At 35.5% G+C, this 51819-nt stretch overlaps 3 protein-coding genes across 3 annotated transcripts in view; all 3 read left to right on the top strand.

The window, feature by feature from the left end:
• The first annotated feature begins 8183 nt into the window (after positions 1-8183).
• On the top strand, positions 8184-10482 carry LOC135848124 (speckle-type POZ protein-like). Its single transcript, XM_065367915.1, has 2 exons — positions 8184-8920; positions 9009-10482. The coding sequence occupies exon 2, from the start codon at positions 9148-9150 to the stop codon at positions 10327-10329; it is 1182 nt and encodes a 393-aa protein (XP_065223987.1). The 5' UTR covers positions 8184-8920; positions 9009-9147; the 3' UTR covers positions 10330-10482.
• Positions 10483-16192: 5710 nt separating this feature from the next.
• LOC135847229 (uncharacterized) lies at positions 16193-29120 on the top strand. Its single transcript, XM_065366678.1, has 2 exons — positions 16193-16475; positions 27834-29120. Exons 1-2 carry the CDS (start codon positions 16446-16448, stop codon positions 28509-28511), a joined length of 708 nt encoding a protein of 235 aa, XP_065222750.1. The 5' UTR covers positions 16193-16445; the 3' UTR covers positions 28512-29120.
• A 9803-nt stretch (positions 29121-38923) lies between these two features.
• The window catches only part of LOC135846783 (RNA-binding protein 33-like), a 17735-nt gene continuing 4839 nt past the window's right edge, over positions 38924-51819 (top strand). Inside the window, exons 1-2 of the mRNA XM_065366065.1 lie at positions 38924-39151; positions 48431-48657. Of these exons, the coding sequence (XP_065222137.1) occupies positions 39092-39151; positions 48431-48657 (287 nt within the window). The 5' untranslated portion in view covers positions 38924-39091. The remainder of the gene's footprint in view (positions 39152-48430; positions 48658-51819) is intronic.

Genomic DNA, 51819 nt, shown 5'->3' with positions numbered 1-51819 from the left:
AATTTCTATTAAATTTCGAACACAAATTCACGTGCAATGCTGGTTTTAATTCGCGAGTTAGTTCTGGTACACAAAAATATTCTATCACGTAAATTGCGCTTCAGTAGCACTGAGCTATACAGTCGGGTGACTCAAGTCGCTAGATTACTACGGCGAGTAATCCGGACAAGATAAAAAGCGCTGAGTCAGGACGAACTGTTTCACACGTGCTCGAAACGTGTTTCTTAGCGGGATTCGAGTGCAAAGTCACTTCAGAGGTGACTCGGACAAGATAAAGAGCACTAGATCTCAGCTAAAAAATTAGCTTCGAATGAATCGCGAACACGAACACGAATTGCTGGAGAAAAAATTCAGGTGCCAAAATACCACCTTGGGTATTTCTGAAAAAATACAAGGACACTGAATTATCACTCAGCTTTGAGTGCTGGTTTGAAAAAATACGCGAAAAATGCTTGCGATGTGTTTGCTTTGATTGAAAAGCCACTCGCGAAATGTACTGTAATATTTTACGATATTACTTACCAATACTGCTGCAAAATATAGCTTCGAACAGAAGTTCTACTGCTGCTGATCGCGTGGTTGAAAAACAAACGCGGAGAAATTATGCAAATAAATTGCTTAGTATCAAAATTCACTTTAAAAAATAAAACGTGAAAAGATACCGGACAAGACACACACTAAAGACGCAAAAATGCGCGCGAAAAAAATAACACAATGACAGTCAAGCTGCTTCTCTGGAGGAGCGTGGCTATAACCGTCGTCACACTTGAAAAGAAAAATATATAATGCGAGCCGCGGTAGCTATCAACTCGACGGTTGGTGGCTACACAGCTGCAGCGGCGACATCGCAAAGATGGCGGCTAGTGCGACGTGTGTGTCTGTCCTTGGGTGGTGGTAGGGGTCACGCAACAATGCGGCGGACAAGCTGGAACTCGCTTTTCACGTTTCGACGAACGGATTGAGTTCTGAGAAATTCTCAACGGATTTTTTATCCATCGATGGATTTCATCATCTACCACCACACATACACATGTAAAAATAAACACGTTTTCGTCAAATTCCGGCAAATTTGACTAGGTGTGTGTGTGTATGAGTGAAAGCAACTTAATACTTTCGTGATTATTTACTTTGAAATATTCACAAGTATTCTTTCCTTTCCTATTTTCGGACACTTTGGTCTGAGAATAGTCAAGAAGTGAATCGTAAGTACAATTGAAATCATACTGCAAGTATTATTTTCCAAAGTTTGGTCGCGATCTAAACTTTGTACTCATAACGATTTACTTCCTCCAAGCTCAGATTACGACAAATCTGTGCTTTTTGGACACTCGGAAGGGCGCCAATGTAAGAGGGTAAAATGGCTTAAAGCAGTGATTGGTAATGTGACTTACGATGGTGGTTGCTATTGTGTTGTTTCCAAGAAATATCCCTTAGAGTATTTCTACTAAATACTCACCGGAATACCTCACATGCTCGGCTAGGGCGTGAGTAGGAAATGGTTGCTTTTACACTCTTAACATATGATCATACACACCATAAATAATAACAAGTTATACACGAGAATAATATTTAATGTGTGCAATATTAACAACACGTTACAAGTTTTACATAATCACATATTCTATGTATTTATGTACGTTAACAAGACACTTTCTTAAACTAAATATACACACGTTGGTGTTACACACTGTGGTGTAGGTTTGGATAAGTGATCTCCTCTGGCAAGGAGATCTAACTTATTCACACTGATATGTGCAAGTACTTACCCAGAGTGGCGACGAGTAGATCATCACTCCTTCTCGTCTATTCATTGGTTTCACTAATAACTAACTAAAACTAAAGCACTAAATATAATACTTAACACTCGAGAGTAAAAACTTATACTTAAATGACTGCATTAACCCATTAACCGTGAATAACATACCCGCGTGCACTCGGATACATTACTGGCGTTCTGTACTCTCGTCGCTTGGCTCGTATGGCTAGCTGACGAGAATACAACGCAGTGTTGCCTTAGTGCAACGCAGTGTTACCATGTGGGCGAGCCCTATACATACCACGTACGGCATAGTAGTATATCACAGGTTTTGTGAGGGACACCTCAAGAGTGGTTTTTTGACCAGGTTTTTTCAAAATTAAAAAATCAAAAAAGAAAAATCAAAATTTTACCGTTTGCAAGGAAATTTCCGAAATTTGCGCGAATCGCTGTATTTTGTCCACAACTAACCTCCCGAGACCGCATTCCGCCATTCCCCACCGATATGGAGCCTCCAGCGCGATTTTTAAATTTCTCCAGAATTTTGAATTTGCTCCAGAAGGCGTGAATATGAAATTGGGCAGCTGAAAATCGAGTTGTGTGTTATACTCGATCTGTTTAACGAATGTATCCACATTTGAGCCGATTCTGAAGCGAACACCTCAAGAGTGGTTTTTTTGACCAGTTTTTTATTAAAATAAAAAAATTCAAAAATCAAAAATTTCCCGTTTGCGAGAAAATTTTCGAAATTTACGCGAATCGCAGTATTTTGTCATGAACTAACCCCACGAGGGCGAAATTCTCCATTTCCAGCCATTCTGGAGGCTCCAGCGCGATTTTTCAATTTCTCCAGAAGGCGTGAATATGAAGTTGGACAGCTAAAAATCGAGTTGTGCGTTATACTCGAACTGTTTAACGAATTTATTCGCATTTGAGCCGATTCTGGAGGGGACACCTCATGAGTGGGTTTTTGAACAGTTCCCTGTTGGGGGAAAATCCGTGATGAAACCCGTCAAAAAATCCGTCGCGGCTATTTGGGACTAACCGCTAACCGCTAAGCGGAATTTATGGCGGTTTTTTTTCCGCAATGCGGAATTTGAAAGCAGAATAATCGTCATCACGGTAAAGCGGATTTTTGATATGGCGGCTTTTTGATATCGCGATTTTTGATACACTGAGAAAAAACTGTGGTGCAATGTACTATACGAGTAAATTTTTGATTTTTTAAAAATAATTAACGCGTTTGATATGCATTATGTTTATGTGAATCAGTTTACATTGCACTTAGCGATTTTTTGACACAATTTTCGTGTCAGTATATCAACGAAAATTTTCTACCTAACTGGGGATTCGAACCTGCGACCCTACGTCCCTAACTACCTAACCTTAACCACTAGACTACGGGGCCTATCGTGGAGCGTACTGCATTTTGAACAATATAAGCAGGAGCGGATGGGCACTTTTAAAGTTACCAGGATGTGGCGCTGGCTTTGATGCGACGCCGTTTTTTGAACGATGATTGGGGGGGGGGGTGTACGTACGTGATGAAAAAATGAAATCATGCGTACTTTTTTTTGGAATTTTTTCACCTTGAATATTTTAGCCAGTATTGTCATTTTGAGGGGGTGTAAAAACTACAAATTTGTCGATTTTTTTTTTTTAGATTTAATTTCTGAATTCAATTATAATTTACTAGGGTAAGGTGCATTAGAAAATCCAAGTTTTTATAAATCAAAAAAAAATGCAATAGGTACTTGACTACTTGTGTTGAATTAAAGTCAATCAAAGTATTTGTAAAAAGATAAACAAAATTTTGAAAAATTAGTTTCAAGTATTCTTGAATTTTGATAACTCACAGGGTATGTTTAGTACTCCAAAAACATAATTTTGGGCCCATAACCCGCCCCTCATCTTACTCCCTTCGACCAGGTGGGCCAAAAAACGCTCTTTTCAGGGGAAAAATTTTGCATCAGCGCGTGTTTGAGATAAAATTTTTCTGTGAACGAATATAGTTGGAGGATACATGGTACCTCCCTGAATTTTTTCAGAATTTTTCATCGTAGGGGGTGGGGAGAAAGGGAAACAAAAGAAAACTTTGAATCGACGTCATCCCGGAACAAAAAAACATACCAAACGATTTTTTCGATATTATAGGTGTACCTTCTATAGAGATCATCGCCCGACCATTTGGATTGGTGGGTCAAGCTCAAACGCTCAAAAAACCTCAAAAACCACGTTTTCAAGTATAGGTCTTTTGAAAATATTTTCTTTGCAAATGTTTCGCAATAATGACGAAAAAATATTACAAGATATGTATTTTTATTTCTGAAACTGAGGAAATATTTTGGAACGTACTTAGTGATGCCAATATTTTATATTTCAAAGAATCAAGAAAAATTGCCAAAAATCACCAAATTTTTGGCGATGTACAATAAATGGCAATAACGATTAAAAATGTGTAATTACATAGAATGGATTCAGAATCTCAAATAATTTCACTTGGGACAGAGGGGCCAACAATTTTTGAAAAAAATATCGTTGCTAGAATCATGTCTTCTTCATATATTTTGAGTGAATCCGTAATCTTTTATTCGAAGATCGTTGAAACATGATTTTTAAATTTCTTCTCGAAAAAATCGTTTTTTTGTGAGCAAGAGATGTGGAGAGGGGAAAATTTTTTGGCTCCAACATTTTTTCAAAGGTACATAACAATGTTTCATCAAAATTTCAAAGCATTTCACATATTTTATTCCCCCCCCCCCCTCCCGAATACCTTTTAGCCATCTTGATGTAAGCAAAAATACTTCTGCGCGCGTAGTTTTGTAAAACACATAGAACAATTTTAGTTCTCTTCAATTTCCGCCATTTGTCCATAATTTTTGAGAAAAACGTAAAAAACGTGGTTTTTTGAGCTTTTGAGAGTTTGACCCGCCAATCCAAATGGCCTGGCGATGATTTCTATAGAAGGTAGACCTAAAAGATACATACTTATTTGACGAAAAAATCGTTTTGGTATATTTTTTCGTTCCGGGGATATGGCGATTTAAAGTTTTCTTTTGTTCTCCCTTCTCCCCCTCTCCCCCTTCGATGAAAAATTCTGAAAAAATTCAGGGAGGTACCCCAGGTATTCTCGAACTACATCCGTTCACAGAAAAGATAAGCTGCATTTAAAATTCAGGCGAACCACCACGGAGTAGACGCGATTTTTTCAGCGGTTTTTTCCGCGGTTTACTCACTTTAATGGTAATTTGGCGGATTATTAATCCGCTAAGCGGGTTTTTGGACGGATTAGCCAGTTCGCTATAAAAGTCGCTTTCAAGTAAATCGTCTAATCCCCTAAAGGCGGTTTTTATAGCGGATTGGCGGTTTTTTTGGCGGATTTATTCGCGGAATCGCGGAATTTCACCCAACAGGGTTTCTTTTTCATAATAAAAGTATCCAAAAATCAACAAAATTGACTATTTTAATGATTTATGCTTTTTTTTAAAAGTACGTACTTGAACAGTAAACATGTTGAAAATAAGTCCTAAAACTGATAGTAACCCCCCCCCCCAACCATATTTCGCCATTTCCAGCCATTCTGGAGCCTCCAGCGCTATTTTTCAATTTCTCCAGAATTTTGAATTTGCTCCAGAAGGCGTGAATATGAAGTTGGGCAGCTAAAAATCGAGTTGTGTGTTATACTCGATCTGTTTATCAAGTTTATCCACATTTGAGTCGATTTTGGGAGAGACACCTCAAGAGTGGTTTTTTGACCAGCTTTTTTCATAATAAGAAATCCAAAAAAAATCAAAATTTTACCGTTTGCGAGGAAATTTCCGAAATTTGCGCGAATCGCTGTATTTCGTCCACAACTAACCTCCTGAGACCGCATTCCGCCATTTCCCACCGATCTGGAGCCTCCAGCGCGATTTTTAAATTTCTCCAGAATTTTGAATTTACTCCAGAAGGCGTGAATATGAAGTTGAGCAGCTGAAAATCGATTCGTGTATTATACTCGATCTGTTTAACAAGTTTATCCACTTTTGAGTCGGTTTTGGGAGGGACACCTCAAGAGTGGTATTCAAAAGTTCAGGAGAAATTTAAAAATTGCGCTGGAGGCTCCAGAATGGCAGGAAATGGCGGAATTCGGTCTCGGGAGGTTAGTTGTGGACGAAATACAGCGATTCGCGCAAATTTCAAAAATTTCCTTGCCAACAGTAAAATTTTGATTTTTTAGAATTTCTTATTATGAAAAAATCTGGTCAAGAAACCACTCTTGAGGTGTCCCTCCCAAAACCGACTCAAAAGTGGATAAACTTGTTAAACAGATCGAGTATAACGCACAACTCGATTTTTAGCTGCCCAACTTCATATTCACGCCTTCTGGAGCAAATTCAAAAGTTCTGGAGAAATTGAAAAATGGCGCTGGAGGCTCCAGAATGGCAGGAAATGGCGGAATTCGGTCTCGGGAGGTTAGTTGTGGACGAAATACAGCGATTCGCGCAAATTTCAAAAATTTTGACATAGTTAAATACATTGGGACTGGGAAGAGGGAGAGGAGGAATTATTTATTTTCCTATGCTAGTGAGTTCTAGAATTATCACCTTAGGAGTGAATATTTCCTTATTTGCCTGGATAGCTCAAGACTCTCTATCTAACCAATAACCTGACATAACTATGCAAAAATCTATGTATCGAACGTTGAAATAAAAACAACCTACAATACAATTTAAAGAATTTATTATAACGTATTTATACATAGGACATCGGTTCTACCAATCGGTAGCGTAAGTCTACTACGATCCGTCATAAGGAAGTATTAAGCATAATTTATAACTAGTGCCGAGTGCACTTAATTAATTTCCTCGTAGCATTCCTCCTATTTAGGGAATGCTTACGAGTAGAAAAATAAGAAACCTATACACAAAATACACGATGAAGTCATGCAAAACACCATTGATAAAATATTAGGTAGGCATGGAATTCTCCGATTCCACATACCTACCTATAACAATAATTAGTAATAAGCCAATTACCTTGATGATAAATGCGCTTTAACATTTACCTGAAAACTGTCCACATTGACCATCTCTATCTGGGGTCCTACCAAAACTAAGGACTTCGATGGCACCTTAACTAAACGAGATTTCACGTACCACTTCGCATAATTTACAGGTGTCCGGATACACCTCAAACTACTGAAAAGAACTCCAATACAATTGATCATAGGATCAATTGATTGTCTAAATCAATTATATAAATTTCACACGCGAGGTGTTAACAAATAAAAACTTATTACTAAATGACGAAGAACCATCTTGCTGCAGCTAATGAGACTAAGTGGAGAAAATGCCGCAGACTACTTGTATATATAATTTTTTAAGATAGTCACGTGACCAAAGGCTAAGATCTTTGTTGGCATTTTTCCCTTTTTAAATAATCGACTCTCGGCCGCGAGCTCGATACAAAGACCTAACTTGTCATCATAAATCTGTCATTCAATTGATGACAAATTACTAACTATTTTACCCTTCGTAAAGAATACGTTACCAAACTTTTCAGTTTAAAGGGTTCACAAAATCATCCCCCTTTAGGCGATGGAGGCAGTATGCCCTATATCAATTTCCTCGCAAACAGTAAAATTTTGATTTTTTAGAATTTCTTATTATGAAAAAATCTGGCCAAAAAACCACTCTTGAGGTGTCCCTCCCAAAACCGATCCAAAAGTGGACAAACTTGTTAAACAGATCGAGTATAACACACAACTCGATTTTTAGCTGCCCAACTTCATATTCACGCCTTCTGGAGCAAATTCAAAAGTTCTGGAGAAATTGAAAAATAGCGCTGGAGGCTCCAGAATGGCTGGAAATGGCGAAATTTGGTTGGGGGGGGGGGGGGGTAATATCAGTTTTAGGACTTATTTTGAACATTTTTACTGTTCAAGTACATACTTTTTAAAAAAAACATAAATCACCAAAATAGTCAATTTTGGATTTTCAAAAATTCGCCAAAAATCGAAAAATGAACTTGGGCAGCTGAAAATTTGGATTTGGGGGTTTTAGAACATGCTCTTTACAAAAATCGTGGTCCCGTTCAAATCGGAGGCGGATACCTCAAGAGGTTCCCTTGTTAGGGCCAAAAGAATATTTCTTCATCGTTATGGGATTCATTATTGACACCGCAAGATAATAAATAATAATATGTAGCAGAGTTGGACGATGTATTTAAATTAGGTAGACCTTCGTAAAGTTAGTCTCAAATATAAGGTTTTAAACGTCACGAGAAATCCAAGTACCTACCTGAGAATAATTTTTCGTATAGAAAAAATGATGGATAATCCAGATTCGTCAAGTCGTAAATTCAATTTCAATTACGCAAGGTATTTTTTACGTGATTATTGAAAAAAAGCGAAATTTCAAAAATTTATCCCTCTGTAAATATAGAAAACACAATTCTGTAATGAAAACGACCTAAACAATTTGAAAAATACAAAATAATTTACACCTCACTATGCTTCTTAGGTAACCACTCATGACCGTAATTTTTATTTTTTTGTCGCGATGTTTATTTTTAAGGGTTGAATTTTTACAGAAAATCCAATTTAATTTAATGCAAATATTTTTTTCAATTTTAAGGGCAGATGAATTGAAATTAAACTACAGGGGGGGGGGGGGGTGTCCAAAAGTCACCTGGCAAATTTGCAATAAGTAACACAGTGTAATGTGAAGCCGGAGCAATGGAGCGCGTACGCTCGATTTTCGAGGTAACCATGGCTACTTCGAAAATCGAGTCCAAAAGTCACCTGCAGGTGACTTTTGGACCCTCCACTAACATGATACCTGACCGGCTCAGTTGCTAAGCAACACAGTGTAATGCGAAGCCAGAGCGATGGAACGCGCATGCGCTCGATTTTCTAGGTCGCCAGGTGACTTTTGGACCCCCCCCCCTGTACAGCCATAATGCTAAGCCAAGAGCACCCAGCGGGAGAAATCGGCGTTACACAGGATATTTTGCCAAGATAGCTGCCAGTATGGTAGTCTTATATGCAGGTGTGTTCGTGTGAAGCAAAGGAGTGATCAGATTGGAGTGGAAATTCTTCATTGTGATCTAAAACATCCAGAATGTTATGAATTGTATGATTGCACGAATTTTTCAATCTGTTGGTTCGCAAAAAGTGGATTGGTGAGTCGCCGTCGGTCATTATTTTCATATCTTACTCGTTGAATGTATAATTGTTTCATAAAATATAATCTGAATTCCTTTTTTTTAGGGGTTTTGCGGTTACCTTTCATTATTGCGTCGTTTTGCAGCGTGTGTAGCTTCATTGTAAACTTTAAATCCAGCAACATTTTTGAAAGGTATCGTACTTAAGTAGATACTTATTCTCCCATACCTAGATACTTGTAGAGATGGGCCAGTCAACTTCGTCTTCTCAACCATCTGCATTTAATTCAGAAACTGAAGCGTCGATTAAAAATGAACATTCTCTCGTCGATGTCAAATGGGGAGGATTCTCTTATTTATGGACAATCAAACATTTCGAACATTTCCATTGCAAAATGAATAAAGTTCTGAAATCGACGATATTTAAAATCCCCTCGTATCCTGAATGTGAGTGGCACTTGGAATTTGAACTTGAAAATCATGAGCCTGATGAGAGTGATTATTTCGCTGTGTATTTGTGCCTTGATAAAGGCTTTACTGATGGTATTTTAGTTAAAGCGAAATTTTATTTTTTGGATGATAAAGGAAAGGCAGCAAATGTTCGTCAGTATTGCAAAATATTAAAACCCGGTAAAAGAAGTATAAGTTCTTGGGGATTCCCAGCATTTATTTCAAAAACAAGATTACTGAAACCACATGCAGGCCAAAAAATATTACACGAAGACGCGTTGACAATTGTGTGCGAACTGAAAGGCGCTACATTAAATAGCACAACCATCGAAACAGTGCAGCGGTGTAATATAGGACCAATGATGTCTGAAAACTGTGTTTCAAAGAGTTTGGAACGCTTATTGCTTAATCAAGACTTGATAGACGTAACATTCTCTCTGAATGGTGAGAATTTCGGCGCTCACAAGATCATTTTAGCAGCGCGTAGTCCTGTTTTCGCTGCGATGTTCAAACACGATATGCAAGAAAATCGACTCAATAAGGTAGATATTCCAGACATGAAACCCGAAGTGTTTAAAGCATTTCTACAGTATCTGTACACCGATAAAACTCCACATCCAGGGATGGTACGTGAATTACTTGTAGCAGCTGGGAAATACGATGTTAGTGGTCTGAGACTACTTTGTGAAGAAATGTTGTTGAAGGATTTGTCTGAAGAAAACGCAACTGATGTTTTGGTGTTTGCTGATTTATATCTGCTCGAACATTTGAGAAAGCAAGTCATATTTTATATTAAAAAGCACTTTGCTAGGATCACTTCAACTCAGTCGTGGAAAAATACGATTTTGGAACATCCTCATTTATTCGATGAAGTGAATGGAGTAAATCAACCCTCGGTATTGTCCAATCTTCCGGGTCTATTTTCGAAATTGATGAAGCCTCGATCGAGCGACGACATGGATGCGGCAAGAAAATAATCTTAAAATCTTATTATCTTAATGTCAGTTTTTGTGTCATTATTATTATTATTTTCATACTTTGTTACTTCTTTTTCTATCAGTAATTCATCAACGTTTTCTACTCATTCTGCTATGTTAATTTCAGTTGTCAAGTAAAATTTTTAAAAAGTTTTTTCACCTTGTAGTAGAATTTTTCTCAAAATATTCAAGTAAGATTATCAGAATGAACCAGTTGTCAACTGATGACACATAACAGTAATTGTCCAAATCCTGTGATGGAAGGGGGAAACAAGTGAAATAAGTTGGGACAAGAGAACAGTCATCATTTTGGATCCCAGCGTGAAATCCTACCCCAATATGATGGGTCATTGCGACCAATTTTCGAAAAAAAAAAAACAAAAAACAAACGTGTAACAGAACTATGAGGAAGGTTAAAACAGCGGGTAAAGGTTCCAGAAAAGAATAGACGTCATTTTTGGTGCCAGCGTGAAATTTTAATCTAATTTGATAGGTCGCACCGCCAATTTTTGTTTAAGAATCGTGAAATAAGGTACATGCGGATACGGTGGGAGATGGGGAGGGGGGAAGGCACTGCAAGAGAGGGCAGGAGGCGAGGTGCAACTTGAAAATCATCGTCATTTTAGTTCTCGGCGTGAGATTTTACCTCTCTTCCATTGACTCACTCGGGAGAGATTCAATCGTTCTCGAATGATTCGTTGATTATGAGCAAATCGTTCGCGAACTAATTGAGTCTAATTTTCAACGATGTGATTAAAAATATCTATTTTTATTGTGTTATTTATACCGATTTTGATTTCTCATTGATTTATTCACTCGCGAACGATTTTTCATATTCGAGCGAATCGTTCGCGAACGACTTATCTCATTCGGGCGAATTACTCGCGAACGATTCTCTCATAATTTTTATTTTATTGACAGATTACGGATGTTTCGTTTAGCTTGTCCTTTATCAGGCGATGTGGGGTTCAAGTGATTCAGTAGTTCGTGAATGATTTGTTGATTCTGAGCCATTCGTTCGCAAACGAATTGAATCCAATTTTTAATAATGTCATTAACACTGTCTACTTTTATCGTTTCATTGTTACCAATACCAAGTTTGATTTTTCATTGATACATTGATTCGCGAACGACATTTCTTGTCAGAGCGAATCATTCGCGAACAAATCATTCATAATTTTTATCAACAGATAGGGATATTTCGTTTAGGGTTGTTCTCTATCATCATTCTGATGTGAGTTCCAAGTGATTCAGTCGTTCTCGAATGATTCGTCGATTTTGAACAAATCGTTCGCGAACGAATCTAGTCCAGCTTACAATAATGTCATTAAAACTGTTTTTTTTTATCGTGTCATTTATACCAAATTTGATTCTTCATTGATTCATTCATTCGCGAATGACTTTTCCTATTCGAACGAATCGTTCGCGAACGACTTTCCTTGTTCGAGCGAATCACTCGCAAACGATTCATTCATAACTTTTATTAACAGATTGAGTATGTTTCGTTTAGCTTTTAGCTTGTCCTCAATCATCTGATGTGAGTTCCAAGTGATTCAGTCGTTCTCGAAGGATTTGTCGATTATGAGCCATTCGTTCGCGAACGAATTGAATCAAATTTTCAACAATGTCATTAAAACTGTCTACTTTTATCGTTTCATTTTCATCAAGTTTGATTTTTCATTGATTCATTGATTCGCGAACGACTTTTCTTGTTTGAGCGAATCATTCGCGAACGAATCGTTCATAATTTTTATCAACAGATGAGGGATATTTCGTTTAGGGTTGTCTTCTATCATCATTCTGATGTGAGTTCCAAGTGATTCAGTCGTTCTCAAATGATTTGTCGATTCTGAGCCATTCGTTCGCGAACGAATTGAATCAAATTTTCAACAATGTCATTAAAACTGTCTACTCTTATCGTTTCATTTTCATCAAGTTTGATTTTTCATTGATTCATTGATTCGCGAACGACTTTTCTTGTTTGAGCGAATCATTCGCGAACGAATCGTTCATAACTTTTATCAACAGATGAGGGATATTTCGTTTAGGGTTGTCTTCTATCATCATTCTGATGTGATGTGAGTTCCAAGTGATTCAGTCGTTCTCGAATGATTCGTCGATTTTGAGCAAATCGTTCGCGAACGAATTTAGTCCAGCTGATAATAATGTCATTAAAACTGTCTTTTTTTAATCGTGTCTTTTATACCAAATTTGATTCTTCATTGATTCATTCATTCGCGAACGACTTTTCTTGTTCGAACAAATCGTTCGCGAACGACTTTCCTTGTTCGAGCGAATCACTCGCAAACGATTCATTCATAACTTTTATCAACAGATTGAGTATGTTTCGTTTAGCTTTTAGCTTGTCCTCAATCATCTGATGTGAGTTCCAAGTGATTCAGTCGTTCTCGAAGGATTTGTCGATTATGAGCCATTCGTTCGCGAACGAATTGAATCAAATTTTCAACAATGTCATTAAAACTGTCTACTTTTATCGTTTCATTTTCATCAAGTTTGATTTTTCATTGATTCATTCATTCGCGAGCGACTTCTCTTGTCCGAGCGAATCATTTGCGAAAGAATTATTCATCGTAATTTAATTTCTATAAACAGATTGGTGATACATATTTCGTTTAGGGTTGTCCTCTAGTATCATTCTGATGTGAGTTTCAAGTGATTCAGTCGTTCTCGAATGATTCGTCGATTTTGAGCACATCGTTCGCGAACGAATTGAGTTCAATTTTTAATGATGTGATTAAAAGGGTATATTTTTGCAGTGTGATTTACTTATACCAATTTTGATTTCTCATTGATTCATTCGTTCGCGAACGACTTTTCTTGTTCGAGTGAATCGTTCGTGAACGACTTTCCTTGTTTGTGCGAATCACTCGCGATCGATTCATTTATCATTTTTATTGACAGATTGAGGATGTTTCGTTTAACTAGTCCTTAATCATCTGATGTGTGAGTTCCAAGTGATTCAGTCGTTCTCGAATGATTTGTCGATTCTGAGCCATTCGTTCGCGAACGAATCGAATCCAATTTTTAATAATGTCATTAAAACTGTCTACGTTTATCGTTTCATTTTTATCAAGTATGATTTTTCAATGATTCATTCATTCGCGAATGACTCCTCTTGCCCGAGCGAATCATTTGCGAACGAATAATTCATTATTTCTGTGAACTGATTGGTGATACATATTTCGTTTAGGGTTGTCCTCTTATCATCATTCTGATGTGAGTTTCAAGTGATTCAGTCGTTCTCGAATGATTCGTCGATTTTGAGCGAATCGTTCGCGAACGAATTTAGTCCAGCTGATAATAATGTCATTAAAATTGTCTTTTTTTTATCGTGTCATTTATACCAAATTTGATTCTTCATTGATTCATTCATTCGCGAACAACTTTTCTTATTCGAACGAATCGTTCGCGAACGACTTTTTTTTGTTCGAGCAAATCACTCGCGAACGATTCACTTATAATTTTTGAGCTTGTCCTCTATCATCTGATGTGAGTTCCAAGTGATTCAGTCGTTCTCGAATGGTTTGACAATTTTGAGCAAATCGTTCGCGAACGAATTCAGTCCAGCTTATAATAATGTCATTAAAACTGTCTTTTTTTTGTCGTGTCATTTATACCAAATTTGATTCTTCATTGATTCATTCATTCGCGAACGACTTTTCTTATTCGAACGAATCGTTCGCGAACGACTTTTTTTTGTTCGAGCAAATCACTCGCGAACGATTCACTTATAATTTTTGAGCTTGTCCTCTATCATCTGATGTGAGTTCCAAGTGATTCAGTCGTTCTCGAATGGTTTGTCAATTTTGAGAAAATCGTTCGCGAACGAATTTAGTCCAGCTCATAATAATGTCATTAAAACTGTCTTTTCTATCGTGTCATTTATACCAAATTTAATTCTTCATTGATGTATTCATTCGCGAACGACTTTTCTTATTCGAACGAATCGTTCGCGAACGACTTTTTTTTTGTTCGAGCGAATCACTCGCGAACGATTCACTTATAATTTTTGAGCAGAATCGTTCGTGAACGAATTGTTTGCAATTTTTATTGACAGATATAAGATAGGAGGATGTTTCCTTCGACCTTTTCGTGTATTATCTGATTTGATTTCCGAGTACGTGAATCGTTCTCAAATGATTCGAACTTTCTGAACGAATCGTTCACGGACGAATCATTCCCATTTTTTGGATAGATTTGTAATGTCAGTTAATGATTCATTTTTATTAATAAACGATTTTTTTTCGTCTGTGAGTGAATCATTCACGAACGAATCACCTACGACGATCCTTATTTGATATGGATTGATTTGAATGAGACACAATTTTTCCACGTCATTTTTTAGAACTGGATTTGATAATGAAGTCGTTATTGAATGATTTGTCGACTATAAACGAATCGTTCGCGAACGAATCAAGTCCATTTTCCATTCCAATGATTGGATTTCATTAGTGAATTTTCGTTATGTTTTTACACCTGATTTAATATTTTAATGATTCATTCGTTCACGAACGATTTTTCTTTTTCGAGCAAAATCGTTCGCGAACGAATCGTTTATAATTTTTATTGGCAAATTGAGAACGTTTTGTTTCGTTTTGTCGTGTATTATTTGATTTGATTTTCAAGTGATTCAGTCGTTCTCGAATGATTCGTCGTTTCTTAGAGAATCGTTCGCGAAACGAAGCATCGTACTGATTTTCCAATATTTTTGGATAATTTTTTCAAATGAAGAGTGATATTCCAAAACTCGCTTTGTCCATTTTCACAACTTTTCAGGAGAGAGGAAAAACAGATTCCCTTTAAACGGGTAAATTGGCTTTTTAGGCGAGTTTAGCACTTTATTTGGATGGATTTATGATGTAGGAGTGTAGGTATACATTTCATCCTCTAAATACTGCTGAAAAAAATTTCAATAAAAGTGGACAAAGCGCGTTTTGGAAGATTATTTTTTTTTAAATTTTTAGTGAATTGGCTATTTAGGTGAGTTTAACACCTCATTTTGGTAGGTTGATGATGTAGGAATGTGAGTTAATACTTCATCTACCAGTTACCACTGAAAACCCAACTTTGATAAAAATGGACAAAGCGAGTTTTGGAATATCACTCTTCAAATGTGACTTTGTTTTCAGTTATTTTTATGTTTGCTCTAGAATCAGGTTGATGAAGTTGAGAAGGAAGATTTCTGATTTTCGATTCGTTTCGATTTCCTCTTCGTGAATCTTTGAACAGGAAATATGTAAGAGTGTATTCCTGCGATCGAAGAGGTGTGGACTGTGATGCGATGAAGTTATTTGCATAAATTTAATACTTATACCTGCTTATTTATTTCGACGAACGAAGGTCTGCATTTTTTTTATTCGTTGATTTGCCGCCCTGAGTCACTTGGGTAAAATACTCGACGATTAGTTGTAATATTTTGGTAAATTAACGATAGACAAGGCGGAAATTTTACTTTTCCGAAGGGCTATATGGACACCTGTTGTAGAAAGAATGAAATTACCTGTTGTTTATAGTGTTAATGTGCTACCTGGCATAACGATCGAGATATATGTATGTACAAATATTAATAGGAAAATGAACGTACTTTACCATATAACACTCGAGGTGTTTATTAATTACCCTGCAAATGGCACGGCAGGCAGTGGTAAAAGATGGTGGTGGTGGGTGATATTTTACGTATACACATACGTACGTGTGTGACTGTGTGTGTACGTCTACGTACAGTGTATATGCATTAAAATTGGTAACTCGACCGACGCACGTGTTATGTAAAAAGATCGGGCCAGCCGGCAAAGTACGAAGGTATGCCGATTACCTTGGCGTAGATGGTATATAATTTAATATAGAGTAACATACATTAAGACGCCCGAACTGCATTGTTGGCGATTACGCATGAAGTGAACTCAACGAGGCCGCGAGAAATCATACCACAGTCAAGTAGTTCGCGAAGAATCGCTACCGGTTTTAGTGTTTGTTGTACTTTTTTCTTTCTTTCTTTTTCTTTCGCTGGTCGGATCGACGTTTTCCGAGAGCGCCTAGATAATAGGTTTGTCGCGTGCGCTTTTTATTCGTTCGATTTAAGTTGGCTGTGCAGCATGTGCCGAATGATGTCGTCCGTAAGTTTGGTAAGTACCTGTACCTGTACCTGTATCTAGTATAATTTTGTGTATGGATTTATCTCGTCTATTTTGTGCAATTGGTCTAGATTTACGAAAGTTGTGGTACAGTTGGCTGAAAAATTTGGGGAAAAATTGAGTAGAAAATTCGGCTAGAAGGGTGTGGATGCGATTTCGAGTGGATTTTTGAAATTAAGGTTTCGTTTTTTTTCAAATTTGGGATTTTTTTCTCAATTTTATATCTTTTGGTAAGTGCATGAATTTTGAGGAACGAAGCTTAATTTTTTTGAAAAATTTCCTCCATTGAAGGCATTAGGTACGTTTATTGTTGATCAACCTTTTTTCAGATTATAGGTAGGGTAGGTACGAGAAAAATTTTGAAATTTATCAGGTAGCTTGTTCTATTTCGAGTGAAAAAACAAAGATTTTACTGCTTGAATTTTTTGAAATTCAATTGAAAATATCTAATGACGAATTTGAATGGATGTGATTTAGATTTTGTTGAAGAATTTGAGGGACAAAATGTCATCCTACTCTATTTCAAAGAGTAGCAAATTTGAAGTGGAAAGAGAAAAATGACAAATAATTATCTCAGAATTCATCAACATGCAATATTTAAAAAGTTGAATTTCATTTTTCAAATTTTTTGGAATTTTTGAACATTTAAAATAAGCTATTGGGTCATTCCACGTCAATTGGACCAAGAAGTGGTAGGTGGGTTCGGAGATTTTTTTGAAATTTTTCCTGTAGAAAGACCTTTCGAAGGGATGTTCAATGGCGCAAATCGCAGCCCTCTAGCTCATTTTTAACGGCAGCCAGGGGGTGTCAAAGTTTTCAGTGAACCTAAAATATCATCCATTTCAGCAGTGGATTGCTCGATAACCGCGACACCTACAAAAATGGAACTTTTCCCCATAGTTAGAGGTTTTGAAAGGCTTTTTGGTGATATCATTAAAATCAGTGTTGCCACTTTTTTTCGTAGTACAAAAAATTAGCTCAAAAAGTTTCAAAACGTAATTTTCACATCGTTCCGACTCTCAAAAATTCTGAAAAAAATATATTATAGACAACTGTTCATGCTGAACAACATGATAAAAAATTAGGATGGTAACTTGTTGCAAAGTCGATTTAAAAAAATTTAAACTTTGCGAAAAAATGCGATTTTTTGATTTAAAACATGAAAAAAAGTTTTGACTGGTAAAGTTAACCCATTTGATCCCTATTTTTACGTATCTGTTGAGAAAGTTGAAAAAACCCCTTCACTCGGTGAAATTAACTCATCACAAAAAAATCAAAATTCAAAAAAATTCAAAAAAAAGCAAATTTCATTTTTTTTGCTGTGAGTGAGATTTTTATCAACTTTTTCATGAAATACGTCAGAAAGTGGTCAAAATAAGACAACTGAATAAATTTAAGCTTTTTTTGATGTTTGAAATTGAAAATTGAATTTTTTCAAATTTTGATTTTTTTGTGATGAGTTCATTTTATTGAGTGAAAGGGTTTTTTTCAACTTTTTCAACAGATACGTGAAAATAGGGGTCAAATGGGTCAACTTCACCAATCAAAACTTTATTTCATGTTTTAAATCAAAAAATCGCATTTTTTCGCAAAGTTTAAATTTTTTTAAATCGACTTTGCTACAAGTTACCATCCCAATTTTTTAGTATGTTGTTCAGCATTAACAGTTGTCCATAATATATTTTTTTTCAGAATTTTTGAGAGTCGGAACGATGTGAAAACTTCGTTTTGAAACTTTTTGAGCTAATTTTTTGTACGAAAAAAAGTGGCAACACTGATTTTTATGATATCACCAAAAAGCCTTTCAAAACCCCTAACAATGAGAAAAAGTTCCATTTTGGTAGGTATCGCGGTTATCGAGCAATCCACTGCTGAAATGGATGATATTTTAGGTTCACTGAAAATTTTGACACCCCCTGGCTGCCGTTAAAAATGAGCTAGAGGGCTGCGATTTGCGCCATTGGTCATCCCTTCGGAAGGTCTTTCCACAGGAAAAATTTCAAAAAAATCGCCGAACCCACCTACCACTTCTTGGTCCAATTGACGTGGAATGACCCTCTTGATAATTTGGTCTTCATGCCATAAAGAAAATTTTTGAAAATTTTTAGTCCTTAGGAAGGAATTACTTACTCGAAATAACTGTCTCCGATTTGAACTGGAATTCGATTTTTGAAAAGAGCATAATTTGAAATGCCCAAATACATAATTTTAGGCGCTGAAATTGATTTTTAGATTTTTACAAAATTTCTAAAAATTAAAAAAAGGAGGATTTTCTAAAAAAGTTTTTTTTAGTTTGGGTTTGATTTTTTAAAATAAATATAGACTACTTCTTCAGTAAAAATGATAAGATATGGTTCTGAAGCCAATGCCAACTCGAGTCATTCAAATTTCACCATCTATAGTCATCCTGGAGCTTCCACCGTGATTTTCAATATCTCCAGAATTGTTTGAATTTCTCCAGAAAGCGTGGAAAAGTTATGCTTTATTCGCAACCTGTTTGAAGAGTTTATTCGTAATTTGGGAGTGTGATGTTTTTCTCGTCAGTTCAGTGGGAACAAATTTGAAAAAGTGGAGTCTCCAGCGTGATTTTTGATTGCTGCAGGATTTTTTTTTATTTCATTCAAAGGGTGTTGAAATTCATTTGAGGAGTTTAAAATGGAATAGTGGCGTATTCTCTCCCTGTCTGGGTCTGGATGCTCCAGAATTGATTTCCATCAGTTTTACTTGGAACATGCTAAAAAAAAAACACATAAATGTTTGAATATCAATAATTTTGGATTTTTGAAAATTCATCAAAACTCAAAAAATCAATTTGAACTGCTGAAATCTCGATTATTGGCCTTTCAGACCATACTCATTCCAAAAATTGCTCTCCTGTTCAAATCAGAGGCTGATAAGACATCATTCTCTTTGATCCACTTGAAGTGAAAAGCTGTAATTTGACCCCGCCTCCTCCCCCACATTCTACTAATAAATTCAAAGTCTTAAAATATCATCATGATGGAGGAAGTTGTGAATTTTAGCATAAAATTTCGATCAATTTTTAGAACAATTTCAAGTTGGATCTTGGAAAATGTCAAAATTTGATTCAATTGAAATGTAAAACTGTGATTTGATTTACCCCCTTCCCCCTCTCCCTGTTGTTGCTTTTCAACTAGTAAGATCTAAAAATTCTCTCAAAATTTCAACATGCAAAATTGAGATTGGGCGAGGTGCAAATTTTAGCTTAAAATATTGGCCAATTTTTGGCACTATTTTCAAGTTGGCGTATTGAACATAATGTATTGCCCATCTTGGACCCTAAAAATCGAGAGTTTCTCAAAATATAACCATTCAAAAAGATGGGAAGAAAGTGAGAATTTGGGTTAAGTATAATTTTTGACGAATTTTTGAAATTCCAACTTAGTCTGTGGGAAGAATAAAAATTTGAATTGATTGAGATTAAAAGTCAAGAAGTTGAAAGAAGATGGAATTTGATTTCTCAAAATATTGGCAAATTGAAGGTTGAACTTTACCAAGTTTTTAATAAAATTTTGTCGTGGTTGAAAAATTAAAAAATATGCAGAGAGGTTCAGAATGGCTAAAATACACAAACTGACTTTTTTTTTACTGGTCGAAAACAAGATGTGAACCAAACTCGAGCTTTTTCTTCTAATTCCATAGAATATTTTTGGCCATTTTTATCGAGTTGAATTAATTTTCCTAAAATCGAAAAATGAAAATTCGGAGCTTAAAATTTGTATTTTTTGATGTTTCTTTCAATTTTTTTCTCGATAGAAATTTTTGGCTGGTAGACTTATTTTCCTTGTTGTAGTTTTTTGTACAATTTTGTAATGTTTGAAGAATTTTTCAGGGAGAGGATCTGTTGACCAGTCCCAGCATTAACTTAATGTTATTAAAATTTTCAATTAAATTTAGTCCGACATTATTGAACCGGTTTCGAAATTCACCTGGCTTTGGGAATTTATTTTGAATTCAAATTTGTCTTGTCTCACGAAAGTGGAAGGGGCTAAATTTAAATTTAATAATGGTTTTTTTAAAAATTCAAATTGCTCAAAATTCGCTACCTCTTTGACGTTAGATTCTTCCCATTGAAAATTTTCTAAACGAACCGGATTTCAGTATCGTTATTTCGTAATTTTCACTCGACTACGTTACGCAGTTGTTGTTTTCATACCCTTTTAATTCCATTTCTTCCTTTCGCATGCGGCTAATTAACGTGGGCTACCTGTCTATCGTACTTACGTGTACTCGTATGTGTATTACGCATAAATTGAACCCATTCGGGATTTCTATAATAGGATATTCGTAATATCAATGTTGATGAACTCGCATTTCTCGTTTCAAGTCTATAAAGACAAAGAATCTCATCTCACAGTCTGACTGCAATATTATGTATGACTTATGAATCATCTGTGACATGAGTGAGTTGAGTATACGAGACGTATAAAAATTCAGTTGGTCATGGCTCATTACATGATGGTCAATTGGTCACGTAGCAAGGCAAGTGTCGTCGTCGTCGTGGGCACCAAGACCAGCACAGTAGCTGCATAAGTAGGCAGGTAATTGAATAGCCACAAGCTCGAGTGTGTAAATGTAATGTATCCCTATCCATGTATAGGTAAAGGTATATCTCTCTCTCTCTTTCTCTTTCTTTCTGTCCGTGCACTCGTATTGGATTAATAAGTAGCCAACTCGTATAGTCAGATGTGGATGACACGACAACGACGACGATGGCTGGACATAGTGGACACGTTATGTAAAATGTTTCTTTAAAACCGAAGAAATAAATATAAATTAGGCGCCTTTCGCATTCGTCAATTAATACCCACTCGGTGTACCGGAAAGGTGCGCATATACTCGTATGTAAGTTTATGTATAGGTATGTACGAGTACGTATAATGTGTATGTATTCGTTTATATATAGTATGTACGATGTATACGACGTAGTACGTCTACGTATAGACCTATAGGTTGGTACTTTCACCTGGAAGGTTTCGCGGTTTACAGTTTACACCGATCGCAGATAATTTTTACGGTTTGAACTGAATAAATAATGAAATAAGATCGTGTTAACGAACGACAGACGAGATCTTCCGCCAAATTACGTGCTGCCGAATTGAATCGTCGTATCCACCTATGGTAGAGTCGTGTTTATGTATTGTTGATACGAAGTGCATATTTGAGCAAAATGTCTGTGAGAGAGAATGCGTGTGAGGGATTGAGAAAGTAAATTATGAAGAAATATTGTGAGATTTCGATTTCAGGTATACGAGGTATGCCTGATGTGATTCTACAGACTATATAATTAAAACCGTTAAATTATTCTCAACCGATTTCGTAAAATTATTCGCGTGTTTGTGGATTCAGTTTTTTGGGCATTTTTCGAATAATTTCTCGTGTTGGTCGAGAATGCTTGTCTTGGGTAGAAAAAAAGAAATTGTTTCTTCGATCCTTGAAATCTCTGAACGTGAGTCGTACGTCAAAACATTGTCATTCTTAATGAGACTGGGAGTTGAGAATTCAAACACTCGAGTGTAGAATGAACAAAAAATTAAAAAATTGAAAAATTATTAAAATTGACATTTTAAATCCTTATGGACTCTGGATGGTCCGAAAATGAACTTTCAGACGTGTAACTTTAGTCGGTGTTTATAGGACATCTCCTCGATAGAGTGATTTGAAATTTGTGAAAGAGTTTGAAAACTCGGTGGATGCTCCAGTTGGCTCTGCGTGGAAGTTGAATTAAATAAATTATTCACATTGGTCCACTTTTCTCAAAAAAATTTAATTCATATTTCATTTAAAAAAAATGAAAAAATTGTCCCCAAAACTGCGTTAATAAATTTTTAAAATTTTCTCAAAACTCTCTAAAAATCGAAAAACGGACTTGAGGGGGTGAAATTTTGAGTAGGTATCGACGTTTTGAGACTTGCTCTTCCAATCTAGCTTGGTTTCGTTCAAATTGGAAAATTGCAGTACAAAAGGTTCCCTGCAGGTAAGAATAAAATGACGTACTTTGCAGAAAATGAAGCTAATGGGAGGGGGGAGGGGGACTGAAACTGAAAACTGGAACTTTGATTTCATCTTTTTCAGTTTAATACCCCGCCTGTGGATCCCTTCGCGGTCAATTTTTCAATTTTTTTCCTCACAAAAAATAAAATGATGTTATTTGCATGCGTGATTTTTTAAAACAAAAATGACAAAACTATAAATTCAAACTAAAAGTGAAATCAAGAAAATAAAACTGGAACAGAATTTAAAAACTGGAAAAATTAAGAACTGGAAAAAAAACGAAGTAGTGACGATAATTTTATCGGAATAGATCGTGCTCATCACGATCACCTTGTGATGATCAAGAATTTACGCTAAAATTTGCACCCCCCCCCCTCGTCCTGATTTTGCATTTGATATTTTGACGAACTTTTTAGATTTTATTGGTTGAAAAGCAGAAATGGGAAGAGGTGAATCCAATTTTATTTAAAAAAAGCTTCGTTGAAATTCGTCCTTCAATTTGCCAATATTTTGAGAAATGAAATTCCATCTTCTCTCAATTTCACGATTTTAATAATCAAAAAAATCTCGATTAATTCAAATTTTGATCCTTTTCACAGGCCAAGTTTGAATTGTCAAGAATTCGTCAAAAATTGTAATTGAAATTCTCACTCTCTTTCCATCTCTATTTTGAGGGACTCTCGATTTTTCAGATTAAAAATGGGGGAGTAGGGACACAAATTACGTCTTCTTATTTCACTTGAGTCAAATTTCAATATTTTTCATACGTCAAACTGAAAATGGTTCGAAAAATTAGTCAAGATTTTAAGCTGCAATTTGCACCTCTTCTCAAATTTAATTTCGCATGTTGATATTTCGAGAAACTGTTTAGATTTCACTGGTTGAAAGACTGAAATGGGAGAGAGGGAGGGAGAGGGGGGTCAATCAAATTACAGGTTTGTATTTATTTTTAATCGAATCAAATTTTGATATTTTCCCAGAACCGACTTGAAATTATTGTTCTAAAAATTGATGAAAATTTAAAGCTAGAATAATTTACAACTCCCTTCCATCATGATGATATATATTTTGAGACTTTTTTTGATTTTTGTAGTGGGATATGGTGAAAGCGGGGGGGGGGGGGTCAAAAGACCGCTTTTCACTTCAGTTGAATCGAAAAGGTGTCCTTTTTGTCTCTGATTTAAACAGGAACGCAATTTTTGGAATAAGTCTGGTCTGAAACGACGATAAAGGAGATTGCAGCTGTCCAAATTGATTTTTTGATTTTTGAAGAATTTTCGAAGCTCAAAAAATTAACGATTTTTCTTTAATTTATGTTGTTTTTTGAGCACTTTCTCTGTAAAATTGATGCGAATCAGTTCTGAAGCGAATATTGACTCCTTTAAAAACCAAATGCCACTATTTTTTAGCAATTTTGGAGTCTCCAGAAAGGTCGAGAACACCCCACGACTCGATTTTTAACTACACAAATCGATTTCTGCACTCTCTGGATTAAATCAAAAGTCCTGGAGAAATCGAAAAACACGGTGGAGGCTCCAGAATTACCAGAAATGGTGGAATTCAGATACGAGCGATTGGTTTCAGGAAAAATACCAACATTCTCGCATTTCAAAGATTTCTTCGCGAATAGAAACTTTTTGATTTTTTAAATTCTTCTTCGTTGAGCTGATAGAAAAAAAAAAACACTTCCAAATTCTGAATAAACTCTTCAAATAGGTTAAGAATAAATCACAATTTTTCCACACTTTCTGGAGAACTTCAAACAATTCTGGAGAAATTGACAATCGCACTGGAAGCTCTAAGATGACAAATGATGGTGAAATTTGAGTGGCCAGAGTTGACATTGGCTTCAGAACCATTTCTTATCATTTTTACTGAAGAAGTACATTTTTTTAAAAAATCCAACAAGGGAACTGCTTGAGTTGTCACACTCCGATTTGAACGGGGCCGTGATTTTTGGAAAGAGCATAGTCTGAAATCGAATTCTTCTTCAAATCTTGAGGTGGATATTTCGAGTAGTTCCTTCGTGGAGACTAAAAATTTTCAAAAACTATTCTTCATGGCATGAAGGACCAAAGTACCAACAACCTGCTTTAAATTTTCAAACTTAATAAATGCCAATGAAAACACACAAATAAAAAATAAAACACTAAACCCCAGCAAATTACCAGATGGTATAAAAATCTTGATTCAGGATAGAGAAAAACTAAAACTCAAAAAACATAAAACAACAAAAGTAAAAATAGAATTAAATCTACTATGTAAAAGGATGAAATCAGAGTTGAGGATTGTCAACAAAGAAAAAAACGAAAAATATATTCTTGAAACTATGAAATCTACCAAAAGCTTGAAGCAGATTAAAAAAACCCGATGTCTGGGAAAAATTTACACTCCTTACCTCTCTGATGAAAGAAATAACAGAATTTATGATAGAAATAAAATTAATGAACACGCAACTCAATTCTATTTCAAATTATACGAAGAGAAAAATCATTTGAATCCATCAGAAAATGCACTAGGAATAGGTTTTTCGGAGCCGGAAATACTATCTAGAGAAGTAGAGTGGGCTATAAAAAACTTAAAAAACAACAAATCTCCAGGCCCAGACAAAATTACTAATGAATGCTTTAAAATAGGAGAGGAAATAGTTACAAAAGTGTTGACCAAATTCTTTAATAAAATCTTGAAAGAACAAAGGATACCCAAAGATTGGAAATATTCAGATATCATTTTAATCTTTAAAAAGGGAGAAAGGGACAAAATTAATAATTACAGACCTATTTCTCTAAGTTCAAATATTTCTAAAATCTTTTCAAAAATTCTAGAGAGGAGACTTAGACATTTTTCATATCAACCTAGAGAACAGGCTGGTTTTCGCTCGGGGTTTTCCACAATTGATCATCTTCAGGTCCTAAATCAATTAGTAGAAAAATGTAACGAGTACCAAATAGAACTCCACCTAGCCTTCATAGATTTCACTAAAGCCTTTGACTTACTAAATCATAAATTTCTGCTGTTGGCCTTGGAGAGACGGGGGGTCCCTCCCTTCTTTGTTGGGGTCATAAGAGAACTATATTCAAATTTGAAAGGACGAATAATTACAGATGTACCTGGGGAACCTTTTGATATTCAGCGGGGAGTAAGACAGGGGGATCCCTTGTCGCCCTTGATGTTCAACAGCAGTCTGGAGGAGGTTTTCAGAGATCTGGGATGGGAAAAAAGGGGTCTAAAAATCAATGGGGATTACTTAAGCAACCTGAGATTCGCAGATGATGTAACACTGGTAGCAGGGACAAAACAGGAGCTGGAAAAAATGATAGAAGAACTGAATGAAAAGGGGAAAAACGCAGGTTTAGCAATGAACTTATCAAAAACAAAATTACTAAACAATGTGGATGAAATATACGACATAACCATTAATGGAGAAAAAATTGAAACTGTAGAAAGTGTAATCTATCTCGGACAAAAGATTTCATGCAAAAACAACCAATTAGAAGAAATTGAAAGAAGAATAACTCTGGCTTGGAACAAATTTTGGTCGCTACAATTTATTTTCAAAGGTCCCTTCCCAGCAAAAATAAAAAGTGAAACTTTCAACACATGTGTCCTCCCAACTCTTACGTATGGCTCTGAAACATGGACAATATAAAAAAGAAATAGAACAAAAAATAAGAACTACTGAAAATGCAATGGAAAGATCCATGCTAAATTTTAAAAAAAGAGATCGGATAAAAATCAAAACAGTTGAAATGAAATTGAAAAATAATCGGAATGCAGTCAAACTGATAAAATCAAAAAAATGGGGGTGGGGGGGGGTCATGCGGCTAGATTAAGGGACAACAGATGGACACAAAAAGTCACTTTCTGGTTTAGTACGGGGGCAAGAAGGCAAGGGAAACAGAGGGCTGGGTGGAGGGACGACTTTAGGAAACTACTGACCCATCACCACTTTCAAAAGATCGCCCAGGACAGGAAAGAATGGTGCAGGCTGGGGGAGGCTTTTGCCCTATCTTAGGGCCACGAGTGTTATCTATTGTATTTGTAACACTTGTAAAATAAAGCTTTTTTCATTTTTATTTTTTTTATTCTTCATGGCATGAAGGACCAAAGTACCAACAACCTGCTTTAAATTTTCAAAAATTTTAAAAAATTCTCAAAAATTTTAAAAAATTCTCAAAAATTTCAAAAATGAAATTCAGCTTCTTAAATACCTATTGCATTTTGATCAATTCTGAGATAATTATTTGTTCTTTTTCTCTTTCCACTGTAAATTTGCTGCTTTTTGGGATAGGTAGGATGACATTTTCCCCCTCAAATTCCTCAACAAAATCTGTATTACATCCTATCGATTCGTCATTAGACATTTTCAAATGAATTTAAAAAAATTCAAGTAGTAAAATCGCGGTTTTTTCTTCCAAAATAGAACAAGCTACCTGATAAATTTCAAAAATTTTATCGCATCATCTGAAAAAAAAAATGATCAACAATAAAGTGATGCTTTCAATGGAAGTCCCAAGTGAAAAAAAAACGATACCTCAATTTCAAAACCCACTTCAAGATTCAGAACCATTTCTTAACATTTTTACAACTTTTTTAAAAAAATCTCAATTTTTTGAATTTTTAGAAATTTTCTTAAAGTCTAAAATCTAATTTCAGCACCTAAAATTTTGGATTTGGGCATTTCAAATCATGCTTTTTCCAAAAATCGAATTCTTGTTCTAATTGCAGGCAGATATTTAGAGTCGTTCCTTCGCAAGGACTCACAATTTTCGAAAATTATTCGTCATGGCATGAAAGATTTTATTAAACTCGAATATCTCAAGAACGCCTCAACCGATTTTGATGAAACTTGAAATCTCGAAAATAAGTGCGCCATTCCCTCGACGATGTACCACCTCATGCAATTATGATGAAAGCTTACAACTTATAAAAGTTCAAAATTCAATATCTCAAAAATGTTGGAATCAGTTTCAATGTAACTTTGGATCTTGAAAGAGTATCATGGGTCAATACTTAATTTACTACTGTTAGAACTTTTCTCTAAAGTTTGCAGCTTTCGAGGAAAAAGCTTTTGAAAAGTTCAAACCTTCGTATCTCCAAAATTACTGGACCTATATCAACGAACTTTTGGAATCGCAAAGCACCACCATTAACTGCCTTTTGTACTACTTTTCTATTCATCTTCCAGTTGCTAGGCTGACAAAAAATGACGAGATAGGATAATTTCTAAACATTTTTGGGTATAATTGTGAAGCATCGAGTTATACGTAGAATAAATTTAAAACGAATTTTTTCCTTACTATGTATTTCACATACCTTATTCAAATTTTACAGGGATTCTTACACCTGTTGTGCTTGGTCAGCGCGGTATTAAGCCAGACGGCAGCACCGCGACTTCAACGTCAACAGCAGCAACTCCAGCAACCATACTCAACTCCCGTACCAATTCTGCAGCAGATCAATCGTCAAAACGAAGATGGCTCTTACACGTACGGTTACAAAAACGCCGACGGATCGTACAAATTGGAAACGAAAAGCGCCGCCGGCGAAATCGAAGGCGTTTACGGTTACATAGACGAGACAGGTAACCAGCGTGAGATCAAATACGGCGCCAGCAGCAGCCGCGGCTTCGAACCGGCCGGTCCGGGCATCACGGTACCTCCGCCAACTCTTCACGTCCAAAATAGTAACGCTATCGAAGACTACGACGACGGCCAGTATCGCGAAGACCCCAGTATCTATGATAAAACCGAAAAACCCCTCGGTCCGAAAATCGCTTTCAAAAGCGCTCCCAGACAACCACCCCAACCAGCGACCCACTTCAGGTACGAATCGGAGCCCCAACAACAGCAGCCATTACAGTTTAATCATCAACCAGCTCAGTATAATTTGTACAGATCCGGTAGTGCTGCTGCCCCAGCTCAGGCTTATAATCCGGCCTTATTCCAAGGCCATCCGGCTACCAACTTCGATCCGTATACCGGATCGTATACTATTAATTATTCCGGATGAGCGATGATGAGTTGATTACCTTACCCTGCTGATTAGTCTGCGGAAGATTTCTTTAATTAAGTATATATGTACCTACGAGTAGTTTCAATTTGAAGCAAATGAGATTCCAATTGTGTATTTCTCGTCTCTTTGTTTTTATTCTGTGTTATTTTTTGTTTCGTATATTCTTTTTAATCATGTCGTTCTGTATCACTGTTATTCATCTTCGAGATCATTATTCTTTTTTTCATCTTATATACTTTGGGATTCATTATAGGTGGGTAGGTATTACTGACTGTATATTACTCGTGTATATTTTTTTTTAGTCTTAAGAAATCTATTGATGAATACTCGTAGTGGGTATTCGTTGAAATCATAATTGGGAATTTTTCAGCATTTTTAGTGGGTGGAAAAATGAAGGGAGGAAGGGACAAATCTAGTCTACTTATTGAAATTATGTTTTGAATTTTTTTTTTTTTTTTTGCTCACTTAACGTCGTACGAATCGAAATAAATTTCTTCAATCTATCTGATAAGATATCGTAATAATTTTACATTTCATTTTGTAATAATTTTGTATGTTTAGAGTGATAATAATGCAGATAATATACCTTGCTAGAATATTTCGAAATGATGTTGTTATTTGCGGCGTACGAATAGGCAACTTATTCTACATCTGTAAGTATCATATTTTCAAGGCTGGAGGGACGAGGGGAGAAAAACACGTTCGTGTACAAAACCACCTTGAATACGATGCTGTCCAGAAAAGAATGAAATAAGAAGAATAGAGGAATTTTTTTTTAGTGGTGTTTCAAAGTTCAGGGTTTTAACATTTTGTACGTGGGTGTTTTTTATGGACTTCGAATTAAATGCGAAATTTCCGAAGGGTCATTTCATGCCAGATTGGCGGATTTTTGCACGATGGGTCTTCGATTTTTAAAAAAATCAGATACAAATTGAAGAACAAAAACCAGCAAGGCCTCAAAAAATTGAAAAAAAAAACAGAATGGAAACTGAAAAAAATCAGACTCTTCCCGTTCTTTCAATTTTTCTTCTTTTACAAGAAACCTGATAGAATTCCTGAAAAAAAAAATTGTAAAAGATCTTTCTTTTCATTTTTGCAAAAACAGGGTCTCCGGCATATTTTTGTATCAAATGTTGCTATCAACTTGGTGGTGGGAGGGGGGGAGTGAGAGGAGTGTTTGAAATTCATCCATTTTCGAAGTAAACCGGAAAAAATTATGAAAAAAATCCAAAATTTCCAAAGAAAACGAGAGCAAACAGAGCATATTTTCAGATTTTAATAATTGATCAAAAAAAAAAAAAAAAAAATGGAAAACAAACAATTTTTTGTTTGAAAATGTTGCATGAAAAATATACGGGTGCCAAAATATACTCTCAGCTCCACATTTTGATTTTGATACCAATATTTATAGCACTTTGACCATTTTATTTCTTACATGATCTTCTCCGAGAGAGTCATTTTGAGTTTCCAAATTAAATAAATGCAATGAGAACCCCTCGAATAACCGCAATTTTCGGAAAGAACATGGTTAGAATATTGAAACCCCATGAATTAATCATATTCAAAAAAACGATTCACTTGCGTTTTTCGAACTCATTTATGAATATGAACGAACTTGTTTGAAATGAAAAATTAATACTTCAGCTTCAAAAACAAATTTCCGGGTAAAAAATTGATTAATCGAGTCAAAAATCGACTCTTTTGCGATTTTTGAACTTATATAATCCAAAACGTTCGCAAAATGAAAAATCAACCTTATTTTTAAAAGTAAAATTTTGGATCAAAAATCGATTAATCGAATTTTGAAAATCGACTCAATAATTGCGAATTTTTGATCTCATATGATCGAACTTGTTTGAAATGAGAAATCAAATTTATGGTTTTAAAAATAAATTTCTGGATGAAAAATCGATTGTGATCGAAAATTGACGAATCGAGTGCCAAAAATCGACTCATTTTAGATTTTCGATCTCATTGTATGATCAAACATGTTCGGAATGAAAAATCAATTTTTATTTTCAAAAGTAAAATTCTGGATCAAAAATCGATCATGATTAAAAATCGATTAATCGAATTTCGAAAATCGACCTAATAATTTCGATTTTTAATCTCATATGATCGAACGTGTATGAAATGATAAATCAAATTTATGGTTTCAAAAATAAATTTATGGGTGAAAAATCGATTGTGATGAAAAATTGACGAATCGAGTGCCAAAAATCGACTCATTTTCGATTTTCGATCTCATTGTATGATCAAACATGTTCGGAATGAAAAATCAATTTTTATTTTTAAAAGTAAAATTCTGGATCAAAATTCGATCATGATTAAAAATCGATTAATCGAATTTCGAAAATTCGCCTCAATTGCGATTTTCGATCTCAAATGATCGAACGTGTTTGAAATGAAAAATCAATTTTATAGTTTCAAAGATAATTAATTTCTGGATGAGAAATGGATCGTGATCAAAAATTAATAAATCGAGTGCCAAAAATCGACTCATTTTCGATTTTCGATCTCATTGTATGATCAAACATGTTCAAAATGAGAAATGAATTTTTATGATTAAAAGTAAAATTCTGGATCAAAAATCGATCATGATTAAAAATCGATTAATCGAATTTCGAAAATCGACCTAATAATTTCGATTTTTGATCTCATATGATCGAACGTGTATGAAATGATAAATCAAATTTATGGTTTCAAAAATAAATTTCCGGGTGCAAAATCGATTGTGATCGAAAATTGACGAATCGAGTGCCAAAAATCGACTCATTTTTGATTTTCGATCTCATATATGATCAAACGGGTTCAAAATGAAAATAAATTTTTATGATTAAAATTAAAATTTTGGATCAAAAATCGATCATGATCAAAAATCGATTAATCGAATTTCAAAAATCGACTCAATAATTGCGATTTTTGATCTCATATGATCGAACGTGTTTGAAATGAAAAATTAATTTTATAGTTTCAAAGATAAATTTCTGGATGAGAAATCGATCGTGATCGAAAATTGTTAAATCGAGTGCCAAAAATCGACTCATTTTCGATTTTCAATTTTCGATTTTCGATCTCATTGTATGATCAAACATGTTCGAAATGAAAAATCAATTTTTATTTTTAAGAGTAAAATTCTGGATCAAAAATCGATCATGATTAAAAATCGATTAATCGAATTTCGAAAATCGACTCAATTGTGATTTTCGATCTCATACGATCGAGCGTGTTTGAAATGAAAAATCACTTTTACTGTTTCAAAAATAAATTTCCCGATGAAAAATCGATCGTGATCGAAAATTGATAAATCGATTGCCAAAAATCGACTCATTTTCGATTTTTAATCTCATATACCTATGATCAAACTCCTTCGAAATTAGTAATCAAATTTCATTTTTAAAAGTAAAAACCTAGATTTAACATCGATCATGATCAAAAATCGATTAATCGAATTCCGAAAATCGACTTAATTGTGATTTTCGATCTCATAAAATGATGAAACAGGAATCATCAAACCTCTACTTACATGTTTTTGAAAATTTTCAGTTTCGTGTTCCCTCCCATAACCTCGTGTTATGTTTTAGGTCCAAATGGTCATCCAAAATGAAATCAACGACCTCAAACATTGACATTTTGCTGCTGATGTTGAATTTCTTGAAAATTTTCCACCTAATACCTGGCTCCTTGCAGCCATTTAGAGTTCTTGGGTCAAATGGCCATCAAAAATGAAAACAAAGCCCTCGAAAACTCTAGTAACCTAAGCTACGACTTTCCAAGTGCAAAATTGTGTATTCATTCAGTTAAATTTTTTCATCCGGAGCCCTGTGGATGGAGGCGTCATTCATGTCGTAACTTTGGTCGACACCTCTCTTCCTCCAAGTTTTCGAAAAAAAAAAACAAAAACAAAAGATGACCCATGCTGATATTGCTGATCGATACAACCTCATACATCTATTTTTCAATCTACTTACTATGTACATCCACTTCTAACAGCAAGTCATGCTTGTTCATTTCCTATGGATGTACGTCGATATGGAGAAATTCAGGGTCATTAGAAAATTACACGAATATTTCAATCACTTGAAAACAATAATAGGTTCTTAAATATTATGAGTGGCAACTTCTTCATATTTCATTAGACGTGTAACCTTTATCTATTTGAGTTATTGAAAAGTCAGCTATTGTAAACACTTGATTGACTATACATAGGTACTAATTAAATCTCAAAATGATTACCTACCAATTGTTCTATCCTTTCGAAAGCAACTTTTGGAAGTTGTAGAAGCAAATTTTTGAGCAAACACGTTACCTATAATTATAACAATATTCACTCGATATCTACCCCCCCCCCACCCCCACCCCTCTTCCATGGAGTACTTTGAATACAGATGAGATAATTTTGCGGTTCAAATGTTTCTATCAATCAAAAAGATCATATGTCGAAGGATGAATATTTTGCTGTACATCTTTCAATAATAATTCAGATCAGAAATTCTCTCGAAGAAAAATTCCCTCCAATGGTCCACGAGCAAGAAGACGTCTCATGAAATGTCACTATAATTTCGCAATCCCATGTACTTGAACTTGTCACGCAGTGTGAACCGCAGTCAACAATTCAAAAAAAATGGAGGAGGAGGAGATAAAAGAAGGACAGAGAAAGAGAGAAGTGTAGGTATTATCTTATTCTGAATACTCGGGCGGTATCGGCATCTTTACACCAAATGAAGAAAACCATGACGAATATGTGGATGCTTTTGTTCGACAAAATAATAATCGAACATCTTCGAGTGCGATGCGATTTCATTGTAATTGCAAGTTTATCCACCTTCTTTGTTCGATTCCGAGTAATGCTTATTAACTCGCGCATTGGTTCGTTTGATTTTTTTCACTCAGTTCAGTACCTTGTATGTACCTTCAATCCTTCTTTTTCAATTCATTTCTAAGCTGTGCTGCAATATATAGGCACCTATGCAATCATCTCGAATCAAATCCGGGTTCCAGGCGCTGCTTGTGCTGTAAGTTAATTTCAATCCTTTAAAAGTACCTCTCTCGGCGTCTATAAGTACTCTTCTTATACTGTCCAGCAACTTCCTACCACGCCCTGCTGGCAAGGTTCTCTCTAAAAACGAAATTCATACAATCACTGTCCTTAGTCAAGTTCACATACCTTGCCTGCTTTCCGAGCGCGAATAACCGGTTAACGTTCCGTGAGTATAGTACCGAAATAAATATTCGAGATGGAAAAAAAAATTATTACGATAATACCAATACACCCTTTCGTGTCTCAAATTTCGCTTCGAGTTGCGCCAACGACGTTATTCAATCTCTCTTTCGCTGTATATGGTACGTACCGTTATTGCATCATCGTGATAGGTATCGGTGTACGTTACCCTTCTGAAAAAAAAAATTATTCGCCGAACTCGACCAAGGTCTGTTCGATGTTCGACGTAATTACGATACACTTATCTGGTTCCTAAGCTGTAGGTGTTTTAAAAAATGGATCATTTTTTACGTTTTTTTTTTTTTTAATATGGCAATGAAAGTGAACAATTAGTACTTTCGAGAAGAAGATCACGTATTTTGAAAAATTATTCTAGAACGGAGGGGAGGAAAAAAAGGACAATGGACAATTGAACATTTTCGAAATTAACAAATACGTAACTTGACGTACTTACGTATTAAAATGCATACTTTTCGACCTGCCAAATTTGATCTAGAAATCTTCATTTTTAAATAACAAATTTTAGAATTTGAAAAAACAAGTTCCTCATTTTTGAAAGTCTGAACATTCTCCTACTTTTCTTTTTCCTTCTCCTTACAAAGAATCCCTTTGCAAATGAGGGATCCCAAATGGCTGAGATTTTTTTAAAAACAAACACATCTGAATCGAAAGTGAATACAAAAATTATCAGATTATCACCAGCCAAAATTGTAGGAGCTAAACTGACTTTTCTGATTTTTGATGAATTTTTGAAAACCATCGGGCTGAAAATGGGACCAAAATCAAAATCTGTCAAATCAACTTGAAACGTTGAAATTTGGAATGGGCTCCATTTTCGAAACAGTTGTGAAATCTCCAGGAGATTTTTGAAAATTGAAATTTCTACAGAATTTCACCGAATGAAGTTGGAGAGCTGAAATTCACTTCGTACTTGAATTGTAACGTACTGAGAGTCGATCAAATACGATTTCAAACCATTCTGGAGCCTCCGGCCACATTTTGGGAATTCCAGATTTTCCAAAAGTGCATAAAAGTTATCCAAATCAACTTAAAAGTGTTCGAGTACCTTCTTCGACAAATTTTATGACATTTTTTGGGTAACAGAAACATTCCTGGAGGCTCCAAAATGTCTTTAAACCATCTCCATTCGACTGACCTGTGAAAAATTGCTCATAAAGTGAGTGTTAGCTTTTCAAAATTCATTAAGTACAACCTAGTGAAAATTTATATTTTCAAAAATCCATTAGGAGGTTTCAGAACTGCTCAAAGTGGTTCAAAACCATTTTCAAAGGATTTGAAAAGTCGAAAGCGAACTAGAAGGACTCAGATTTTTGGATCAATTTGACGAAATTTTGATTTTCTGTTATTTTTAGCCCAAATTTAATTTTCAAAAACAAAAAAACATGGCTCGTACTCCATCAAAAAAAAATTACTTCAGTACCAAAAAAGTTCAAAAAGGTAAGCAAAAATAATGACATAAAAGTGGGAATTTTTGGCAATTTTCGAAAAAAAATCAAAATTTTGACAACTTTAGCAAAAAGCAGAACTTTATTGGCAATTTTTTTTGCCAAAAACGAGACTTCTAGGCATTTTTTGGAAACAACTTGAGATTTTTTGGACTTTTTTTTTGGTGGGGGGGGGAGGCAAAAAAGCTAAGTACAGTTTTTGGTAATTATTGAAAAAATTAAATGAAACTTTTCAACAGTTTTCAGCAAAATAGCGAGACTTTTGACAATTTTTAGCATAGGAGAGAAACTTTTTGACAGTTTTTCGCATTTTTAGGTAAAAAAGCTAAGTAATTATTTTTTTTTTAGCAATTTGGTGAAATGCAAGAATTTTTGTAAATTAGACTTTTGCAACTTTTTGGTAAAAAAAACAACAAAAAAAACACGCATTTAGCGTGAGAAGACCGACTTTTCTTCAAATAAAAATTTTTTACGAAGGAATTGATTCACTTTTTTTGAAACATATTTTGTACAACAATTCATCTGTTTACAATCGAATCGAATCATTTACTAACGAGTGGCAATTGAATAAATTGATTGATTTCTTGGTGAATAAAATTATTCGCAAACGAGTTGATTGGTATAAGTGACTCGTTCGCGAACGAATTGATTCGTATAAGTGACTCGTCGTTCGCGAACGAATCGATTCGTATAAGTGACTCGTCGTTCGCGAACGAATTGATTCGTATAAGTGACTCGTTCGCGAACAAATCGATTCATCTACTCAATTTTTGATGAATCATTCACGAACGAATGAAATAATTTCTAGTGAATCATTCGCAAACAAATTGGTTCGTACAAGTGACTCGTCGTTCGCGAACGAATCGATTCGTATAAGTGACTCGTCGTTCGCGAACGAATTGATTCGTATAAGTGACTCGTTCGCGAACAAATCGATACATCTACTCAATTTTTGATGAATCATTCGCGAACGAATCGATTCATTCACTCAATTTTTGATGAATCATTCACGAACAAATTATTGAATAATTTCTAGTGAATCATTCGCGAACAAATTAGTTCGTACAAGTGACTCATCGTTCGCGAACGAATTGATTCGTATAAGTGACTCGTTTGCGAACAAATCGATTCGTACAAGTGACTCGATTGCGAACGAATTGATTCATATGAATGACTCGTTCGTGAACGAATCGATTCGTGTGAGTGACTCGTTCGCGAACAAATCAATTCGTACAAGTCACTCGATTGCGAACGAATTGATTCGTATGAGTGACTCGTTCGCGAACGAATTGATTCGTATAAGTGACTCGTTCGCGAACGAATCGATTTGTATACGTGACTCGTTTGTGAACATATCGATTCATTTACTCAATTTATTATGAATCACTCACGAACGAATTGAATAATTTCTAGTGAATCATTCGTGAACAAATTGGTTCGTGTAAGTGACTCGTTCGCGAACGAATCGATTCATTTACCCACTCAATTTTTGATGAATCATTCGCGAACGAATCGATTCATTCACTCAGTTTTTTATTAACCATTCACGAACAAATTGAATCATTTCTAGTGAATCATTCGCGAACGAATCGATTCGTACAAGTGACTCGTTTGCGAACGAATTGATTCGTATGAGTGACTCGTTCGCGAACGAATCGATTCATTTACCTACTCAATTTTTGATGAATTATTCGCGAACGAATCGATTCATTCACTCAGTTTTTTATTAATCATTCACAAACGAATTGAATAATTTCTAGTGACTCGTTCGCGAACGAATCGATTCATTTACCTACTCAATTTTTGATGAATCATTCGCGAACGAATCGATTCATTCACTCAGTTTTTTATTAATCATTCGCGAACGAATTGAATAATTTCTAGTGACTCGTTCGCGAACGAATTGATTTGTGTAAGTGACTCGTTCGCGAACGAATCAAGATTTGTATAAGTGACTCGTTTGCAAATGAATCGATTTGTACAAGTGACTCGTTTGCGAACGAATCGATTCGTATGAGTGACTCGTTCGCAAACGAATCGATTCATTTACTCAATTTTTTATGAATCATTCACGAACGAATTGAATAATTTCTAGTGAATCATTCGCGAACAAATTGGTGCGTGTAAGTGACTCGTTCACGAACGAATCGATTCATTTACCTACTCAATTTTTGGCGAATCATTCGCGAACAAATTGAGTTATTTTTGGTGAATCATTCGCGAACGAATTAATTCATCACGAATGATTCACCAAGATTTGAGGGTCGTATTAGTACTTTGTAGAAATCGTACAGGTCTAGTGAGATTTCAAGTTTTATCGAAATCGGTTCAGCCATTGTTGAAATGAAAAAAACATTTTTCGCTCGATAAACTTGGAAGCTTCGAGCTTTTGGTTTATTAGGTTTTCGGGAGCGTTGAATTCGAATATCAACATATTTTCTTGGTTCAGCTCCTTCTAAGCCTCTATTGATTCTCCACCTGATGAATATTTTGTTTCTTTGGGGCCCTTTGTGGCTGATGAGGGTCAACATGGAGCTATAAATTGATCAATTTGAAACATCGTCATCTTGGGCGTGGGTCGTACCTACTTTGTACATAATGTACATGATACTGATACATATATACACTTAGACATACTAATATACAGTCTACGTACCAAGAACTAGTCGTTTCCACATAGCAGACATATCTGCGGTGCATTTACCAGAAGAGAGTTATATCTGCACTTATACATATTATACTGATCGTATGTGGCATGCAGTTTGTTCACAACAATGACGTCTGCACTGTCGACGAGACGCTGCGACGTTTTTGCACGACTGACGACGAGGTAGGCTGCGCAGGGGTAAAGTAATAGAATAAATCTTGGCGTGCGAGCATGCATTGAACCGAGGCTATGAGTACCTCATCTACCATAAGTTGTATATAAGTGCTTGCTAGAGCAACCAACGGTAAAGCACGCATTCGATCTTACATTTTACTTCATTCTATTTTATACATACGTACATTTTATAATCCGATGCCATCAGATTATAGTAGGTTACTTATGTAGTATGGACCAGTATTAGTGTTGTATAGGGTATAGGTAATATAGGTGTGCAATATGGAAAATGGAGGTGGATACTGGATACAGCATCTCTCGTGTACCTCTCTACCTGCATCCAGAGTCTTTTCTCTTTCTCTATCTCTTATTCGGTATCATCGATGAAAACGAAAATTCGTATACGTAAAAACGTATAAGTAGGTACTATACCGGGCGACCGTCGTCGTCGCTCCGCCGGTATATCTCATTAAAAATAATTAGTATATCGACTTACCATACTCTCTCAGTCAGTCACAGGTCAATCCAAGGAACAGAGCAGGGCAGAGGGGTACACATATCGAGTTCGCAACTTACCAAAAAAAAAAATTACCTACACACTGGTACGTACAAAGTTGAATACTCGTATGCTTTACCTTGCAACGTACTTCGAATACCTTTACCACACCTCCTCGTCTCTGCTACCGATACCTATACCTATACTCATGATGATGATGTTGTTGTTGTTGCTGGTGTAACGAAATAAAGAAAGAAAGAAACAAATAGATGGTGGAGTAAAAAAAAAAGAAGAAAAAGAAGAAAAAGAACGTAGTACGAAGCGAACGATGGCGATGGCGACGACGAAAGGGTGTCAAGGGGTACCGCGAGTGTACTTCTTACCTTGGATGTATATAAATAATGTATCTAGTGGGTGCCTCTCTCGGAGAGTAATTGTGTTTGTTGCATTAGTTTGGCTGCGCGCGGTATCATAAAAGTAGTGCAATTAGTTTCGTACACCCGACAGCATAAGCTACCTCGTATATGATCATACTACATAATACCTGAGTACCTGAGTGATACATGTTCCGCGATGAAGACTGCTGCGAATACGATTTTTCGGTATACCACCGCCCCGGTGGTCGTCTACGTGGTAAGTACCCCCTCACATATTTGATATTATGTATTTTAGCCGGATTTTTTTTTGTACCTCTGTATGTGCGGATTGGTTGATTTTTTTTCTCTCTTTGATACGCTTCGAATTCTGCAGCCACAGAAATCCAGCGGTGCGTGGAGGATGTGACGGTTTACCTACTCGTATATATGTAGAGTTATCTGTAGATTGGTTCGCTGATTGAAAGAAGCCGCGAATAATTTAATTCGTTAACGAGATCAGTCAGGAACCCAGCCCGGCGTTTTGCCAAACATGGGAGATAGGTAATAACGACTGATGAATGATGATGGGATATCACGTGGTGCGAATTGCGATTGCGAACGGGGTAATTCTCATCTAGATTTGTATGATGCACACAGTCTGTGTTAGCAGGGGTGCTCCCGGAAGGTACAACAAGGTGTGCACGGTGCATTCGCGAATCACAATATGTATGTAACTATGTATGTAGGTGAGATAATTACGAGTCAATTTATGTGTGGACTGTGTAGACTTACCTTTGAGATTGCCGAATCGCCTCCTCGACTGAAAAAATACAAATTGTGCTGGATGAATCAGTCTATAACTCTATATGGCTACATGTGGAGACAAATTTTGGGTTAGAAATCGTGGGTATTGTTTTGGCAGAAAATGAGTTTTTGGATGGGGTTTCGTGTTGAATGATGTATGTTTGGTGTGACCAAAATAGGTATTTGTACCTACTGCGGAGTTTATACCTATTTTTTTTTGCTGTCGAGGAAATGAAATAAGGTATAGTGTTTGAATATGTATTATTAATGTGTATTTTGTAATTGTGTGGAAAATGGTTCAAAGAATGAACCGATATGAATTTTTCTCGTTCGAGTTTTGATGATTTTTTTTCGGTATGTTTACTGTGGGTGGTTTTAAAGGGAGCGAGAGGGGGAGGGGAGGGGAGATGAAATCTAAAAAAAATTTTCCAATGAGTTGGTAGGTAATAAATAAAGTCGAAATAAATATCAGAGTGGATCACGAAAAAAACATTTGGAGGAATTTGACCAAATTTCAGTGCAGGCCTTCATTCTGATTTGAAAGTCCCTCAAAAAAATTTTGAGCTCCGGAGGTGCCCCCGGAGGAGAGATATGGATCCTCAAAGAGGAAGCATTTTTGAAAAATTTTAGTTTTTTCGCTTCAGCTTGTACCAACCTGTTTTGGGAAAAATGGCCCAGTTCCAAAAGATAGTATGTATTTGAGATTCTGCGTCAATCTAGCCGATTGTAATCAAAATCCAAGACCTCTTTTAGGGTTCTACTGAGTGGTTGAACGTTTGCAAATTGCTTATATTTTTTGGTACGAGTAGATTCGTATTTTGAAAAATTTTTCTTTTCAAATATTTCGCGTCAATTTGCTAAAACATCGATAGTATCATTTCTGAAATCGGGGAAATATTTTGGAACGCAGTAGTGTCAATTTTTTGATCGATTTCGTCAATTTCAAAATATTGAGAAAAATAGTGAAAAAGGGAACTTTACTTTTCTCGCATGTTAACAGGTCAATTGCCCAATTTCGATGACTTTTGTTCATTTTCACACAACCAAGAAATCAGGAAATTCATTTTTGGTTAACTTTTTTCATTGGATTTTTACAGTGAAAAAATCACTACCTTTTTCTTTACCATTCGAATGATATTTTCAAACTATTTTAAGGCCCCCTTTGGATTTTTTTCGACCTTTTTTTGTCTTACTCGGAGTACATCATTTTTAGATTACCGAACATTATTCGATAATTTCTTCTCAAATACAAATATTTCAATTTTTCCCCTTTTTTATGTTTTTATGAGATGAAAATCACTTTTGAATATCTTCGCTGCTGTATTGTCGAAATAAATGAAAAACGAGTAAAACCTTTGTGCCAAGTTGCTTTTTTGAAAAAAAAAAAAAAATGAAAATTATACCAAAATAAAATTAAAATTTTTTCTCTCAAATTTTGGTCCTTGTTTCGTCCGAGGTGTTTTTGTCTATTGTTATTGTTTTTTTTTTCATTGGCGTAGCAATTATAGGTGGTGATAAAATTTTCATTCAAATTGAAAATTGAATTTTCTCACATTTTCTTGGGGTTGAAAAGATTGAAAAATCGTTCGAAAATAGCTACTTTGACATTCTCATTGCAAAATTTCAAATTTTGACGTGTTTTTTATGATTTAAATTTCAAATTTAGCTCAAGGAAATGCAGTAAATTGAAATTTGTCCTGTAGAGTATTTTCTGTCTTGTGTTTTCTTACTGGCTAAAATTTTTTGTACATTTGTGTGTGTGTGTGTGTGTGTGTGTGTGTTGGGGGGGGGGGTAGTGAATTTTAAGCAATATAAAAGAAACTCAAATAAATTTGAATTTTTTAAAATTTATCCTAATGCAAAAAATGAAATTCATCGCCTGGAATTTTTCATGGTGGTGTATTTTTGGATGCTTTTTCAACGTAGCCTATGTAATTTTTTCGATTTTTTCACCACGTAAATGGTTTTCTGGGATTCGTTTTCTACAATTTTTTTCCCTAGTCAAAAATAGGTACGTTTCTAAATCAGATGGGGAAGTGATGAAGGGAAGAGATGGAGGACAGAAACCTGCTTTTATCTTTCTTCTGGTTTGTTTCTGATATTTATTTCAAAATTTATCAAGTCACAAAATAAAATCGATTTCTAATCAAAAAATGTTGATACTTCAGAAATTTTTCAGATTTTTGGGGGGCGGGGGGACCATGAATGATGAACCTCATGTCTATTTCTACTTGGTGGAGGGAGGAGAAAAATGACAGAGTATAGCGTGACTTGCAAGGGCCTCTCCCTCCCCACGGACAGAAACATTTTTTGAACTCAACAATCAGAATGCTCGAATGCATTTTTCGATTTTTGACGAATTTTTACTAAATTTTTAATTCTCCCCCCCCCCTCTTCTTGGATTTTTTTTGACTTTCTTGTCTCATTCAGAGTCCTTTTTTTTTAGATTATACAAACGATACAATCAAAGTTACCATTCGATAATTTGTTCTCAATATTTCAATTTTTTCCTTTTTTTTATGTTTTTATGAGATGAAAGTCACTTTTGAACATCATTCTTCGTTATACTGTTTCATGTAAAAAAAAAAATCGGAAAAACGAGGAAAATTTTTGTGTCGAGATGTTGCTTTTTGAAAAATAAAATAAAAATTATACCAAAATAAAATTACGAGCACGTATAATTTTTCTCTCAAATTATGGTCCTTGTTTCGCCTGAGGAGTATTTGGCTATTGTTTTTGTTATTTTTTTCAATTTTCATTCACATATTAATTAGTTAGAAGATAATACAATTTTTCCTCAAATTAAGAATAATTGATAAATTTCGAATACTGAATTTTATTTTTTGAATTTTGACGAGTTTTTCATGATTTAAATTATAAATTTGGCTCAGGGAAGAGTTTGAATTTCAACCTGTTCAAGGCAGTGAATTGAAAATTTTCCTGTAGAGTATTTTCTACTTTTCGATTTGAAAATTTGGTAGTGTTTTTTACGTGCTTTATTTTTTTACATTCCATGTTGTTGTTTTTTTTGGGGGGGAGGGGGTCTATAAATCAAGCAGTAGGTATAAAAGAAACTCAAATGAATTGGAATTTTTTGAAGTTCGCCAAAATGCAAAAAATTGAATTTATCGCCTGGAATTTTGCATGGTAGTGAATTGTATGTTTTTTTTGGATTCTTTTCACTCCACGTTAATGGTTTTCTAGGATTCGTTTTCAACAATTTTTTTTTTTCAGTCAAAAATACGTTTCTAAATCAGATGGAGAAGTGATGAAGGGAAGAGATGGAGGGCAGAAAACTGCTTTTATCTTTCTTCTGGTTCGTTTCTAATATGTATTTATTTCAAAATTTATCAAGTCCCAAAATAAAATCGATTTCTAATAAAAAAATTTTGATATCTACTTCAGAAATTTTTTAGATTTGGGGGGGGGGCGTGAGGATCATGAATGATGAACCTCATGTCTATAATTTCTACTTGGTAGAGGGAGGAGAAAAATTACAAAGTATTGCGTGACTTGCAATGGAGCTCCCCCCCCCCACAGACAGAAACATTTTTTGAACTCGACTTCCAATTTTTTCCCTTTTTTTTTATGTTTTTATGAGATGAAAATCACTTTTGAACATCTTCATTACTGTTTTGTAAAAAAAAATCGGAAAATCTTTGTGTCGTCGAGTTGCTTTTTGAAAAATAAAGTGAAAATTATGTACCAAAAATAAAATTACGAGTACGTATGATTTTTTCTCTCAAATTATGGTCCTTGTTTCGCCTGAGGAGTATTTGTCTATTGTTTTTGTTATTTTGTTTAATTTTCATTCACATAGTAATTAGTTGGAAGATGATGAAATTTTTCCTCAAATTAAGAATTGAATTTTCTCATATTTTCTGGGGGTTAAATAGATTTAAAATTGTTTAAAAATAGCTACTTTGACATTCTCAATGCGAAATTTCAAATATTGAGCTTGATTTTTTAAATTTCGACGATAAAGTTTGAATTTCAACCATTTCAAGGCAATGAGCTGAAAATTTTCCTGTAGAGTATTTTCTGTTTTTCTATTTGAAAAGTTGGTAGTGTTTTTTTACGTGCTGAAATTTGGTGTACATTTTATGTTATTTTTTTTGAAGGGAGAGGGGGGAGGGTTTCCATGGATTAAGCAGTGGATATAAAAAAAAAACTCTAATGAATTAGATTTTTTAAAATTTTTCCTAAATGCAAAAAATGAAATTCATAGCCTGGAATTTTGCATGGGTGGTGTATTTTTGGATGATTTTTCAATGTTTAATGCCATTTTTTGAATTTTTTCCACTCCACGTACTTAAATGGTTTTCTGGGATTCGTTTCCAAAAATTTTTTTTCAGTCAAGAATATGTTTCTAAATCAGATGGAGAAGTGAAGAAGGGGAGAGATGGAAGAATTAAACTGTTTTTATCTTCCTTCTGGCTCGTTTCTAATACTAATTTCAAAATTCATCAAGACAGAAAACAAAATCGATTTATGTAATCAAAAAATTTTGATACTTCAGAAAATTTTGAGATTATTGGGGGGGGGATCATGAATGATGAATCTCATGTCTATTCCTACTTGGTGGAGGGAGGAGAAAAATTACAAAGTATAGCGTGACTTGCAAGGGAGTCCTCCCCCCCCCCCCCGAAACGTTTTTCGAACTCGACAATCAGAATGCTCGAATGCATTTTTCGATTTTTGACGAATTTTTAAAAATTAAATTTTGATCAAAAATGAAAGAAAATCAAAATGAACTGGACAATCAGGTGTTCAAATACATTTTTAGATTTTTGATGAATTTTGTAAAATTAAATTTGGATCAAGTATGCAAAAGTAATTATGAGAAAAAAAATCAAAATTTTACCAAATCTATCTAAAAAATTTAACTTTGGCATGCACCTTGTTTTCGATCCTTCTGAATCGATAAAAGCTATTTCGAACCGTTTTGAGCAGTTCTGGAACTTCCAGCAGATTTTTGAAGACTGAATTTTCTCAAAATTTTGCCAACTGGAGCTGAAAATCTTTCTTTACAACCTAATTTCAACATTCTGAGTCGAGTGGACTTGGTTTCAATTCGTTCTGAAGCCCGTTTAAAGTAATCAGCTCGTAGAAATGCGATTAGTGCTCATTATATTGACCCATATGACCGATTACACATCATTTTTCTGGAACTAAAATTAATTTGACAGATTTTAGGCTGTTTTTTTCGAATGCAATTCCTAAAAAAATGGCCGGAGAGGCTTCAAAACAGCTTGAAACCATCTCGATTCTACTCGCCCTGCTAAAAATAGGGCTTGAAGTAAGTTTCATTTTTCCAACTTCGAGTAAAATTTTGATTTTTTGGCAAGTAGTATTTTTTGGCCAAATTTAATTTTCAAGAATTCATCAAAAATTAAAAAATCCACTTCAACATTTGAAATTTTGGTTAGTGACGTTAGATGTATTTTTGCATCATCTTTCAATTGAACCTTCTGTCTGACCTATTCAAAAAAAATGTCTTCAAGTTAGGATACCTACCCCCCCTCCTTTGTCCCCAAGCTCGGGTTAGGCCTCCGTCGTCAATTTTTTCATGAACTTGATAACAAAATATGACCAGATTACGTGACTTGGTGAGTGTATAAATTATTTTGTGGATGTGTAGGCTTTAATTGAATTGACCGAAATCGATCCAGGGCACAAAATTTAATTTGAAAATTAACGCTTCGAGGATCGAATGACCTTTTTACAAGTGTGTGTGTGCGTTTCTCACTGTCTCTGTATTGCAGGTAGTAGGTACGTGTGAATGAGCTATGATGAGATGGAATCTGAGCTATGTTTCATGGTTCTTGGCTTGATATCGCGAAAGCACACAAACACTCTCGGAGATTAATTTGATAATAATCGGTTCGTTTCCTGTTCAAATAATAGTCCAGTGATATAAGTTTTTAAGTACCTTACCTCTACCTCGTACATGTACTCGTTTACGTATTAATGACGACGGTGAGGAGGCGTATCTATTACTATATGGACTAAAGACTGTAGATAATACGCGTGCACGTATTTACGCGGATAATTTATGAAATGCTCGATGGTAAATACGGATAAAAATTTATATACGTTCGAATGATTGTATGGAAAGTACATTATCATCTGACTTACGGATACGTATGGCGATTACTCTGTATATATGTACTATACCTAGTCCTACGAGTATGTATGCTTTTGTGCATACATAAATTACACGCAGGAACGCGCGACCCGAGGACCGCTTCGTTATTGAGACCTTGGTGGGTTTTTTAATAGGTAGTCGTCGATTCGATACGTAAACTGGATTAAGATTATAAGACTGAGAGCGAACCGTTGCAAATGGAAAAAGTCGATTGTCCAGTGTCTGAGGTTGGCTTTTTGCATTAGGTATCTAAGTTTGGATTTGTCGAGTTCAGAGCAGCTGAGTTGGTGTGTGAAGTGAAGTTGCAGACTGAGAAGGAAGCTTGAAGACGATTCCTCAATAGTTCGGCGTATAACAATAGGAATAATCCCCCCCCCCCCATATTCGAAGGATATTTTTTTCTTAATAAAGGGTACATCCTAATGAACATTTTAAAGCAAATTTGTCAAAAAAAAGTTCTCCTCAGCAACAAAATGGCGGCCATTTTGATTGACAAGTCATCCAAAATCGCAGATTTGTTTTCCAACACTGAACTCGCACGAAATTTCTCAACTGGACAAATCTAGATCGAAAGAGCTGGCAAAAATTCATCACCAGCCAAAATTTCAAGTGCTAATGTGCATTTTTCGAGTCTTGGTGAATTTTTAAACGCCTTCTTTTGGACAAAAATGAGAAAAAAAAATCAAAATTTTCCCAAATCGACCTAAGACGCTGAAAAATGAATTTCTGCTTTCTAACTAAGTACATACATTTGATAAAATATTGCGGTAATTTCAAGTTTCAAAAATCTACTGGAGGCACCAGCAAGAATTTTCAAAAAGTCGCTGGAGGCTTCAAATAGAGTTTGCAGAGTAAATTTCGGCTTTCTAACTCCTTATGATTAAATTTTGTTCAAATTTCAAGTTTCAAAATCTGCTGGAGCCTCTATAGGAATTTTCAAAAAGTCGCTGGAGGCTCCAAAATAACTCGAACTCACCTGCAGTCGATTCGACAGCGTGTCGAAATTGAAGTGCAGAGTGAATTTCGGGTTTCCAACTCCGTTTGGTATAAGTTTATGGAAATCTCGAGAATTGAAAATCTGCTGGAGGCTCCAGGATTTTCCAAAAAGTTGCCAGAGGCTCCAAAACGACTCGTAATGCACCTGCAGTCGACTTCATACTGTACATTTGATGAAATTTTATGGAAAAAGTTTCAAAAATTTACTGGAGGCTCCAAGAATTCTGCAAAAAGTCGCTGGAGGCTCCAAAATTACTTAAACTCACCAGTAGTTGACTTATTAGCGTGTTTAAGTTAGAGTGCAGCGTGAATTTCGGGTTTCCGACTTCATTTGATAAAATTTTGTGGTAATCTCAAATTTCAAAAATCTGCTGGAGGCTCCAGGATTTTCCAAAAATTTGTCGGAGGCTCCAAAACGACTTGAAGTGCACCTGCAATCGACTTTATGCTGTATATTTGATGAAATTTTGTGGAAATTTCAAGTTTCAAAAATCTACTGGAGGATCCAGCAAGAATTTTCAAAAATTCGCTGGAGGCTTCAAATAGAGTTTGCAGAGTGAATTTTGGTTTTTCAACTCCTTTTGATTAAATTTTGTTGAAATTTCAAGTTTCAAAATCTGCTGGAGGCTTTATAGGAATTTTCAAAAAGTCACTGGAGGCTCCAAAATGACTCGAATTCACCTGCAGTCGATTCGACAGCGTGTCGAAATTGAAGTGCAGAGTGAATTTCGGGTTTCCAACTCCGTTTGGTATAAGTTTATGGAAATCTCGAGAATTGAAAATCTGCTGGAGGCTCCAGGATTTTCCAAAAAGTTGCCGAGGGCTCCAAAACGACATGAAATGCACCTGCAGTCGACTTCATACTGTATATTTGATGTGATGAAATTATGTGAAAATTTCAAGTTTCAAAAATTTACTGGAGGCTCCAAGAATTTTGCAAAAAGTTGCTGGAGTCTCCAAAATGACTTACATCTACCATCAGTTGAAATATTGGCGTGTTTAAGTGGGAATGCAACGTGAATTTCGGATTTCCGACTTCATTTTGATGAAATTTTGTGGTAATTTCAAATTTCAAAAATCTGCTGGAGGCTCCAGAACTACTCAAAACAGTTTAAAACCGTTTCTAATCTATTTGGTGGGTCAAAAATAGGGCATAAGCAAAATTTTATTTTCCTAGGTCTATTTGGTAAAATTTTGATTTTTCCCCCTCATTTTTGTTTCAAATTTGATTTTCAAAAATTCACCAAAAATCGAGAAATGCACTTCAGCACTTGCAATTTTGGCTGGTGATAAATTTGGATCATGGGTCGGGGGAGGGGGGGGGCAATTATTCCAACCTATTGCTCGAAGAAAAGAATTCAGAGGGATGAGGAGAAGAGAATTGAACTAAAAATTTGTCTGGATTATCGAATTGAGTGGCAGAAAACTTTGCGTTGGTGTGAAACCAAAATAAGCTTTGTCAGAGAAAAGGGGGGAGGTGTGGGGATGGTGTGAAGGGATGTTTGCCAGGCTACCGATCCGCACTACTTGTAAAATCTCGCGAACTAAATCAATCATCGTCGTCGAATATGCTTATCTTATAATCATGTTTCTGTATCTCATGCTCAGATTCTGCTGACGACGACGACCGTGTCTAGTCAAAACCTAAATGATGGATCGTTCGGAGCTGATGGAGATGTCGACTATCAAGATTTCCAATTACCACCTCAAAGACCTCTCCAAGGTGCAGCTGGTGTCCCTCAAAGATCGGCTGCCAGACCTCGATCTCCGGCTATTCCCAGTGCCAGTGCTCAAACCAAAGTTACACCTGTACCAATCCTGAAACAAATCAACAGGTATAATTACCTATCTATAACGCAGGCCATATTTACCTATCAGGGTTTCGGTCCTAGGTTGATTTCATTGGAACGCAAATATACAGTGCACTTGTACACATATCTGTAGATCTACATAGGTAAAACCAGAATCAACGTCGATGATTAATTAAGTTTAGAGAAAAGAATGAGTGCGAGAGAATGAGAATTGGTAGCAGATTGAGAAGTTGGAAAGACAGAGAACGAAACGCCCACCTTAAGGCGGAATAGCGATATACTTATTACTTGGGCAGCGTAGGTAAGGTACTTGCGTTATACTATATTATATGTAGGTATTAATTAAACATTAAATAGAAAGTAATCGAGCTCGATGTATTAGGATAGGACTAATTGAGATTCATAATGTTTTAAGTAGTATACTCGTAAGAGCTATGTGTGTGCGTGTGTGAGTGTCTATGAGCCAAGAGTGTGAAGTGTTTGAGCACGCCAACTACGAGGTATGCGGATAATACATAGGTAATAATAATACACACGGTAGCGTGTTAAAATCATATAGACGACGAATAAAACAAACGATGCTAATGCTAATATGTAGGTAGAGGTACTACTTATTTGTTTCGTATACCGTCTATACACAAACACATGCATAAAACAAACGACCGACCAGCCAACCAACCAACGAAACTAGATCAGCTATGAAAACGATTTCAGTAATGATCCGTAATACTTACTTAGGAGATACTCGAAGAGAAGAAAAGAAGCGGTTGTGTTGGGTTCGAGCGATGTACGAGTATCTATACCTACCTCGATTGAGAGATTGAGAGAGAAAAGAATTGGGTGAACTCGATTACGTAATCGGCTTCTCACGTAAGTTTACCGCATATAAGGACGATGGACTGAAGCTGAAGCTCATCTGGCGTGTGGTGTAAGTGCTCGTATACTATAGAGACGATGATGGAGGAACAGAACAGAACACAACACAACACAACACGTACTGTTTGCTCGGAGGCAATGCTGTGTGATGCGGTTTGATTCATCGATTCTTTCTTTCTTTCTTTTAGGTATAAACAACAATATATTGCTGTTGTTTGATGTAACCGTGAATAGGTAGATGGAATTAATCGAGCAAATTTTTCATCGTGTGGTTTGAAGTTGAAAGATATGTAGCGTACTAAGAGAGGATTACGTAATTTATCATCTTATTTTTTGGTGTATTTTGCTGAGATTTGTTCGGTTTGGTAGTTGGTAGGCGAAGTGAAGAAGTGAGATGATGAATGAATGATGAGAAGTTGAAGGATCAGAGGCAGGAAAATACCTGACGAGATCAATTCAAGCCTTTGATTTGAATAAAGAAAATTCTTGGATGCTGAGAATTGGAAAAAGTGTGTCAAAAAACCTTTAAATTCGAAATTACAGCTGCCCAAGTTAGTTTTTCGGTTTGTAGCTAATTTTTAAATATGGTACCACAATTTTTAGCGAAAAAAATCAAAATGAAATTGTGGCATCTTTGAGTTGAAAAGCTGTAATTTTTGTCACTGGCTGTTATATGAACCTCCCAAGTACATTTTTTGCGAATTCCAGACGTTCTGGAGCCTTCAATGCAAGATTAGTTTTTTTCAGAACGGTGAATTTCAACCTAGGCTGCTGAAATTTTGACTTGGACCTTCTTTCGACTACAATAATTTCAATCGAACAATATATATAGCTTCGTTCAGCAAATTCCAGATGGAGGGTTGGAGTTTCTTTTTAAAGATCATTTCATATGCTGGAACACAGATGTACTTACAAAGAAGGTATTCTAAATTGGCGGGAAAATTTTTGAATTAGACAAAGCCAAATCGAACGAGTACCTATGCGAAAATATGTCACTAGCCAAAGTTCGAGGTACTAAAGTGCACCCTGCAATTTTTGATGAATTTTTGAATTCCACCAAATTAACATAGAAAGCTGAAATTTGGTATGTGCCCTATTTTTTCTCCTCCAAATCGATTGGAAACGGTTTCAAAGCGTTTTGAGCAGTTCTAGAGACTCTGAGAGAATTTTTAAAGTTAAAATTGCCACGAAATTTTACCCAACGAAGAAGTTGATTGGCTAAAATTTTATTTATGTCCTGATTTCAACTAGTCCAGTTGATTTGGAGGTGATCTCGAACCGTTCTGGAGCCTTCGGTCATCCTGAAGTTGAATTTTACACATTTTGGAGCATTTTTTCAAAAATTTAAATTTCCAAAACGGGATTGGAGGCTGTATAACGGATTGAAATCATCTGTAATCGACTCGTTGTGTTGAAATCAGTGGTGTGTAAAGTAAATTTTTACTTTTTAAATTATTCATTGAGTAAATTTTATGGAAATTTCAAGTTTCAAAAACCCGCTGGAGGCTCCACAACTGCTCAAAACGGTTCGAACTCATTCTCAATCAATTCGAAGTTGCGAAAATAGGGCCTGTACCAAATTTCAGCTTTCTAAGTTAGTTTGACAAAAATTTTTTTTTTTCTAATTTTTGTGCCAAGTTGATTTTTGAAAATTCTCCAAAACTTGGGCACTAGAAAGTTGAGTTAATTAGGTGGTGCATTTTTGCGAACTAAGTATTTCGATTTAGGTTTGTTTGGTTCGAAAATTGTTCGCCAGTTGGAATTTATCTCCCTTGTTAAGAAATTTTAAAAATTAGACTCGACGAGCATAGCCCAGTCAAAATGCAATTTGACCCAAACACGATTGCGATCAAAGGTTTTTTTGATGAATATTGTCTAGGGTGGTATGCTGAACAACATACTAAAAGTCCCCGCCCCTACCCCTCGAGCTAATCCCCCACAGTGGATCAAAGCCCCTCAAAATCAGTTTTTCGTCCAAAACTCCTGAAATATTGAATTTTGAGTAAAATAAGCTCGGTGATCATTTCATCACCTCTCCAATACCTATCAAATGAGCTATCGACCAACTCCCTAGCCTCAAGGGGGGTGGCGCTACGGCCCCTAAAAGTGACGTGATTTTCATAATTTTACATTTTATGGCTTGGGACTCGTAACATGTTCTAATTGATAAAATGAAGTCAAACTTGGGGAATGGAATTGTTTTGGGAGCTAGAGTTGACCTCTGGAGTCTGGAAGGTCAAAGTTGAAAATTACAGAAAGGTCATTTTTTTGGAGAGGCATAACATGACCCCAAATGAATGAAAATGGTCC

The sequence above is a fragment of the Planococcus citri genome, chromosome 5, assembly GCF_950023065.1.
Source record: "Planococcus citri chromosome 5, ihPlaCitr1.1, whole genome shotgun sequence".
Taxonomy (NCBI): Eukaryota; Metazoa; Arthropoda; class Insecta; order Hemiptera; family Pseudococcidae; genus Planococcus; species Planococcus citri.
The sequence above is the reverse complement of the archived record's forward strand: the minus strand, read 5'-3'. Positions and strand labels throughout refer to the sequence as shown.

Excerpts from the sequence above, each read along its gene's own strand:
- LOC135848124 (XM_065367915.1), top strand. The coding sequence starts at position 9,148 with ATGGGCCAGTCAACTTCGTCTTCTCAACCATCTGCATTTAATTCAGAA.
- LOC135847229 (XM_065366678.1), top strand. The coding sequence starts at position 16,446 with ATGTGCCGAATGATGTCGTCCGTAAGTTTG. Across the intron at positions 16,476-27,833 it reads TGATGTCGTCCGTAAGTTTG|GGATTCTTACACCTGTTGTG; the intron begins GTAAGTACCTGT and ends CAAATTTTACAG.